Source organism: Ptychodera flava, unplaced genomic scaffold (assembly GCF_041260155.1).
Source record: "Ptychodera flava strain L36383 unplaced genomic scaffold, AS_Pfla_20210202 Scaffold_41__1_contigs__length_1339820_pilon, whole genome shotgun sequence".
Classification (NCBI taxonomy): Eukaryota; Metazoa; Hemichordata; class Enteropneusta; family Ptychoderidae; genus Ptychodera; species Ptychodera flava.
In genome coordinates, this window is record NW_027248363.1 from 37501 (window position 1) to 103840 (window position 66340).

The 66340-nt window shown below is 36.7% G+C and overlaps 2 protein-coding genes across 2 annotated transcripts; one reads left to right on the top strand and one right to left on the bottom strand.

Annotated features, from left to right (window-relative positions):
• The first annotated feature begins 18179 nt into the window (after positions 1-18179).
• Positions 18180-19256, top strand: LOC139127994 (carbohydrate sulfotransferase 1-like). Its single transcript, XM_070693854.1, has one exon. It carries the CDS (start codon positions 18180-18182, stop codon positions 19254-19256), a length of 1077 nt encoding a protein of 358 aa, XP_070549955.1.
• Positions 19257-29602: 10346 nt separating this feature from the next.
• Positions 29603-54487, bottom strand: LOC139127995 (uncharacterized). The gene is made up of 7 exons (XM_070693855.1): positions 54402-54487; positions 35070-35101; positions 34017-34161; positions 33641-33717; positions 30995-31120; positions 30635-30832; positions 29603-29628 (listed from the first exon to the last, which is right to left on the bottom strand). The coding sequence occupies exons 1-7, from the start codon at positions 54434-54436 to the stop codon at positions 29603-29605; spliced, it is 639 nt and encodes a 212-aa protein (XP_070549956.1). The 5' UTR covers positions 54437-54487.
• Positions 54488-66340: the final 11853 nt, after the last annotated feature.

Here is a 66340-nt window from a genome sequence, read left to right on the forward strand (position 1 = left end):
AATGACTGCAGTATTGGGATGGTACAAATACAGACTACCTGATTGCTTGACTGATTTCAGAACTATATATAGAGGAGCATAAATACAAGCTACCTAGATCGTTGAATGGTGATCATAGCAGCAAGGTAGGATGAATATAGGCTACCTAAAACTTTTACTGATAGTTGGGGCATTAGGGTATTACAAATACAGGCTACTTTCAGATGAAATGCAGTATTGGGGTAGTATCACTACAGTCTACAGCCAAAACAAAAGTGACACAATGACACTGGTACATTCAGCGTCACTTTTAAAATACAGTAGTGACAATCATCTTTGGTGATGCTGCCGTGTACTGGTTACCAGAATGACTTTTGGAGGCGCTGTCATATCATAGAAGGAATATTTTCATTTCATTTCCATTAATATGTTCCGTTCTGTTCAACACGCTTTAGTGAGAATGGCCCGGCATTCTAAACAAGTCAATGACAGAGACATCTTTCTGTGATAGAAAAAAAAAATCCCTAGCAAGGGCCCCTTAGGTGCCTAACGATATTTGTAATGCACACATCATCAACGGGAATGGGAACGCCGAAATGACCCTTTAATATCTGTAAAACTGACGTTGATTATTGCCAATGAAATGAGCGTTTCTGAAGAAGTGTTAAACTCATTCAAACGCGTTGAACGGACATGTTAGGAGGAAATATACTTTAAAATTTGTAACATAGTAGTGGTTAATACGAACATCATTTAAGAACGACATTTATGAGTGTTTATACTTTTTTCGGGATATTATTTTATATTCCCCTGACTGGCTCCAATCTTCAGCTGTGTCATTGTTGACATGTATAGCCATACCCGTCTTAGAGTTACTGTCCAAGAAAGATTTGACAAACTTATTCGGTATTTGAACTGCCAATTTAACAGTGATAATCAGCAAATAAAAACAACAATTATTGTATGATCGTCAATAGATACAGAATGCACATTCTATGACTTGTTAGCTTTGTGTTAGTTAACAGGATTGGCGTATTATCTCCAGATGTCAATGAACCTGGCCATGGAGGCAGTGCTCTTGGGAAAAGCCCAATATGTCAATTGTATATTTAAGGAAGATGCGCCTCGGGAATTAGATATTCAGAGTCTCAAACTTTTACAATTCTTTTCTGATATACAACTTGTTGGATTCATTTTAAAGCCCTTGGTTTAAAAAAATTCACCGGATTAGTTTTTCGAAATTCGAAAATTGTATTTTTCCAGACCGAGGTAACACAGGGATTACGGCCAATTTGAATTTTAAAAAATCGGTAAATATTTTGTTATTTGTTTTCGAGTACAAAATTTGCACCGTGACCCCCAGATTTGTATTCTTGATTTTTAAAGAGTATGATTGCCAGATTCTTTAAAGAAATTTTGAGCAAGCGTTTCAGTCTTTCGCTTTTGAGGCGCATACTACTTTAGTTTACCGTACATTTGCATATTAAATGAACTTTGTAATTAGGTATATAACTCTGAAATTACGGCACTCAAGTCAGTGAAATCTGGTACAGATATTGATCTGAAAAATATATCTAATGTACTGAGAAGCATCTGGCAGTGTCAAGTTAATAAATAGCTCATTTGCATATTTTATGAAGTTTTGTAATTATTCATATAACTCCGAAATAACTGCACCAAATGTGATGGAATCTGCTGCAGATACTGATCCGACAGATATCTGATTGTGGTGTAAAGCATTTAGTTGTGTGGAATAATTAAGGGTTCAATTGCATATTTAATGAACTTTGGAATTAGTGATATTACTAAAAATTACAGCATTAAATTTGATGAAACTTGCTAGAGACATTGATCTGAATAATATTTAATTGTGCTATGAAACATTGAATAGTGTCAAGTTAATTAAGGGCTCGTTTGCATAGTCAATGAACTTTGTAATTAGTTATATTACTCTAAAATTACAGCATTAAAAAAAACGAAACGTGCTACAAATGTTGATCTGATGGATATCTAGTTTTCCCATGAAGCATTGAGCAGTATCAAGCTAACAACAGCTAATTTGCATATTAAATAAAGTTTTGTAATTAGTGATTAAATTCTGAGAGTACTATGCGAAATTGATAAGACATACATATAGTGATGTAACAGATATCTGATTGTTCTGTGAAGAGTACTGTTGTAAAACACGTAAGCACAGTTAGTTCACATCTGGTATATAATTTCTAAGCATTCCCACTGATATGCTTATCATAAATGAAGTATTAATACAACAGTTTGGATACCATTTTATTAAAATTTTGTGCAGCCATGGTAGCCATCGTTTAACTCTTGATATAATAATCTGATGTACTCCCCACACAAGGGATGGATGTACCACTACATCATTTTTTATTCAATCGGTATCGCCATGGTTACATTTATTGCTGTATATTTAATACTAGAATAAAACTAAGCACCACGTCGTCGCTATGTTAATATATGTTTCTACGATAACATTTGTGGAAAGGGACATTCACTATAGCCTTTTAAATATGTTCACTTGTTGTTCTGGAAACCATGCGTTCAGCTTAGTGAAGATCTAAAAATATATTATTATTCTTATTCGGCAATTTGGCGAGCTGTATATGTAAAATTAAATCGTTGACGAGTTTAAGATAGATTTAGAGTTAAGTTTTTGACAAAAAATTGAAGAAAGGTATAGCGACGCGCTGACCATCAACGTTCATTGATGGGCACGTGTTTATTCGAACAAAGGAATTCCATGAAGTTCAATCATAAAATAATGTAATACGCCTTGTTTAAGTATATAAGACAAAACGAGTGAATTTCCTCTGTATCTGTATGCTAACGTATACTTCCATGTATTGTGAACAATACAGGATATTTAAATTAACAGGAAAAACAGATGAAAATAAGAAATCTTGCTCGTTGTACGTTCCAATGTATTCATCGATACCAATGTACATTCAATGACTTCATTATGGTAACATTCATCCGACAAAAAAATTTGGAAATAAATTTCGAATCAAGTACATGAGGAATTAGATATACCAAACAGCAATGTGGTACAGATAATTTAGCGAATTTGCTCAACATCGTGTAAGTCACCCTTGTGATTTAGACGGGTCACAGTTCGCCGGGCTGCACTAACTTGACCCATTCGAGGTGATGTACTCAACTTTGTTCTTTTGCGGCCGACTGAAGTGTTTCTTGTGGCGCGTTTGAGCCGCGCCAAAAGGTTAAACAGTTTCCTATGTAGGTGAATTTTTGGAAGACTGTTAATTGGTCACCGACTTTGTGACCCAATTCATTTATTTCACAGATATGAATATGTTAACCATTTTAAGTAAACATATTTTATGCGAAAGTTTATTGGTCACCAATTTTGTAACCCAATCTATGTATCTCACCTTTACAGCTTTATCGCAGGTACGAGCAGGTTAGTTACTAACACGATTGGAACTAATTCAGGATAACTGGATAGTAAGATGTCGGGTTAATCTTCAAATGTAAGCTCGTCTGCTTCTCTTTTTAAGTCACACATCTGTTTTTATGAGTAATTTGTAATATTGCAACATTCAGCTATAAGTCACCTAACACTTTTGAGAAATTTAAAAAATATGAAGATCCAATTATCCCAAATCGTTCCAATCGTGTTTACTGTAAAGGTAAACAGTTTGTGTCTTAGTATATTTACCATCAGTTTGTGGCTTACATGATGTATTCCACAGTCGCAGCTTTTCATGAAACAGTCACCAATTTCCTGGCCAATTTTAATCCCAAAATACACCAGTTCGGTATTATTTTCATCAATGGTTGCAGCTATCCAGAGCATTGCATCACCACCGGTGTTGTGGGGCCTTGGCCAGAGGTTACGGCGTTTGCTAAAGATAAGTTTCAATAACGGGTTTATTAGACATATGTAATAAACGTTTTCATTTAAACTGAAGCTATCATCACTAAGACAATTGCTGTGCTGTTGCATGTTTTGGTTTTATGATATTAATTGATTACATTATGCTTGTAAAAGGTTGAATCTTTCTTCATCGGCAGTGGAATTCATAATGTCGTAGAGTCATCAGGGAAAAGTCGCTATATGCCAAAGTTCTAAAGATTTAAATTATTTAACAGGCTGTAGGTTCGAGGCCCAAGGTCCGTGAAATACGCAATGACGTGCTTTATTTTTATTGGAAGGAGAATAAAATAATTTCTGCTGTGTTCAAGCTTAGTTTGCTGAGCTACTACCCGGTTAAACATAACCCTTTTTTGTTTCAAAATGCGTGCTGATAGCCTTAGTCATGGATGGAGAGCCTCATGATCTTGGTTTTACAACGACGGTCTACAGATTTATAATCTTCAATTAAGTCATGATACTACACGTATCATTAACAAAGAAGACCTACCGCCGACGTAAGAAATTTAAAATATTCCTGATCATAGTACAACCGGTGAAATATGGTAAAATTGTTTTGCCTGTCTATATTCCTTTAAGTCTGGATAAACACGAATTGTACGGCATACACGCAAAGACAATATAAACAGCAACTTGTCCATCTCATAATAGCAACAAACCATAACGTATCCAGAACATAATTTCTTACCCTCTATTGAGGAAACCAAGTGTTAATCTTAACAAAGGACGTTAAATCATAGATACTCGAATTGAGAGCTTATATGGTAGACTAACGCCTACGGCATTTAAGTTGTAGGAATACAAAGGCGACCTCAACGGTTAAAGTAATCAGTCAAAAAGGTACATGCAGCTACAAGTTGACCACCAATCACAATTACCGTCGATTTCGCTGGAATAGCAGTAGTCTTCAGAATTACCATTTATTAAAACATTATTAGATGGATATCATAATAGGAACACGTTCAATCGGAATCGCGTTTTTGCTCAACATAGCAGTTCAATGAAAACAACTACAGCAACCTTGGTTAAGAAAAAAAAGCAGAGCAAGGGGGCCCTTTCTTATTCAAGGTGTTTTTGTACAGTATAAATTGCAAATAAAAACCGAGAGATGGCGTTTTAATAACGGAAACATCCCTCTAACCACAGAATTCATAAGGCACATTGAATGCATTCAAAATATTTGATCAGAAATAAGTGAAAAACTAGTACAAAAATTTTAAATCATATTACAGTAAGGATGAACATTGCTGTAAGGCAAAGTGTCTGCGCCTTCATACAATATCCACTTATATCCATCAATTTTTAAGTTCACTCTCAGTTGCTACAACGTTTAGTAAACGTGTATCCTATACAGCTATGTCACCATTGATATGTCCTAGAATTTTCATGTACATTCGCGAGAAATTGCTAGGCAAACTGTAGCTTAAAAAGCCTCCCATCTGACGTCTTTGTTTTAATTCAAAGAAGACGCTTAAAACAACGGAGTTTATTGTATTGAGTTATTGAACTTAGCAGTGTTGTTTTTTCCGCATTGTTTCTATTCATTTCACGGGATAGGCATGTAATATCTGCACTGATTAATTTACCACTTCATGATTTCTTATGTTGTCATGCCAAGCACACAACAACATCCACCTTTACAAGTGTAAAAAAGATGTAACATTAGTAATGACAGAAATTATGACATAACTGTGAAAGTCTCGCATATTTGGTCTTCAATATAAAAAGCAACTATCGACTTAAGGGGGCGCTGCATCTTACAAAGCGTATTTTGCTCTAAAATTACTCTTTTGCAAATATTCGTTCAATTTTAATTAATATGTTAACCAAATATCAAAATATTGTTTGGGTTAACCTTTTAGCTGGTCAATCAGTCGTAAGTTGTGTGATAAAGAAGTATTAATATATGCAAATGTATGCAAATCACCCAATTTCTTGGCTTCTTTTTCCTCCCAATTTCAAATGTCCCAAAAATTTAACTCCACTCTGGCAGGGTTAAATTTTCTGAAATTTCACATTGTGTTCCTACAAACAGTATATTACAAAAATAGTTTTGGCGATAAAGTTCTTACATTTTGAAGAAGAGGCATTTTAGTTTTGCTAATCATGATTTTAATCTCTTTTTGAGTGTCGGTCTTTTCAACCTTTGTCATTTTAGAATGAGGATAGATAATGCAAAATAAAATAGCCATTTTTCCTGATATACTCTTCTTTCAAGTGCGATATTATATTTCAGAAAATAGCGTAAAGTTTTTGACTTAAATTAATTTGTATCATTTATACCAAAATTAAGGTTTTTTACCCTAAATATACACCCACTTCATCCTTCGAGTGAACTACTGCCACCACACTAAACTTTAGAGTCTCTCCTTTTTGAAAATATATAGTATGAGGGGAATTTATTGTCAGCTTTGAAAAAGACTGTGTTCGCAACATGCAGTTCAACCTTAAAAGTAGAATGTTTGCAATATTCATGCCATAAGCCAAGTAAATACATTTCATGGAAAACATTACGGATCTCCTAATGAAGGTATGATCACTGTATCAATTATAATGATAGTCATTTATTCATAAGCAAATACATATTCGTCAAACTATAAAAAATATACTATTTTTATAAAATCTCAATGTTGGCACAGTGAGAAGATACTTATCAAATTTTAGAGCCAACACCGAAAAAGAACTTTCAATGACAAAATGTGAGACTGGGAGGACTCTAGAAATGTCAATGTTAAAAAAAAACACTACATTCAAACTACAGTGAAAAAGTTCTCCCCCAAAATCTGAAAATGAACATCACTCCTCTCATTGCGACCAGAGGTAGTTACGCAGAGCCTTTCGATGATAACGTAAGGCAACAGAGCAAACACAAACTAATAACTGTCCCAAAACGTCGAGTTATAGTCATTATTCTGCGGTCTACATTCAGGTTTGAGCCACTCCATTAAATGCAACCACAACTATGCCACACACGATAAAGACATTGAAATCTGTATGCTTTACTTTAAAAGACGTTGGCGTTTTAGGTAGAAAAACTGTAAATCTATTGAACAGTACGGTCGAAAATTAAATCGTGGTAGAACATCTGTACGTTGATCTGATGATGAGTGTAACCAAAATAGTAAAATGACATTCTGTATTACAATACATTGGCTATAAATTCGAAAAACACCAACTAAAATATACCACAGAGAAGATGCATATATTTATCGAATTAAAGATAATCCCGAGGAAGTCAGAGTTCAATGTACGTTGTTACGACAGGTTTATCGTCATTAAGACAAGAAAGTAACGACAATCAAAACTCGACAGTGTTAATAACTTTGAAGGAATGTTTAATCGCAAAAACACAAAAAGTAACATCATTATATATCATTCATTTCAAGTTGTTCACTTTTCCCAAATCTCACAAAGCTCCTTTCTATATAAAGGTGATAAATTGGACACAAGATAAATCTAAAAATATGACACTTCACTATAAACACCCACTAAAATATGAAAACTGCAATTTCACCCCGAAGCCCTCAAACGTGGTGTTATGATTTAACTGTGGAGTAACGTTATTAAGTTACAGAGTTGCCATCATGGCACCAACAGTATATCAATGCATAGTGAAGTAAGCAAAAGTCGATGTCACGATGAATTTTATTTGATTTTGCATCGCTTTTGGGTAACTAAAACACGATTTGGAACTAATTTGGGATGATTGGATGGTGAAATACTATCGAATTAATCAGAAAATGTAAGCTCATCGCTTTTCTTTTTAAGTTATACTCTTTTGTGTCAAGCGTGGAATTATATTTACACTGCTAGCCCCGTTTATGATACATTTTGATACCTTTCGGTTAAATATGCCTGGCTGAAATTATATTGAAATATTCCAAATGTTGTGAAATATGCCCTTTGCTTAAATGTTTTCTTTGCATCTGTTCTACCTGTAGAGGGAATCATTCAAACTCACTATCTACATAAAATCAGGCACGCTGGACATTTTACAGATGTATTTCAACAAGTCAACTTTCGTTTTTCTGTAAGCTCTCGATGCAATGAATCAACAGATTGATAACATTGTGTTTCCTCCTTTCTCTACATTCAGACTGTTTTATTTTTGGCCCTTGACATAAAAATAATTAGTTGTGAAATAGGCCATTTCCTAAGTTGCTGTAAAATTTGTACCGATTTGGAAACGTTATTTTCACTCATGTATTCATACGACTGATCGACCTGTCTCAACTTCCACGTATTTGGTTGAAATTTGAATGAAAATGCAAATAGGTGTAATTTTAGAGATTCTGAAACACCATCGACCACCAATATTTCAAGCTAGTGGAAGGTATTTAATTATGTGATACATGGTTGGTCCAGATGTGGGGTCGAAGAACATTGGATTTATAGGGACCTATCAACTGAACGGTGACGAAAGTTGACACATGCAGAAGTGATAGGCGGCTGTGAAGATGGGAGGTGTGTATGCATTCCTTTTATTATAATTCTCCTTGCAGAGTAAAGTTGGTATGGCTTACATCCCATGATGAAAGGAAGTTGTATTTATGCGGTGTGGTTGGTAAAATCGTTACTATAATCAAATTCATCAGAATGTCTACTGCTGGTAATTCATTACCTTTTAGAATTCCTGGGTTCAAGAGACACCATTTTCTCTTTGGAAACTTTTGAATATTGGAGATGTACACTCTAAGGCAGAATGCATCGAGGCCCTAGCGTTCGGGCACTCAATATCAGACCACGCATCACTGGCCTACTGCTTCTTTAAATTGTATTGAAATCTATAAAAAATGTAATTCTATCGTCGTTTTTTAGGTATTGTATGAGTTCGACTACACGTGTCGACTGCATACGGATTTTTTTCGTTCTTTCATTTTCTCATTGAGAAACTAGCGTACAGTTTTAACGAGCAATTTATAAAAAACTTTTTTTATCTCGGATTATGTATTCCCTAATATTCTGAACATACTTTAGAAACACAAAAAACTGGTAATTGTGAAGCAAAAGGACAGAATGTATTTCTCGTGACTTAAAAATGTCTTGAAAGTGTAATAATTTAATGTTTTGCCAATTTCTTTCGCTTTTCTATGTAAAATACAGTTCGACAATTTATCGGCGTCTGTTTACTGGCAACGATTGTGATGATTATTTCGCAATACTACATATCAATTTGGAACAAGCTCGGAGAAAAGGAAAAGATTCATGGTGCGCCACAAACCTGTCAACTATCGCCATTTCCATCTCCAAGTCCATTCCAAAAACAAACCGGAGCGACTTTTGATGGCAAAGGGTTATCTATGGCAGCCTCTGGCACTTCAAAGAGCTTAAAAAATGGTGCATCGTCTAAAACAACTGGCGTGACTCCCAGTGACGTCAAGACACGTTTGCTGATAATGGGGCGCATGTCTTCAGCTTCTTCCGCGACTGCAAGGCTCTTTTCTCTACGAGAAGATGTTTTCTATCTCGGAGAACCGGGACATATGATGTTCAAAATGATCTTTCGTAAAAACGTCCATATTGATAGCGCAGATTACGTTGACGAAATGCAGCAACAACTGTGTCAATTTCTAGGAGATATGTTTAACTGTAATTTTTCTTCTCATGGGTACTTTGTGGATATTCTGAATCGAGTGAAACTTTACAGAGGAAAGGGTAGCTTACAAAAATTAATTATCCAATGACTGAGTCTGTGCTTACAAAGTTCTGTCGATCAAAATCTCACATCATATCTAAAGTACTTCGCTTCAGTGATATCACACAATGCTTGCACACTTTTCAGCAGAGCAATGTAAAATTTATCTTTTTGGTTCGAGACCCGCGGGGATTGGTCACGTCACGACTGCGCCGATGGGGACCTATTTTGGCACAATTTAATGATGCAGCAAGTGTTACATACTATCCCGTTGCAAAAAATAGCACAAGAACACTGTGCCTGGCTTGACAAGGTGTTTAATTTATTGACGAATGGTCCTAGATGGTTTAGGGAGAACTCCATGTGGTTCGTTTTGATGATAAGTGTATGTACCCAGCTGTCATCAATCAAGCCATTTATGATTTCGTTGGAATTGCAGCACCATCACCAGGCTCACCGAGTTCTCAAAACCACAACGAATCAGCAATAAACTGGCTGATTGCTCACAGCTATGACAAAATGAAAGAATTACAGGATTATTGCCCAGAACGTACATTACAATGACTTTGGATGGTTGGTGGTCAACAACAAGAAGGAGTTTGAGCAGGCAAAAACGTCATGGTACAAACCAATGCCAAACAATAAAGTCACATTAAACTATAATCTGCCTTAATTTTGAAATTCACTATAATGTATTTTAAAGATGCAAGAAGGTTACTCTCACGCTAGCTCATATATTTACTTATGGTGACGACGAGATTTGAAAGCTGTCTGTTCCAAGCATTAAAATGCAAAGTTGCCCATATATGTATACATTTTTCATGCATATATGGTATCAAATTCATAGATACATGTCATGCACTCATACACACTCATACATTCATATATGCATGCATGCACACGTACATACGTAGGTACGTACATACATACATACATACATACATACATACATACATACATACATACATACATACATACATACATACATACATACATACATACACACATACACACTACATACATACACACATACATACATACATACATACATACATACATACATACATACATACATACATACATACATACATACATACATGTTAGAAGTTAACATGATGGTATGACATACTTCTATTTCATATATTGCTGCACAGCAATTTTTGCATTGAAAAAACTTTGTCGAAAAATGGGTAACAGATAACAAATACTGCATGTAATTTTAAATTTCAAAAATGTATAATTACCTACCTTGAGTGTGCGATTGTACGATTGTTGTTAGATCAAAGGTAAATGTGGTTTCAATCCGTTATCAAAATACATTTTCCGAGGTCGCAAATTTATCTTTAATGATATTGAAGTGGTACAATTTTCGACCAAAAAAATGCAATGAATCTCGCTATACTTTGTGAAAATGATTTTTTTAAATGTATCTCAGTCAGCAGCTACAATTTGACAAATAAAAGTAAGGAAGGTATTATAGTTCCTCGGTCTAGTTTTTATTATACGGTAATATACTATATACTATAATATTTCGATATTGGGCAGAGCATGAAATTAATTAAGGTTCCAAGAAAAGAAATTGACCTTTTTAAGCCAACTATTTCCTAGTAATGTATGTCACCATTGTTTACATAACTATCACATCACAGGTAATTTGCAAAACTTTCAAAAACGGTTTCCCGATGTTTTGTTACAATGCTTTGAGATATGTTGCTGAAATTGTGTGAGTGAAAGCTCTCCTAAGGATCTTCCAAAGTGTGTCTCAGAATTTTTTTAAACCTTCTTAAACAATTTTATGCCAGAAAAACTTCCAGAGCGGTGAATTTAACCCTAGTTGATTTCTTTAAAATTGTGCTCAAATAAAAACTAAGCAAGATATAAAAAATCTGAGACACGCTTTTGAAGAGCGTTGTGACAGCTTGCATTCCAGCAAGTTTGAGTCACATATTTTAAGGTATTGAAACAAAACACAGGGAAACAGATTTTTGAAAGGTTATGCAAATTACTTGTCACGTGATAGTTATGCAAACAATGGTGACACTGTGGTTACCAAAATGTTCCCCTATATCTAGGCTTTCAGAAAATGTATAATATATGGGGGTTCTGAGCTTATTAAGCACCAGAAAATTGTTCGATTAAAGAGGTCAATTTCTTGTCATGGAACCTTCATTTGATTTTCATGCTTATAATATACAGACTGATAATCCAGATGATGAAGTTTTCGTCCAAAGCTGACGGATGCCCTGTGGTAGCATGTCTTGAAAGGCTCAGTACTGTGGCATTAAACAAGGATGAAGGTATTTGATTATTATCCCTGAAAGCCATGGATAATTATTTTACGAGCAAAAGTGAGTCATACTTGAAAAATCGCGTTGATGATCAAATAATGGTTGCAGCGGAGACGTAGTACATATTCAGGATACCTTTAACATAGCCTGATGGTTATAACATCGGGGTACAGTATTTATGCAGGCTACCTCCATGGTAGACTATATGGTTGCAGTATTGAGATAGTACAAATACAGACTACCTCCATGGTCAACTGACAGCTGAAGTGGTGTAGTACTATAAATACAGACTACCTCCGAGTCAATCGTAGATTGATGGTTTCAGCATTAGGGTATTTTAAATTCAAGCTACAGTCACAGGGATTGCAGTATTTGGGTTAGTATCAATACAGTCTACAGCCATGATTGAAACGACACGATCATATAGGTACACAAAGTAGTCATCTTCGAATGTGTCACACTGTTCTACAGGTTACCAGAATTACGTATGAGATACTGTCATATGAGATACTGTGAGATATCATACCAGGAAGGTGTTCATGGGAAATCACTATTTAGTAGTATACTCCTTGCTGTTCAACTCGGTTTTAGTGCGAATGGCTCGGCATTCGAAACAATTCTATGAAGAAATATCTTTATTTGAGATAAAATACACCTAAGCAAGGAACCTTCCGTGCCTGAAATCATTTCGAATGCGGCAAAGGTAAATGAAAGTGGTGATATGATGCTTGAATATTTGTAATCAGATATAAACTGAAAATGCTCACGTGTTTCAATATATTACAGTTGTCTGTAAAATGAAACTTTTACCAAAAGTTTTCAATTTCATGGAATATGTTATGATCAAAATCATGAATAATATTAAAAAAAAGATAATACCATGGGTCATTAATTTACAAAGAAGTAATTAGCTGAAATAAATTCTAAATGTCTCAGACTGCTTGTCATTGTATCACCACTTTATTTAGCTAGTGTAATTGCCTTTGGTCAAGTCCTGTAAGCCTTATATACAAACTCTAAAAGCTCATTTGATATCGAAATTATAAAATAACTTGACATGAAAATGCGAAATATCTTTTACTAACACAATATAATTGTTTCACAAATCTACATAGTATTTTTCATAAACTTTTGTAGTAGTCTTCTAGGCTTTTGTTCCTAATTTGGAAAGGTAGTTCAATATGCAATTTAGTAACTAGCTAATGTAAAAATACTAAGCTACTTTCAGTAATATTTCATCAAGGTATCTTCAATGAACAGCGTGTTTTGTCAACTTTGATCAAGTCTTTTCAGATATTTATCCCTACTTATGTGAGTTCACCAGATATGCAACTGAGTTATTACTTTATCTGAACATGCTGACACAACGTTCATGGATTTTGTATCATAGTATCTCAAATGAACACAGCAAGTTCATCAACTTTGTCAAGTCAATTCAGATATGTATTAGGAATGTTCATTAAATACCCAAATTAGTAATTAGCCGATCTCAAAATGCAGAACAACTTTTGTAAGATTCATCAACTTTTATAAAGTCAATCCAGATATATATCCCTTATTAGGAAGTTCATGCAATATGGAAATTAATAATTAGCTGTAGTAAAAATTCTAAATGACTTTCATTGTACACAGCAAGTTTGTCAACTTTGATCTAGTAAATAATAATATATATGTCCCTAATTCAGAAATTTATTTAATATGCAAATAAGCAAATAACTAACATGTCATCCTCTAAATATAATTCAACGCTGATATATCCTTATGTGGTCAACATTTGTTGCAATGCTCATCATATTGAATGCATCTGTTATCAATGTGTATATTTTTTTACAATCAGTAATTATGCAAATGAACCTAAAATATGCAAACCCGCCCCACCAAAACACTAATCAGTTCTAGCAATTTGCAAACCAAATCTATGTACAGATTTGATTTTGATCCAACAAGCTGTTCTTGAGATACCACGCAAACAGACAGGCAGACAGAAAGACATCGCTGCGATATTAGCGTGAGCTAAAATAGCACTGTCCATTGCCAGTCCATTAAGTGATTCTGAGGGATATTCCAGTTAACCACAAAAATATTACAAATTTCAAATTATTTCTCCTCCTAAGATTTCATATTAATGTGAATGAGTTCAACATTTCTTCAGAATCACTTAATGGACTGTGCTATTTTAGCTCACGCTAATGTCGCTGCGATGTCTTTCTGTCTGCCTGTCTGTATAAGGACGACATTCATGCGTAATTATAGAATTTTTCCCGAGGTATAATTTAATATTGCCCTCACGCATTCAGCATGCACTGCCATTGGTTAAACATGACTCATGTGACATGTAAAAGAACGTGATGATGCCCTCTGCAAACGTGATAATGCCCTCTGCGAACTTGATGATGACCTCTGCATTTGATATTACATAGATGACGTCATTTTACTTACTGCGCGTCCTTTCTGCGCATAACAAATTGTCGTTTGCTTGTAAGCAGTCAGCAACTATGGCTGCGAAACGTCATGCACAGCTGTCACCGGCACAGTTAGACGATTATTTTGATGCAAGTAAACAGCAAACGAACGAAAATGGCAACAAGGAATGCAATTTCTGTGTTCAGCGACTATGCAAGCAACAAATGTGGATACGCCACCGAGGAGATCGGCAAACTTTCAGCGGCAACCCTAGACTCGGCACTGACAACATTTTACGCTGAGGTCCGGACTCAGAAAGGCGAACTGTACTCGAAGAAGTCTTTGTGTTTTTCTGTCTTTGCATGTTTGCTTGTTCGGTGTAATAAAATTAATAACACACGCCAGCACGGGCAAGATCACGATTTGTTGCCTGCCCTTGGGCTAGTGCTCATGACGGTAATATTGATGATACCCTCGCCTTCGGCTCGGGCATCATCAATATTATCGTCATGAGCACCATCCCTTGGGCGGGCAACAAATCGTGATCTTGCCCTTGCTGGCGTGTGTTATAATTTAATATTGCCCTCACTGGCTTCAACTTTCAGCGTTTGACATGTCCACCCATGCTCACCTAGGAGTTATTTTCAACTTCAAACGTTATTGTAGCATGGTCAGCTAATAAAGAAAAGGATAATTTCTGAGTTGGCATTTTATCCTCACATGTCAATGAGCCTGTCTGTTTTAGTCTATGGTCTTTGGTGTAGCCTAAAATAATATATTTTACATTGATTTTTTTTAAAAGTGCAATTCCAGCCACATCAAAAATCTGAATAATTCAACACAATACAATGACATAATTATGTCATTTTATGGAAGTGAAATCATGATAATATCTTTACTGTCGCATATAGTTAGCCTTGATGCAAGGGTAAATTGGAATAAAAATTGTGGTTAACCTTTTATGTAATGCAAACATCCTTTCTGACCATACATAATTAGAGTGTTGGCTATTGATAGCAATTGATAGATCAACATCTGTGCATGTCAATTGTCTGGTCTTTGAAAACATCTTATTAGATTTCTAAGCTTGCACACTATATGCTTATCAAATATGAAGTATTATTGGCAACAGCTTGAATAACCATTTTATTAAAATTCTGTGCAGCGATGGTAGCAAATGTTTAACTCTTGATGTAACATTTTGATGTGCTCTAAACACAAGGGATAAATGTACCACTACATTAATCGGTGTTTCCATGGTTACAAATATTGCAGTATATTCAATATTATGCTAAACCGTGTAACACGATGCTCTCTTAATAAGTGTTGCTACGAATAATTTGCGGAAAGTAAAATCACAATAAATTTTGAAGTATGTTCAAGTATTGTTCAGGAAACCATGTATTTTCTAATTCTTCAGCCTAGCAAACATTGAAAAAACTAACGATTTTCATTCCAGTCACTTAGCACAGTATACAAAGCCAAATTTAATCGTCGACAAGTTCAAGTCCGCATTAAAGTTCATTTTTCAACAGTAACGTTGAAGGAAAAGATGGCGACACTCTGCCATTATTGTCTGAGTATGTAATACATTTAAAGAAGACTGGATTTCTTCTGTATGTAAACGTATACTTTATTTCATGATTGAAACGTACATTCGCCGAATATTTGTAGGGACAGTCATCTGTCAAAAATAGAGCATTAATAATTGTAGTTTGAAATACTACAGTGTAGAAGAACGAATCAAACACCTAATTGTATCACTGACTATGAGGGAGCACAACATTTTCGATTCGAATGGAAAAAGTGCTATTACAGTAAAGCAATGCGGCCTGTCATTGTCAGGGGATCATGTCAAATACAACCAATGGGACTTTATATTTCCATATTATTTATGTCAGTCTGTATCAATTAAAAATAGTTTGTTTTCAAGTTATTTTCGCAATGTAAAATAGTTTTGAAGACAGATATATGTCGATTTTGTTTTGTTACAAACAAAAGCTGGCAACAGACTGACGGGGCGGTTTATATAAACAATCATCTAATTTACAATTTTCCGAGCATGCAAAATACGGTCTGAAACCATCAGAGTATGGCCGACACCGAGCCAGTCACACGACGAAAAACAAAAAAAAAAGGACAAATGAAGAAAGCATACAAATATGATACCATTTAATTACATCAACACACGAACGCAATCCAGTTATATCAGCATTTTAATTATATTTTTGCTTCTTGGTCACACAGGATGTTGGATATCACCATAGCAACAGTTTTCATAATATCTTGTTGACTGACCCTATTGTGAACAATGCTCTAAGCTTGAAACAAATTGGAAAATAAAAACCTGTAAGTCAACATGTATCAACTTTTCGCCATCTCTTTAGAACACTAACAAGGTGGATTAACGTGGTGTCAGACAAATCCATGATAGTTGATTTGTCTCAAAAGAAATCCAGTCTTTGGTCATTACACTTCACAATTTCCTTCACAGCAGGTAACCACTTACAGTACACTTGTAACCACTTACAATCTTCTCTTACAATGGACCCCGATGGACATTCAAACATTCAAAATGTATAAAACTTGGAGTTTGGTTGCCGGATCTGTGGTAAAATGTATACATGCACCTTATATAATCGAAAATTTGTCGAAATAATGATATTCTTTGTACACTTTTACAACTGTTTTTCAACATATTCATGCAGTGATCGAAATTATTCAAATCGGGTTATGCGGATCATAATGCCAGCCACTCAATGCTGTAGCGACGCCACATTCGCATATTTTTAAATTACCGTTTTATCGAACGTTTGCTTTAATGTGAAAACTACCAGTTTACTTAGTGAATTCAATGTAACATCTGACCCAACATTATAATATGGGTGAGCATATTTTTTCTCTCAAAGTCAGTCACTATTAATAAATTACATATGCCTCCAAAAACTGCCGCATGGTGTCGCACGTATATACCACACTCTTTTGATGGGACCATATAAGAAGCAGTTGGTTTGAGAGATATCAACGGGTCTTGATTGAAGATGGCAGGTTTGTACACTATCATGTTTTAACTTATGTTCGTCACACTCGATTTCATAAGGAAACGAGAGCAGGACAGCTGTATGTGCATGACTGCTGTTTCTAATATAATCAAATGAATTACCGAGAAAAAAGAAAATGCGATGCGTTCCTATGCATAGCTAGGCTGAACGGATATATATATATATATATATATATATATATATATATATATATATATATATATATATATATATATATATATACAAATATATATATATATGAACATTTCAATGGTACATACGCTTCTGTAATGACAAAAACATGTTTTAAGATATTCTAACGGCTGACAAAACGTTTTAAAGTGCCTAGTCAGCGAAATGACAGTGCAATGATATTCGTAATTTCATGTCTGCCCTCAATGGCATTTATAGACACAATTATTATATACAGAGTGGCTTCAAGCTCGCACTTAACGGGTCTGATAGTCTAACGCATCGTTACCGTGTTCGTCTGTCAGTGATCCCAAAATGAGTTTTGTCAAAGACTTGCAGAATGCAATACAACTGCAATGTATTGAAGTCGATATCTATACCCATAAACATTGTCAGTCAAAATTCTCACTGTCTACATTTTAAAAAGTAGTCACCTTTCCAAAAATCCAGAAAGACCCGTCTTGAGCGATAACATGATTTTTTCTTGTAGCTTGTTTGTTCATCCGTACAGTCGAATGAATACCTACGTAGTGCATTCTCGCGAGTCGTCGATTGCGGTATTATATCCTGACACACGTTAATAATGCAGGTTGCACAGCATGTCCGTTACAAATGATTATTTAACACTTTTCCTCGTCCGTTTACTTGCAGGACATAAGTATATTGGAATCTTCTTTTTGGTCACCCAGATCATTATTATATTATCTTATTATTACTATTCGAATTGGATGAAACAGTCGAGAGAACACTTGTTCCAAGACGGAATTGAAAAGGAATTTGACAGGGCGACGGAATCAATGGACACCATTGGAAGACAACAGACGTTGACTCAAAGATCAACATCCGGGATATCTGACTCCGGACTCAAAGCCGACCAGACGCACGTGTTGATCCTGGGGCGAATGTCCACCGGTTCCACGGCAATTTCCAATCTCTTTTCTCTACGAGATGAAGTCTTCTATGTCGGCGAACCTGGCCACCTGTTGTTTAAGAATGTGTACCATAAGCATGTCCACATCGACAGTGCAGATTATCTGCAGGAAATGCAAGTAGAGCTCTGTGACTTCTTAGGAGAGCTGTATAACTGTGAATTCAAATCTCGCGATTATTTTCTAGAGGCTCTAAACAGTAGACCCCTATACAGATCAAGAGGAAGCTTGCGAAATCTTAATTATCCAATCACACAAGCTGACTTAGGATCGTTCTGTCAATCAAAGCCCTATGTCGTATCCAAAGTGCTCCGTTTAAGTGACCTGAACATATGTCTTCCCATGCTGAAGGACAACAAGGTGAAGGTCATTTTTTTGGCTCGAGACCCACGAGGAACGATCACATCTCGATTACACCGTTGGGGAGACATTTTAGCAAGATTAGATGACCCTGCTAATGCCATTTATTATCCGACTGAAGACGTAGTGAAAGAGCATTGCAATTGGTTAGACATGGTTTTCAACTCCTTGAAGAAAAGTTCCGATTGGCTAATTGATAATTCAATGCTGATCCGCTTTGAAGATAAATGTATTAATCCAGATGTCGTAAATCAGGCACTTTATAAATTTGTGGGAATGTCAGCGCCACCTAGCAGGCCAGCAAGTTCCAAAGCCAACAACGAATCAGCTACAAAATGGCTGAATACCTACACTTACGATAAAATGAAAACAATACAGGATTACTGCTCAGACCACATATACAAAAATTATGGATGGCTGTTCATCAATGACAAGAAAGAATTTGAACAAGCTAAAACGTCTTGGTACAGGCCAATGCCGCAGGATGGAATTACGCTCAAATACAAAATACCGTAATTTGATAATATTTGGGCAGGTTTTTTGAATGGCACTTCTTATTGTAAGAAGTTTGATATTTATTTTGATGGAAATTTGAACGACACTCTAATGCAAATGATTTTGTACAAACCATTAATACCATTCTGTCCATGATATTTCAATGAAAGAAACGGTGTGGATGGTTAGGTATGTTAGTTACATCACGCACCCATTCGATAAACACTGACAGATAAAAACATCAACGCAAAGAAATGTATTAGTGATTTTGTGTAATTCTTCTAGCAAATGAGCTCGTATCAAAATGGTTCACTCAACCTGCCAGCGTTCAATACTAGGGACTAGAAACGGTCGTTTCTGATCTGTCCTTAAGTTTCCTGCTAAATTTCTCGAATTTCATTTGTCAATTTCTCTTCTTCTACGCATTATTCAATGCAATTTTTTTGTCACTATACTTACTGGTGCATTAAGTCTTGGTCTGATCCGCTTTCATCTTGTGGTTTCTTACTTCATGGACATTCTTTAAATGTGTGGAAATATTTTGTGGAATCAATAAAATACGTAAAGCACAGGATCTAAGATTCGCCCTCTTGCGATATTAATTATTTATGTTATTAGGTTGCCCCCTCTGAGACTAGTGGATTAAAATTGTTGGTTTACTGTCGCCAGAAAAACAGACATATCTCGGATATTTTAATACAAATTTTGTGTAACAAATTTCAAAACGTTGTCAACATTTCAGTAAGAGAGTAGAAAATACCACTCATTTATCCTTTTTATCGAGAACGAGGGCCATACCAACACGTTATGAAATACAGAATTAGCTTACAAGCGCATTTATACCACGCATTTATGCCATACCACCATGTTATGAAGGATAGGATTATCTTATACCCGTATTTATATCTTTTGGCTTTACTGACAGTGAACAATGCAGTGTTCGCAAATAATGGTGATGAGCTAAGCCTCAATTCAAAAATGCGGAATTTCAGATGTGCGATTTTAGGTTCTTACTACCTTTATTGTGTACTGTTTTGTTGGCACGCACACATTTTACAATCAGAATCAACAACATCGCTTCCCTTTACTGTTTTGTGGGCGCCAATAAGTTTTAAAGCTAGAATCAACAACGCCTACTTTTTAAAACATGATTATGGAATTTTCCTGGTAACAGGCCGTCTATATATTTAATATACTGTTAGATGGATATATTGAAAGTTATTACGTTAATACTCTTTGTCTTCCTATTTAGTCGGGTGAGGCAGGGGTCACATTTAACATTTCAAAATGCTGCATATAGAATTACATTGAAAACTGTCAGTAGTCGGAAAATAGCCGATGGCAATGACGGCTTAAGGTATAATCACTCAAACTTGATATTGAATTTAATTCCTGCAGTCCTTTGTGTACAGCTTTTGAATTTCCTCCAAGTGATTTAGAACATAGAAATTTGAACTGGTATTATCGTTATCATTATAATTATTGATTACAACCGTTGCTTCTATCACAATAACTAATATACTAGACTTTAATTTCGATAGAATGTTTAGCGGACAAGTCTGCTTACATACAGTTTTGAAGACAGACGTAGTGAAATACAGACAGACAAACTGTTCAAATAGCGGTCTATTATAATCTGGTCCAACCTACTCAATCTAGCTACACGGTATTTTAGTAAACAGAAAATGTCTTTTTTGCGGATACATACTAAACTTTCTACCTCAGAGACAGAAGTGCAAAATTTACTTTCATGCATTATTGCTATCACTGTTAGCATGATATAACCAGTCCCATATTAAGCACTGGAGAACACAAGGCGCCCGCATGCGATGGAATTCGCAGTGTGACGAGAAAGTCTGTCTGTAAATAGCTCTGTCTAGGAATATGAAGAATCCGTCTTCCGGTCACTTAGGATAGCATTTGTTCAGTGTACCATTCGGTTGGTTCACACACGATGATGATCTCAATTTTTGGAAGGATTCGGGCACCATACCCTAGAAGAGCAGATAAACTAGTCTCTAAATACCAAAGGTAGGTTGAACCACAGGTGCTCGGTGTTTCAAAGTATGTTGAGAAGTTCCTTCTTCATACGTTACTATACACAGGATACTACGAGCACTTGTGGGTTGAACACTGACATGCTGCTTCAATGCTTAACCTTTTGCCAAATCGCAAAGTCTCAATTTACACGAGTTACGGCTGGCATTTGTTTATTTCTGGGACAGAAACTATTTATCGTATTTTTCTTAGTTTTGCTTTTACTAATACTGTAGCGAAAACAGCGCTATCTTCAAAATATGATTGGTGCTAACCTTTCCGTAAATACAAGCACATCGTTCCATATTATAGGGACGAGGCAAGCCAGCGGTTTCTGTTACACAAAACAGCGGTTCCTTAGCGACCTTTATATGACCTCAGAGCCTTCTATAATTGAAAGAACACAATGCAACATGCCCGTGTCGTACGAATCAAGTCCCGTTTCGTAACGATAATATGGATTTCACCGGAGCTACTATATGTTTTACTTGATTAACTATTACACAAGTCATCGTGCAGTCAATTTTCAACAGCTTCTCATGTCTAATCATCATAAGCTCTTTTTTCATTTTTTTGTTTTGTTTTGCGTCTTGTGCAAATGGATCACGGACTGAGGCACGTGTACGTGTAGAATGGTCAGGCAAGCCTTACACTCTACTTACATACCATTCTGTACAGAACACATTATTTATAACTAGTACAGCACTACTGAAATTCATAAAAATGCAAATTATTTTAGTGAGTCGGTAATTAGATTGAAAATGTCAGGCTCATTTACACTGTCCTATAATAAAAACAGCAAAAAGATATTCTGAAATCCCTCACTACGCTGTACATCTATCTCTACATTCAAATATGAAAGTCAGCAGGAGAGAGATTCATATTCGTCCAGCCTTCAGGTATACACTTAGCAGATTTAATAGCTTACAAACAAATCATTCATAACGTTATTATGCCTGTAATTTCACTTTCTGATCCCGATTTCAGGTGAATTACGATGGCTAGCAACCTTGGATCTGATGACGTTATATCACTTGGGAGTCGTTTAAATGAATTCAGAAAATCACAAAAGTATATTGATGTTACGTTGCAATGTAAGAATGTAAACTTTCCGTGCCATCGCGCGGTGCTCGCCGCCAGCAGTGCTTACTTCGACGCGATTTTTAGCGACAATTTTAAAGAAAATGGTGAAAATATGATATTTATTGAGGGCATTTCAGTAGAATCATTGAATCTTCTCGTTGAATTCTCGTACACTGCGAGACTTGACGTCATTGACGAAAACGTACAAGAGCTTCTGGAAACAGCTGACCGATTCCAGTTTATGGAGGTATGAAACTGTAGCGAGCAAACAAATTCCTTAAGACTCAAAATTATTTGTCTGCAACTACTTTGCAATAGTCGTCTACAGCTGATATTCCGTAATGCGTTCCCTCTTAAATAAGACGAAGCAAATATCCGATCTAAGTTTCACGTGGTTTATTCGAATATAAGCATGTCTTCCAGACTGAGAACAAACACATTTTCTGAGTAGAATGTTGTACTACAAACGTTGAGAACGTTTGGGAATGATTACTTGAAAACAAATCAAACAAAAGGATACAGGAAGTGAGAACTAAGGTACTCTCACACTATGACACGGGAAGTAAATACTCTCTCTGACCAGGAAGTAAACACACTCTATGACACAGGGAATTGGAAACAGGAAATAACTAAAAGGAAATAATACTCCATCTAAGATGACTCAGGAGTCAAAGGTCATAATAGGTGGGGTGGTCACGTGACCCACCTCACTAAACGCCCTCTAACGGTGACTGAACGTTTACTTTCGTTGACAAAATCTCATTTGCATAAAAGCAGCCTTGACTCAACGAGTGAAAAATTAGCTGCTTTGAAACATTCACTTACTCAAAGTTGCATAAGAATACAATCACTAAAATCTACTTTAACTAAAAGGTCTCAGAGGAAGATACTATAAAACGTAATCAGAGTCCGTTGAATGTGTCCATTATAATGTTCATTGTTCACATACTTCAATGAGTCCTTGGCCTTTTGTTAGGCGCACGTGCTCTTAGAGTCTCAGAAATGGTATAAGGCTATTCAATGTTCCTTCAAGAATGTCTGCTTCAAAGTCACAAAAGAATCAACTGAATGGCTTACGATTTTAAATGGAGGTTTGTATAAGACTATCGCATCAACAGGCTCAAAGCTGTTCCATCAAAATGGTCTTTACAAGTAATCTTGGCGAGAACTATAGCCGGTCGCCTTAAGAGACATGTCCACTCTCCAAAGGTTTAACTCAAAAGTGCGTAAAAGCACGCTTGGAATGGGTACATGTGCACAGTGCGTAATACAAAAGGTAAACATTGAAGGACGGAAGTTGATGGTGACTCATGACTTTGAAAATGAACTATGGCCAAATAAGGGGATGTTGATTTTGACCGTAACAAAAACAATGTGAATGTTTTCTCGTTGATAAAATAACGTTCTCAAATTGTCTTAGCATGGAAAGTATCGGGGTGATGTATTCTTGTCAAACTTTAACAGAAACGTCGATAATTTATACGACGAGACACTTCAAAGAAGTTTATAGAACTGATGAATTCTTACAGGTAGAAGAAAAGAGGTTGCTTGGTTACCTGAAAGACGAGGAATTATTCCTAAAACGTGACCGATGCCTGGTAGATGCGCTTTGCAAAGGGTTGAACTTGATGCAAAATGTCGTTCACAACATCTGCATAAAATATGTGAAGAGCTGTTTGAAGATTCCTCCTTACCAGAATTAACCGAAACTTACCGAAATTTACCGATGATTCAAACTGCGAAACCGCGTCTCCCGACACTCTGTTGAAATTTCTGAACGGATCCGATAACTTCCAGTTGAAAATCAAACGGGGATATACCTATCAGGAGGTTTGTTGCGGCCAAAATGATGTGACAAGCTTTCAACGTGATGTAATGTATCATACACTCGAGGGTGGGGGATGGACATCGCTACATGCATTCCCGAAATCGAGGACATCTGTCAAGTTAGCGCCGTACACGATACCATTGTTGTTTCCGACAAAAGGGGAACATTATTTTTGTACGATTTAGTTGACGATCAGTGGTTCGAAGTCGCAAATCCGAGCGATTGTGTCAAAGATGGCCACTCATTGGTTGGTTGTGATGGAAAGGTGTTCCTGATAGGAGGACATCGAAACAGAATCGACCTAACAGATGTCGAGTATTTTGATATTTCAACCCATGCTGGTTTAAAGTTGCACCGTTACAAACCCTGTCAGTTGCGCAGCCGCAGCGACTTTCAAAGAGAAAATTTTTGTTCTCGGATCATCTTGCCAACTTCAAATGTACCAAAGTCAAACTGACACATGGAGTATCACTTCTGTTTCACCAATCACGGTCGACCTTGGGGTCATAGGCGTAACGTTGAATGACAATATATATTTCATAGACTCCAAACCTTTTGTGACCTTCGATCCTGAACGACAAAGTTGGCGCCTATTAGAGAATACATACACAAGGCGGGACAATTTCGGCGCAACAGTTTGCAGAAACACGATATTAGTTGCTGGAGGTCACAGAGACACTACAGGCTACTATTCCGAAGAAAAACTTGATAGCATTGAATATTATAGTGGCAAACAAGAACAATGGCAGACAATGTTTCCCCTTCCATGTGCGATGGCTTATCCTGGATTTGTTATGATAAAAAAAATTGTTGAAGATCTGACGATTGAAAGACAGTAATTAAACAAATCTGCATTATCGCACTTATCGCACTACTGGGAGCCCGATGATTGGAGACGGGGTAGACGAAATGATCAAATATAAATATTACTTACCAAACACCTGATAGATCGCACAAAAGATATGTACACTTGTCAGGTCAAACAATAGACTCCGAGCGAAGTGGTTATGGGCGCAGCTATTCAATCTAGTAGTGCCATAGCCAAGAATTACAAGTTACACCACATTGCTAAGACTTTCAGGTTCTTCTTCTCGACTGTAACGTATCTCAAACACAAGGTTCTTTCGACAGCATCTTAAAAGGGCATAAAAGTTAAATATAGATTTACATTCCCTTTCAACTCACAATGGACCTCCTTAACTTACCCTGTTTTACGTCCATGGAGTTCGAGTGTACTTGAAAGAGCATTATATGTATTGCTGGATGTATGGATCGATGGATGCATGCATGCAAGCATGCATAAGTCACCCTGCATAAAATGGGAGTCATGCGCTTGGAAAGATATTGAGTTCATATTCCCTTTTGGAGAAATCAATGACACACGTAAAATCGCATTTCATCGTTCCACGCTTTATTCATCGAGTCATGTAAAACTGAATGCTTTACAAAAATATCGTTAAAAACGGAACCACAATTAATGCATGCTTTAAAACAATTGCGGTTTAAGTCTAGGAATGCTCTAGCGTACTTACGTTTACAATACATAGCTAGTAAACGTCTGAAAAATAAAATATTCATTCCGACTAAATACAGAAAATTAAATAATGCCGATTAATACTTTTATATCTCCAAAGCAGACATTACGAATATAAATTGATTATTTAGTTTGTGTCCTAAGTAACATATTATCAATATCAAAAGTCAAACTGTTTGAAATAGGTAAACGAATGGTATTAAGTTGTTATGGTTGTTAAAATATGTAACTGTGCCTGCCAGGCGGCAGGCGACAATGATATTCTTGTGAAAGTAAACTGAGAAGATTGTCACTATAATTAACGTTTATAAAATTCAACGGTGAATTATTTCACCGACTCTTATAATAGCTTGACTTCTTTCGGTGCATATTTTCTCAAATTTTCACCGAAAAAATGTATGAGAGAAGTTCAAGTTGCTTAATGTATGTGGAAACAGGAAAAATCCGAGAAACAAGAACGTACAAGTTTTCGCAGTTGGCGGTCGTATTGTAAATATTTAGGGTCTGTGAAAGGTTTCAGATGTGTTTCTATTTTTGCCTATGCTACCGAAAAAAACCTACCCCAAATATGTGGACACCTAACTTCATTCCTTTTCTGCACTTTACCTCACAAATAGTCACATCTGTAGCTGCATGCATACTTTAAAAAATTATTGAGAGTTTAAATGGAAATTCAATCGTTCAAAAAGAATGGTAGTATCACTCCTCCACATTTAAACATTTCATTGGTTGAACAATGTATAATTTTTGATGTGATACTAGTATTATCTGTATAAGATTCGAAAATAATCATGCAACATTTATAGGAATGTTTATATTGGACACGTCATTAAATCAGCACTAAAATCGTATTTACTAAACCCTTATCAAACAGCGTCATCGACTTAAGATAGTCATTGGTTTATAACTATGTAGTGAGTACGTACTGTCCTGACAAATGTTCAATGTTAAATAACGTTTCTTGTACTTGGCCTCAGCCCAAGTACATTTGTTTTCATTCCGTGGGAAAAAACTCTGTAAGGTATAACCATTTCTGGCTGAGACCAGGGAGGGCAAATGTCTTGGCTTCATCTTTCTTGGCATAATAAATGGCGTATGATGTTAACTGAATGGAAGTGCTGCTCTCAGCCCGTCTTTAATAAGTGAGATGTGAATATTAATGCTTCTCTATCTGAGTTTTTGCCACAAAATCTTCTGAATATAATCAAAATGTGCATCGAAATGCAACAATTAATGCACCCTCCGTTTCATAGGCGATGGCACGACCCTTACTACACCCACTGGACGAGCCAAAGTGGGAGGGGTAATTTCAGTTTGGTCGAACAAGAGGGCTCGAGACCAGAATTTAACATTTAAACTTGAAACATGTTTAATCGCTGACAAGATGTGGACTAGTGTTAATCAAAGTAAAAGTGTAAAAAGGAAAGGTTTTATATCCCGGACACAATGAAAAACATTACGACTGGAAACTGTACCCCCAGTTGAGAATAGTAATGCCCACAGCGATGGAGAACACTTATCCTTGAGCTAAGAAAACCAGACCATCATTTCGAAATAGAGCTGCAGATTCGAGAAGCTCGTTCAAAATAGCTAGGTACACCCCATAAAGGGGTGGTTTCGAGTTTTGAGGGCAAATTTCGCCTCCTTCATTTAGAAATCGTACGTTTGTTTTTCCAGGAGAACACACCATTTGACACAAAATTTGCATGTAAAGGGGTCGCCAGTAAGCACGTGGTCAAATCTGGCATAAGAGACAATATGAAATGTTGGGTAAAGCCAGTCCAAAATAATAAACTGATCTGAACTTTGTGTTTTGTAATTTATACCACTGCAGTAACATTACCTTTTTTTGACAACATCACACAATGTAATACGTTTTGAAACTGAATACCCCGACGTATTCTGTGTCTCCTTTGCTAAAAAATACGGTATGCTGATTACCATGTAAGGAGATGATGACGTCAAGACAGATTTGTAGTGCGTTTGGTCCTGGATACGGTGCACGAAGTTTTGTCAAAGTAGCTCGTGTATTTATTTCCTAAATGGGAGAGATTAGGGTCGATCTAAAAGAAGGCCGAAGAATGTTATGATACTCTAAGCGAGCTGAACTCTAACGCGAATGGTTGGATAATTTGGAGGATGTCTAGAATGATCTCGGTCGTCTCATTAAGATTATTTGGCGGTCAGTATTGAATTTCAACTGCGTCACAAGTTTGCGAAATGAGTATTCCGTCGAACGGTCAACGAACGATATTTTAGAAATCTGGAGACATGGCACATCGCATTTTTATTTTAGTATTTTATATTTTACAAAAGATGTAAGAAGCAATGATTTTGTCGAAAAATCTGAAAAAAAATATAGGAAGATTTGATCGCGAACACATTTTCACTTGGGGTCAACTAGCCCTGCGTACGATGCTGTGTGTTCCGCTACAGCTAATCGCCCGCTCACCACAGCCCTGCAAAGACCCATACGTAGGGTCGGTGACTTCAAATCCATTTTGGGACTTGACGTAAAAAGCCAAATTACTGCAGAAATTCAGAGTTCTTGGGCCCAAGTCGTATCCTAGCCTACCTCAGCTACTCGATCGCTTCCAAAAATGACAGTCTTTTATTCACTTCTCGTAAGTAACCGTCGATGTCGGCAACTCTCTCGCTAGCCCTGCGTACGATGTTGTGTGTTAGCTGTAGCACATAGCATCGTACGCAGGGCTAGGGCACAGGGTGTTGTCTAAATGTCCGTCCCCAGGGGTGGGTAGGTGTTTCGTTGTATTGCTAATAAAGATATATTCTACCAACCTTTGGTGTTTTAGTCTTAAACTTAGCACTGCCCTTGACAATCTTGCATTAACGTTTTATCAACATGCTGTATCTATTATCTGATGAGTTTGAGTGCCTAATTGGCCAAAGTAAGCAAGGGTAAATTACTAAGCTGTGGACGCTGTCACCAGATTATCACCGGCTTAAATTTCACAAAGTCAACAACGAACGTGCCAGTAAGGTATTATACCTCAAATATACATTATTGTCCATAACTCAGTAACTACAAGTGCTAAACCTTTCATATTTGGTATGATGGGACACCTTATGACGCCACATATTGTACCCCATTAATTATGCGCATATCTAATTTTGAGCGAGCCAATGGAGCTAGAGGTCTGATTTTTTGGTATATAGGGATAAGTTAACAATATAATTTGTTTGACAAAATGTCACGTGACCTCAATGACCTTTGACCTCAAATATATATTTGTCCACAACTCAGTAACTACAAGTGCTACACCCTTCATATTTGGTATGATGGGACACCTTATGACACCACATATTGTACCTCATTAATTATGCGCATATCTTATTCTGAGCAAGCCAATAGAGCTGGATGTCCGATTTTTGGTATATAGGGATAACTATAGGGTAGAAATCTAAATATGCCCATCTAAATATTATACAACTACCATCGAGAACAAAAGAAATTTGCTGTAATTTGAATATTTAAGGAGTTTAAGCAATTTCCACGATAAATAAAGAACCCCTGCCTCAAACTCCACAATTAATCAAATGCCTAATTGACAGGAGGAAATTCAAGACCATATTTGAATAGTAGTATATATTGTCCCCAAATTACTCTATCACGGCCCAAGTACTCATTGCCTTCAGCAATACTGCCTTGTTTTAAATGAAAGTAAAGGTGAATAGTGTCATGATTTTCGACCGTACGCGTGCAGACACTTCACTCAAAGTCGGCAAGATATAGTGTAGAAGTTCTAGCTTTCTCCGTAGCCCATCCCTCTTCAGTCTTGCTAAGGTATGGATGTTTCAAATTGCCGGATGGTGAAAAGTGGGTCCCCGTTACCGATGTGAACATTTTGATTACAACCCCGAGCCTCATAGTTTGCTGTTTCTAAATATACCTGTAAATGAAACATAGAAATACAGTGTTGTTAACATTATACAAATTGGTTGTTACGCGATAATTTGGTCAATATTATATAAAACGTGATGTTATACGTATTGTGTTATATAAAATATTTAGATTCTTGCGATTTTCTGCTCCTGTGTCTCCTCAATAAATCGATTAAAAATTACATTTGGCCGATGACATAATCTTTCACACAGTAACTGTGTTATATTGGTCTCGCCCATTCAGTGTCCTAAGTGAATCGAAATAATTATATTATTTAAGCAATAAAGCACACTCAGGGACGGTATACCACGAAATTTTGACCAGTTCACGACATATATGCACGAGCGATAGAGAATGCATATATAAAGTGAACTGGTCAAAATTGAGTGGTATACCGTCGCTGGATGTGATTTATTGCTATTATATCATAACAGTATATATATTGAAATTCTGGTATGGAATGTCACAAACGAGTTTTGCTCAAGCTGAGAGCTCGCGCGTATGCAAGCCGTGGTATATCGCCGATATATCACGGTTCTTTTCGGGTCTCGACCAATTCTATCGCTGTATTTGCACCATCAATATACTGGTATGATATAATACCCAATATTGTCTGTTGCGGTGTTGTATCAGCATGATTGTCATTTGTTCTGCATCAAACACGAGATGAAGCATAAAGTACAAGAATGCTGCTATGATAAATTGATTCATAACCGATTTGTTATTTACCTATGCCCAGAGCATTACAACAGATAGGAAAAGTCTGAAATTTTGATAACTTACGGTAAACATGGGTAAATGACATATTTAATATAGTTATAATCGACAGGATCGTTGATAATACAATTAATCACAGTGAGCGTATTACCTGATGATCTAGTTCCTTAATCATTTCGAAATCAACTTAATTTGAAAATGTGACTGCAAAAAAGTATTTTCCGTGAAGAGAATTTTAAAAACTCCGACGAATCTTGTGGTAAGACGAAGGGCTTTCCAAAACATAGAACTCTTACCATTTGATCGTTGCGATTCACGTCCTAGAAAGAGAACTCCGGCGTGTTTGCTCGTCCTAAGGTCTTGTACATTAAGGAGACCCTGGTATTCGTTACTACACAAGTCCTGAAGAGATTGGTATGGACGTGCGATTTTAATGTTGCTGACTTCATATCCGGTTGAACTAAAACTGTCGTCACTGCTTGGTCTATTTGCTTCTACAACATAGAGGGCGTGAAATACATACTTTGTCAAGAGGAAGGAAATGATGTCATATTACATTTACTGTTAGCTTGTACCAAGATGGCTTCTGATGTCTGTTCGTGTTTTTTCCTGATCTAAGTTCAAATTATCATCATGATTATTCTCATTGGACTCACCTTTCATGTTGGCTAAGCCATGACCTCGGTCATTAATTCTAAATTGAAACTCGGACATCACATATCTCCTATAGGTGTCATTGTCATCAATTATAACATCCTCCGTATCCTCGTCTGGTCTTGCTACTGTAATATTACAACAGAAGCGAAGACAAAAACATTATGAACAAGTTATAAAAACACAAATGTATTATGGATAAGAACACAAAGGTATTATGGGTAAAATATTTATTGTGGGTAAAAAAACAGTGTATTGTGGGTAGAAACGCAAATGTATTGGGGTTTTATGTGTGTTTTAGAAATATGATAATACACCGTTATCAAGAGGAATGAATGCCATATTGCTTAATTATGCCATAATCCACGTTGACTCGTTCATGAATATCTGTAATGAATTGTTTGGCAATATTGTGCAAGTACATCAAAAAGTGATGACGTCAGAGTTGTATGTAAGAACGGAAATTCGCCAGTCAAAGGGCACGTTCTAAAAGGGGCGATAAGTTTGTGTTTTTTTTTTTTTTGGGGGGGGGGGGTTAAGAGTTAGGAATTTGGGCTTGAAAACTTAGGGGAATTGATTGAAAAGAAGTGTTCCAATTTCCGTTTAATTCCCTCTAATTGTGTCATTAATATTCTTCAGTCATCCTCATAACCTATGTCAAAGGAACACTTCACTAAGCAAACAGGGAGAGAAAGTGTTTTTATTTAGTTGTATTATGTTTTATATAATAACCAATATACCGGCTATGGCTCGAACCCAGCATCTTTAGCACGTAACCTGTACTCGACGAGAGCAAGTTGCAAGAGGCGTATGCAATGTTCCAATGTTGGTCTGTATAAAGGTTACAATGTTAATGCTATGCAGGTACTTGCTGTTTTATACTACTTATTTGTATTGACTATAAATTGATTTAGACATTTTGGATTTCTTTTTGTTCAATTTTTGGCCTTTAATTTATTTCTTTACTTAATTTTTGCCCTTTTCTCATGGCCTAGTTTTATAGTGCAGATCTATTATTTGTTTAATACACTATCACATAATATTGCGTTCTTATATATAGCGCACATATCCACAAGTACATGTGCTCAAGGCGCTTTACAATTATTATTACCCCTGGTCACTGGACCTAATATGATACCACTCAACTCCCTGGGGAGCAAACTACAGCTCACATGTGCAGCCAATAAGCGCAGCAGAGCTAAACATACACATTACAACCACTGTCCTACCAGGTACCCATCACTCCTGGGTGGGGAGAAGCAATGAGGAATAAAGTGCCTTGCTCAAGGACACAACACCATGGCCATGCCGGGGCTCGAACTCACCATCCTGTGATCGTGAGTCCACTGCTCTAGCCACTGGCCCATGATGCCTCCTCCTCCTCACATCATTTGTCGCATTGTACCGATACTCAAAAGTGTGGTTGTTGAGGCTGTTATGTATGTTGAATACTTTATTTTTGATACTCACTGTTGAATTTTGTCGTTTGCTGTTTTTTCACATACCGAAGTTATGTGTTCACTTTTTATCATAGTAAGGCTTATTCAATAAACCATTGTTTCACTAACACATATCACTTGTCTCCTTATTTTCAATGAATTGTTCCTTCCATATAGGTATCATGATGGCTGAAGTAGACATGGATAGAGTAAGGATGCACAATAAGAAGGAATGAAGCGCAAAAAGGTACTTTTCTTTCCAATCATTTCCCTGTTAATTTCAAAGCCCCTTCCTTACTCTTTCCCATAGAATAAATAATCACCATTTTTTGAACGTAACCTTTGACCTTATTCCATAGGTATAGACATCTTTGACGTCATCACTTTGTGGCATGCCACCATTGCAATGATGCCCTTATTTTTTAACGTTATTAAATGTCAGTGCCGCAATTATAAGGCATCTGTGGTTTGTGTAAGTTATTTTGTTGTATTGATAATGTAGAATGAGCTATTTTCTAAACGTGACCGTTGCACAGTAAACATACAGGTTCGTTAAAGCGAAATGGCCGCTTTGTGTGATTATTGCTGCACCCTATGTCTTCATATAGAGATGCCAGAGTTCTGAAGTTTGTTGCTGATGTTGTGCGCGTGGAGCTGAACAGCGGTGTATGTATACAGTACACACAGTATACCACTCTGCGTATAGAAACCGTCGCATGACCTGCACATATATTATATCCCTTATATTTTATAAAATAATTGTCAAAGACCAAACAATATTTTGAATTAGTGGCGAGGTAACAGTGTCTAAGATGTACAATCAGTGTGTGTCAAGTACACTTATGTTTCAAAACTGTTGTTTGAGTCATAGCTTTAGTAAGACAGTTCATTACGTCAAGGGAATATTATCGCGCACAGGACCGTGAATATACATGATTTAGCAGCTTTGTCACGCAGACTATCAAATACACCTTGTAACTGAGTAAGGACTGTTGCTGAAGTCTTTGTCGGGATTTTGGAAGCAACGATTTGGAAGCTGTCATCCGATTGGTTGGCAGAAGCTCACGGTTATAAGTGAATAATACAAATAAACTCCCTAAGTTGCTGTGAAAAATGACAATCGACCAATCAGATATACCCTTGCAAACATGCTGCAAGACAGCCGCAGTTTCTTGGTGAATCTCAGAAAACATAGGGTAAAAAACTTACCATTTTTTGTTTGTCTCATTCGAGAGAGGTCAAAGGTTGCATAAGCCAAGTCATGTGGCTGGTTTCTGTTTGTGTGTCTGGGGAGGAGAGAGAGAGATAGAAAGAGAGAGAGGGGGAGGGAGAGAGAGAGAGAGAGATTGAATTTCTAAAATGCATACGTTAAATTTATAGCAGTCAATATTAGATCAAAATTCCATGACCACGACACAATAATGCAATTCAGTAATAATACCATAAAGTACATTCATTGCAAACCCTGTTGAAAATACGATAGGCGTCAGGTTACCTACTCAAAACATAAAACTATCGGCAGTCTGAAGGAGCAGACACTAATCTTTGAGGATATTTATAGGAAAATGAACTTATTTTCTCCTACCTTTGAATATTCCTCTTTCTCTTCACAACGCGAATAATCAACACAATTAGTAAAATTATATTGCCAGGTGCCAAAACCAGAATAATGATAACGACTGTGTACAACTCAAATGTTGTGGTGCCTTCAGTGCATGAGTTGTCCATAACTGTTGACATAAAATCATATCTTTAGGTAAATTGCGACGAATTCGAACGCGCACGCGTTTTAGAACGTTTCTGCGCAGATTAACTCCAGCCTGCCACAAATGGGTTATTTTGTAGCGCATGTATTTAACATCACCTGCCATTGTTGAAATCGGACTTTTACCTAATATATTTGACCCAGTCTCTTAGAAATACATGTGACCTATAACCTTGTCATATTTTGACCCCCTAGGAAGTTGGTTTTTATTCAATATGAGCGAAAAATTAACATTTCTCTCCCATTTACATGGCGCATATTACCATTCACCTGGAGATATTGTAAAACGTAGCGTGGTGACACCTTTTTATTAACTGTAAACTAAATGGTATTATGTCAGGATTTTATTCGCAAAGTTTGGTCAAAATGACACCATTCAAAGCGACAGGAAGAAAGATCGAAAATTATGTAGTGATGTAATTTCGATATCGTCATTTTGTAATCGATACTGATGTTAAAATTTCTTCACAAACATCATGAAAACTATACATTCAATAAATATGGATCTTAAGTCTTGGCATTTATTAATTTAACTCATTTGCTAAAGCGTTTTATAATTGATTTCTTTAGTTTAAGTGAATTATATCATTTTTACTTATTTATTACGACGCAATTTTAACGTCCTTTTCCATAGAACCGAGGGTGGTGACACCCATTTTTTATTTCATTATTGCACTTTCACAACTTCCAGGAATATATGTGCAAAGTTTCAAGAAAATGACACCACAACCTAATTTTGACGTAATCCGTAGTACTTCAACTTAATTAGAGTATAATTCAATAGTTGGCTAATGTCGTGACGTAATGAAAACAATATATTCATTCATCTACAAAGACAAGTTGATGGGATGTGCAATATAGCCCGGCCATTACCTTTTCTAGTCACGTTGCCGATGTCTTCACATCTGCAGGAGAACATAAATAAACTCTAACACAGATTAATTAAAGAGACACATATGAGTGCATTTGTGTCCCGGCATGAAATGCAACAAAATATAAACATGATGGGAACTAATTTGGGAAACTGGATGGTAAAGTAATGTCTTTAAAATCTGCAAATGTAAGCTAATCTGCTCTTCTTTTTAAGTTGTACAATTTTTTAATGAGGACTTTATAATTTTGCAACATTCAGCTGTAAAGCACCTATCATTTTTGATAAATTTGAAAAATATGAAGATCCGATTATCCCAATTAGTTACAATCGTATTTATAACGATTCGTCTCGAGTCATTAATCGATCAGAGGGGTCGCAGTCAGATTAATTGTAACAAGTTTGGTCGGTTATTGAACCATTTTTAAGGACGGGGATTAGGCCGAGTGTGTTTTACCATGGTATCTTCGAAAGGTAACAGTATTCAGTACGTTCTGGGATCGAATCCCATCGAAAATCACTGGATTCATTACATTTGGAGCAATAATATCAATAATATTGCAATCAGCATTAATACATATGCAAATGACCAGATATGTGGTAGTCTAACTAGTAAAATTGTTGGGTATTCTAATTGTAAATCAATAACATCAAACGCTACAGAGATAGGTGCCGTCCCTATGAAACAATCATTTAGTGACTAAATCGTCGTTTGACTCAAAGAGGGGAGGTGAGCACGCAATATTCAAGGTTCCAGAAGATTATCGTAAACGACATGTAAACATCGTTTTGAGATTATCATAGAAATCGTTTATAAAATCACATTTTGGCAAAATCAGATATGAAGTAAAAACCTTCAAACAAATATTTTAAAAGTTTGATCCAATTTGAGAGATTTCACATTGAAGAACGAGACAAGAAAGCGACACAATAGTATCAAGAGCACACAGTACTAGATGCTAAATGTAATGAAAACAGCAAAACACAGTGCGGATAGTAATTCAAGAAAGAAACCTGGAAAAAAATAGACAACCGAATGTTACCAGTGTTTTATAAACTATTATCCTTAGAGCTTTAGTCTATGTACAAGAAATCATAACTTCGAAGATAAATGAGTAGTTAAAGTAATGTACGTGTACTAGCAAAGAATGATTTGGAATCAATATATAAGAAGCCAAGTACTAGTTTCGTCATTTTTGAAGCGGTGGTTGCATTCCGCCACGGATTTATATTGACATTATTTGTTTACATGTAGATTCGCAAAGCGACGTGTATATGTCAACAAAAATGAGGTGAAGTCGAGAATGAAAGAACAGCTTGGTGTAAATAATCATTCATTTAATCGAACAGGCAGCGAGATGCAATCATTAGGAGACAGTTCTATTGAGAAAAAAACACTTTCTTAAAGTTTATCTGACGTTTTATAACAATTTCGCTATGAAATAATATTATACTTGAAACTGAGCACGGGCGACACTGACAGGAGAGGTTTGGGTTCACATCGCAGTGCATGATCATACTCGATCATATTATACTGTTACAGTAGGCTGTTTCTTTTTTCAACAAAAGCAGGGATCATCAGTAACGCGCTTAACTTATTCTGGATAAAAAAATATCATTTGATGTCGCCAGCTCCTCTGTTGCCGCCCCTATGATCAGGACAAAGCGGCGTTTTGAAATATTGCGCTCGTTTGTCTACATATGGAATGTGTGCAGTTAAAACGCGCGTTGTAACAAGACCGGAAGTAGTCCAAAAAGTGCACGCTTACCCGTATTGTGATAAAATGTGGTAATGGTGTGTATATTACGATGGCCGAGAGAGTTCTTCCAAATTTAAAATACAAAATTCAAATACAATATTTAAAACGAGGCTTGACAGGCGCCATCCTGGTCGGATATTAATTATTCCTAGTTTTTCATAAGTGTTTTAAGTTCTTCATCAAAGATTGCTTTCTCGTTTCATAGTTTCGATCTTAAGCATGTGTTTGTGATCTTGGCGGTGAAAGGTATTAATCTGGGAACCACATAATTACAGCAACGTGGTTTATTTTGTGATGATATGATAACAAACTAAAAGGGTGTTTTTGGTTGCCTATATTTGGTAAAATACTTCTTTTAGTTATTTGCGATATTATTGAAATGCAACTGCTAAGGATATGAAAAGCCATCGTAACCCTACAGAACAGTAGTGGTAGTTTTCCACTTGCCCGTCTTGACAGAATATTGTATGTGTAAACCTAATATTCAGGGAACAAAGGCTTCATCGAGCTTGTTATTAAAAAAGTAATTCATATAACAAGTAGTTTATACTTCCTACATTCTTCTTACCTCTGCTAAATGGTGAGTGGTCGACAATTGAACGTCAACTCTAATGATGAATGCAGCAAAATTCATGAAAAATAATAATGCCTAGAGTTCGAAATAAATTTAACAGCACATTCAATGTCCCTCTCTTTTCCAAAAACCAATGGATCTTAAATTTATAGGCATGAAACAAAGAGGATGTTTACACGCTAAGCCTATTTTTATTCTTATATCTTGTGTTTTGTGGTCATAGTATGGACCAACAAAGTTAAATAGACTATGCTGATACCATAGGTTAGCACAAAATAAATAAACGCCTTAATGCAAGACAGTTACTTAAATGTATGTCCCGCATAAATTCAAAGTTAATTTTGCTGAAAATGAGCCATGCTATGTGATTTTGCCACCCCTACTTTATCAAATAAATGCATCATCCCAATGAAACGACGCGGTTAAATATTATAAAAATGCAATATGTTGTGTGACTTTGAAGTTAGCTGCCATTCGGGTAGTTTCGGAATTCGCGGGCATTACAACCGGAAATGACGTAACTAGTAGAACGTACGAGTGAGTGTGTTCACCTCGGCCATAGCGAATGCTTACGGCTGTGGCTTCAACATGGTGAGAAGTTACGCCCTTGGTGGCTGAAGTAACCGCAGTCACTGTCAGTTTATTGCATTGTAGGATGTCGTATTAGCCGCATTTGCCAAAATTACAAGAAAGGGTCGGAAAAGAGGCATTTAGACAAGCGTTTTCTGCGGTGCACATTTTCGAATGCGTGACTTCGCGTCGAATAAACACGGTTTGGAAGCCAGATGTACGGTAAGATAGACTTTAATCCTGGAGTTACTACATCGATTATATAATCGCAATGCCGTACCAGTACGACCATTGTCACCAGAAAGCGTTGGCGTGTATCATCATCAACTGTGGACAAGAGCGAGAACAGCAGCAAGACTGCGACAGGTTGCCCAAAACATGTCAAGGGATGCGGGGGCCCGCGGAGAAGTATGGCCGTGTTTACATCCACCAAGACTGAACGCCGATTCAGCTGCTTTACGAAAGTGATTGTAAATAAAAAAAATACAAGTACTACATCTCATGTATGTATGACTCTATAATTAGTAACGTTAGGAGATATCTAACTTATTCCTAAAAAGTTTACGTATGATTGACTGACTCTTTGCGAGACTGAACGATAGGTTGTGTATAATACAGCACGGTGCTGCCAGTAACAGCCGTGTAGCAAAGAAGTTTCATACTGTTGACGAAGCAGTCGCGTTGTCGTCATCTGTTCCCTTCTGCTCGACTAAGTCTCCCCTAAAATATTTTAGCTTCTTTGAGAATTTCGCAGTCATGAAACAATGAACACTGTGCTTTATATCGCTGACACTTAATCAAGAAAAAAACCTGCGGAAGCGTAGCTGATCACTCCGTCACAGAAATGGCCAGCTGAGCCGCCCGGCCTCGGGTGCCAGTGTGCCCGATATTTACATCATGTCAATTTAATTTATCTCTTCCCGAGAATTTGGCTAGACATGTCTTTACGGTCACATATTTTTAAAAGTGTCAATGTTCATGTGAGGTTTTATAACGCCAAACTGAAGATTTTGCGGCGAGAATACTACCTTTGGTGTTTATGCTAACATGACCCTCAGCCTGTTCCACTTCCAGCTGTTGATAGGAAAGATGTGTGTTATAATGAACGGTGGACAATTTTCAACTTGATCTCTACTACATTTATCTACAAGCGTCATGGCGTAATTCAAATTTTTATATACAGATTTTGAGCGAGGCAATTTGTGTTGAGAAGTAATAATAAGGTGGGATGGCAACTCTAGACTTATATTTATATTTTGGTAGCTGGCGGTTGTGTGTACGGTAGTGCACTGGTGTGTTTGACTGTGGTCACGGTGGGCTTGTCACTGACGCGACGGTCAACAAGAGTTCCGCTCTTGTTCTCGTTTAGGTTAAGGTTCCGACTGTTAAAATTTGCAGGCCTGTAAATTCTGAACAGCTTTGTCATATCTTCTGTGACGATGACATTCTCAGTTGCACTGCTTTCACTCATGAAATTATCACTATCTCCATAGTCAATGCACGAAGTCACCATCACCCATTCTATTAGTGACGTCACAGCTACTTACGCCAAAACGGGGCGAGCTCGACAATTTCCGGAAAATGTCGCCGTGATCAAAATCGAAAAGTGCAACTTTTCCCGTGTTTTCGTCGAAATAACATAATACAACCATCTAAAAACCGCTCTAATAAGCTTCAGTTTGTGTGTAAATGTTTATTTTATTAATACCAATTTCATTGACAACCACAACTAGAGTATACGCCCCAAGTCAAACGAAAAAGTCTCAAAATGTGGCAGGACTCACACTTTAAACCTCAAGTGTGTCTAACTTTTGACTATCTTTTTCAGCAGTTCATTCCTTGCTTCAAGGAATGAATTTTGCTAAAAAATATAGCCAAAAGAGATCAAATTGAATGTGCTGTTAAAGTAGCTTTCGAACTCTAGACATTGTTATTGTACATGAATTGTGCTGCATTCATCATTAGAATTGACATTCAATTGTCGACCATTCACCATTTAGCAGAGATTAGAAGAATGCAGGCAGTGTAAATTACTTTTTATAATATCACTTGCTTGGGTAAAATACTTCCTTGTAGTCAGTATTTCGATCTTCTCGGAATACAAGTGATAGTAATATGACAAGAAATTGTAACCCAACAGAAAAAGGGAGGTATTTTTCGAATTGACCATTTTGACTAATATTGAAAGTGTGAACCTGATATTCAGGGAACTAAGCATTAATAGAGCTTGTTATTAAGCAAGTAATATAGGCAACAAAAAAACCTGTGCTTTTGTTATCATGTAATCACAAAATAAACCACGTTGCTGTAATTATGCGGTCGCCAGATTGATACCTTTCACGGCCAAAATCACAAATAAATGCTTAAGATCGTAACTATGAAATGAGAAAGCAATCTCTGATGAAGAAGTCAAAACAGTCATGAAAAACTAGCCACCATAAATATCCGACCATGATGGCGCCTGTCGGGTCTCGTTTTTTGAGTTGTGAATTTTGAATTTTGCATTTTGCATTTGGAAGAACTCGTTCGGCCATCTTAGTAAATGCTTACGTGATTGGTATGATTATTTCTTGGGAGGCACACGCACACATTTTTTACGTGAACTTGAGACCATTACGTAAAGTGTGCATAAATATGCGGGCGTTTCTCCCATAGCGTTACAAAGAAAACCCGATTCGGGGCATGTGTTAATTATTTTAATACCCCAAACTTGTACCTTTTGGTTATTTTTTCAGAACTGTTGTTTTGTGTATTCCCTACATTTTCTGATTTGAATCCCTAAACTGTAATTTAATGCCAAGTATTTAGCATATCAACACAACTTATATGAGTATGATCTCAATCGTCGTTGTTGAAAATTGTATTCAAGTCCGGACTAAAATTCATTTTTAAACAATAAACAATGATCGCTACACACATACAAGCTCTGTTGACAAAAAGAATTTGAGCATGACAGCTTATGTCCCTTTAAGTCCCTTGTTTTGAGTCAACTTTATATTGTTGGAAATTTTGAAATTATCACACCTTACATTCTCTTGCTTGCAAATCAGGGTAATATCAAGGCTCTATCTATTGATCAATTAATTTTCATCTTACATATTTGTACAGATGCACGATCCATTAGTATCGATACAATTAACGCCGTTGCCACATATAGGACATAACAGCTCACAGTTAGGCCCTATCCAACCTTCAACACACAATATACAGTCACCAGTGTCCTTTTTGCATTCTAAACAATTCTCAGGACATGTTTGGTCACATGATGGCCCAAAGTAACCCGGATGACATGAACACCCTCCTGTCACATGATTACAACGTTCAAAACTTTCGCAAGGACATTTCTCAGAACAGTTGTGTCCATAGTAACCAGTCTCACATGGCTGATCACATCGGTCACCATGCCAACCAGATGTACAGTTGCATGTTTTGTCCTGAGGCCTACAGTCATTTCCGTTGTAACAATGCAGGCATTTATCTCCACAAAATTCATGTTTGCTGCCGTCAGATTCATAACTGTTACAATCTGTACAGTCTCGTCCTCGCCAGATAGACAGACATTCACATACATTCTGATCTGCACTTCCACACTCTCCTCCATTGAAGCAATTACATTGATGTTGACATTTATCCCCATAGAAACCAGGATGACATTTACAAGAACCGTTAGCAATGTTACAGACCCTATTACTTGGGCAATTACAAACTTTACCGCAGTTCACACCCCAAAGTCCATGTTCGCATAGACATCCAGAGACGGGATCACAAACAGTTCCATTGGGGCACGAACATTTGTTTTCACATATGTTGCCGTAGTAACCCTCTTTGCACGTACAAGACTTGAACACTCCTTCGTCGTCGTTACATGTACCGCCATTTTTACATAAACAGGAAAATGCACAAATTGCACCATAATATGATTGAGGGCATACACATGACCCATCTGTTTTGTTACAAATTCCACCATTTTGACAAGTACAGTCATACATACAGTCTCTACCATAATGACCATCCTGGCATCCTGAAAAATAGCAACATATATTATGCTAAAAAGACCTCAAGTAAGTTAATGCATGGGTGTTTGTACCCATCAAGCCCAAAAGTAAGAAAATGATCAGTTATCTTTCAAACCACGCGATTTGATTGATATTTGGCCTAATTATTGGAATTATTAAATTCATTAAAATTAATGTCTGCATAAATCTTGACAAGTTGAGTCACGTGACCAAATCTGATATTTTCCCGCCTAAATTTATGACTTTATTAATTTTAATATTCCAACCGTAACCCGTTAAAGTTTCTTGATTTTCTCTGCACTTTTGAAACAACATCTATCATATTCTTCCAAAAATACATGGCACTCATGAAACTCTATCTATACTTCTTTCTGTTATTCAAAATAGTCATGTAAAACGTCAAAAATATTGTATTTGTTGATTTTTGTGAAGAAATGTTATTCAAAATTCAATAATTTTGCATCTGCCACTAGTTCTAACACAAGTTCCTATCCCATTTTACATTAATTGGTCATAATATTTTAAATATTTTGATGTTAACGGTTGGAATATTCAGTTATTTGCAATATACAATTTAGGCGGGAAAATAATAGATTATGGTCACGTGATCTGACGTAGGTAATATATTATGATAAATTGCGACTTAATCAAAAGCAAAACCTATTAGTCTGGTGCCGAACCCTGATTTTTGGTCGAACCCAAAAATTTCGGCCCCACAATGGTTCTCGGTGGTTCTGTATCTTCAAAGCCTACTGAATCAGGATCTGCATAATGCCACCCTGGCATCCTTGGCATTTTAATATATTCAAGATGGCCGCCAAGATGGCCGCAAAAAAATTAAATGGTAATATTTCAGCTCTATGAAATGCTATCAAAGTGATTTGGTGTCATTTGCCTAGTAAACAGGGCCAAGGAATTCATTTCTTTCATAGCCCAACATGTGCAGCTCTTAATTTGCATAAAATCCAAGATGGCTGCCAAAATCACCTCCAAAACAGGTAAAATGCAATATCTCAGCTCCATAAGAAGCTGTTTGAGTCATTGTGGTCTCCTTTGCCAGGTAAATGGGGTTAAGGAACTCATATCTTTCATTGCCTTATATGTACAACCCTTAATTTGCATAAAAAGCCAAGATGGCTGCCAAAATGACATCCCAAACCAGGTTAAAATATCATATCTCAGCTCAATGAGAAGCTGTTGGAGTCATTTTGGTCTCCTTTGCCAGGTATATTGGGTCAAGCAATTCATATCTTTCATTGGCTGACATGTACAACCCTTAATTTGCATAAAAAGTAGTTTCTGCAATACGGTTATCCATAGGGGCATCAAGAATACCAATGTTTGTGCTTGACACCCATCCAAGGCACTTGAACAGTTTAATTGCAGTACAATTACGTAAACCCAATATTTAGTTGAATTGTTGTTGTTTTTATAATTAAACATATATACACCTTGCTCCTCCAAAAGCAATCTTTTTCACTAGTTCTAATCCACTACCTGACATAAAATTCTATACTGATGAGCATGAGCATATTTCTTGTGTCTCGGAATGAAACCAAAAGTACATTGCAGACTAACCTGTGCATGTTTTGATGACTTCATAAGGTTTTATTGGACTATGAAAAGAAACATACCAACAACCAAAAATGTATGCAGACAAAGAGCTACAACTGCTAGGTGCCCATGTTTTGTCTTGTTATGGTGCAGTGGGCTACATGCTAGCCATTTGAGCCGCAACACACTAAAACAGCTTCTAAAACTAACGAGCGTTACAACTGCAACACACATATATATAACTCAGACAAAGAAAAATGAAAAAAGTAAAATATTGATGAACATGTAATATACGCATATAGATATCAGATTTATACATATATATCTCTTTTTTAATACTCGTTTGTTGTTGATTTTGCAAAGTCTTCATTTTACGTTATGATCTAGATCCAAAGTGGCATACGATTTCAGTAAAGGCTTACTTACTTCACTCAACTTTATATATATAATAAAGAACGGTATAGTGAACAAAGATCCAAGGTGTCAAACGGATTTCGCGACTTTGGTTGACTGAAAAATGAATCAGTCAAATAGTTTTCCACTTTAACGTTTAGTCAGCGCTAACCAGCTCCTTCAGAAGTGCATAAATTCATTCGTTATGGATGTATAGGTGACCTCCATATTCCACAGGAAGTTACAGGCGCTCTTTAACTCAACTGGCTGTGACATTTGTATTTTCTGGCAGTATAGTATAGCAAGCAACTGCCAATATAAATGGCCCTGCTAATAACAAAAGCGATGAAGATGATGTTGTGCCAGAATCTTACCGAATCTTACAGTTCTGGTCGAAAACTTGTAAATGAGTATTTTGGTACATTGTTACAGATAAGTATTATAAAACGTGCCACCAAATGATAAATGGTACGTAAACAGTTCATGTAATGGGAAAAGTGTGTTCCTCGATACCTAAAATGCGGCTAAAGATTAAGAATCACTCTCAAAGATGATCAATGATAATATAAGTTAAGGCTACATGCCTGTTTTGCAACTCTTTTTAGGGCATCGATGATGCTTTGACTTCACTTTTGATATATGTTTGATTGTACAGTTTATATGCAATTGACCCTTCAAATGTATCAAAAGACACAAAAGTTGGTCTTGTGAGCTACTCAGTAAATAGAGACATGATGTAATATTTTGACACCATTATTAGCATTATCGATATCGATAAACTCCCTCTTTTTGTAATGTTCTTGGAAGTGTTTTCAGGTCAGATAACTGGAGATTCAAATTCTGCAACTGGATATTACATGACCATACTCATCAAAATAGGTCTTAAGAATGCTTGATTGGTAAAGATGCAACTCACACCTTACTAATATTGGTGTTTGTAATGCAATTAAACTGCTCAAAGTGCTCTGAATTGTGTCAAATGCAAGAAGTTGGTATTTCTGCTGCCAATGAATGACACTATAGCAGAAACTAGAGACTTGCAGCATGACGGTTGTAAAGCTTTTGGTACAACGTCTGACGGATGACATAAAAACTGGTTGTCAAACGTGGCAAAAGACTCGTATGTTCATTGTCAAATCAGAAAACCATGCGTGCAATGATAAGGTATTCATGGAAGGCCTCTGCTACACCCACTTGTGGTCATCTGAGCGACTAAGTTGGTGCAAAGATAAACATGACAGATGACTCAGGTTGGCTCAAAGATGACCAAACAAGTCACTTTTATGCAAGTGCGAATGCATTCTCAGCAAATTCGCCTCGAATAATTGAAGCTCATTTATTGTGGTTGATTGGCAAATGATAAAATGACCATTGATGTTGTATGGAAAGATACAGTTCATTATCATTTAATTAAAATGGATGGTTTGACAATTTATGTGGATGGAAATGTGAATTCCATGACCTCTGGAACAGACCAAAACACACACAATGTTGTGTCAAAGATGCTGGATAAATTAAGATACGGTGTAATGTTTTACGAAACCATTATAGCGGCAATGTGGGATAAAATCCTTCCATTATAAGTAAGATTTTTTCCAGTTCAGAAAACAAGCAATGAAAACCCTGCGGCCAATAAAACCTGACCAAACACAACAAAATAGATCTCAAGAATGCTTGGTGGATTAAGATACGACTCAATGTTTTGTGGCATCCATTTGTGTGGTCATAGTTGATATTGGGTGGTCATTTTGGCTTTCAATGAAATATTTCACATTTACTATAACGAAAGAAACTTATCCTTCAGCCTTGAACCCTTACTGTATTAGTCTCTAGTATGCAATCTCAGCTAAGATATACCTTGATATATGTTGTGGAAACAAGCTTAGCAACTATCTTGGGTTGTAAGCATCAATTTCAGATTTTCATGGTTGATTTTATAGCAAATATAACAAAAGACCCGTAAAACATACCGAAAGACACCAAAATCAGTGGCATAGTGTATTGAGATATGACTCCTTACACACTGAAACAGGTATTTGGATTTTTATGCAATTTTTTATGCAAATTAAGGGTTGTACATGTCAGCCAATGAAAGATATGAATTGCTTGACCCAATATACCTGGCAAAGGAGACCAAAATGACTCCAACAGCTTCTCATTGAGCTGAGATATGATATTTTACCTGTTTTTGGATGTCGTTTTGGCAGCCATCTTGGCTTTTTATGCAAATTAAGGGTTGAACATATAAGGCAATGAAAGATATGAGTTCCTTAACACCATTTACCTGGCAAAGGAGACCACAATGACTCCAATAACTTCTCATGGAGCTGAGATATGGCATTTTACCTCGTTTGGAGGTGGTTTTGGCAGCAATCTCGGATTTTATGCAAATTAAGAGTTGCACATGTTGGGCAATGAAAGAAATGAATTCCTTTGCCCTGTTTACCAGGCAAATGACACCAAAATCACTTTGATAGCATTTCATAGAGCTGAGATCTTACCATTTACATGTTTTGGCGGCCATCTTGGCGGCCATCTTGAATATATTAAAATGCCCAAGGATGCCAGGGTGGCATCATGCAGATCTTGATTCAGTAGGCTTTGAAGATACAGAAACCACCGAGAACCATTGTGGGCCGAAATTTTTGGGTTTTGTGTTTCGGCACCAGACTATATTTTTGGCAATTTTCACAATTTTCTGACCACGTTGATTAAAAAGTATGTTCAAACTGGTTTTACATGTATGTAAGCCTATGCCCATGCATTAACATACCTGAGACTGTAATGCCTCTCAATGCTATGACATGCGTAGCCTTCCGGGAGTATGTAAATTGTGTTCAATAAATGAAACCACATCCTTGTACAATTTTAGACATTGTATGACTTGGAATGTTAGGTATGACGATATGATGACAAGCACGCGATATTCTCAACGCTTTGAATACATTTGTGCAAGTCTTTTTTTCGCTGTAACACAATCAGTAACTTACTTTGGTGACTGTGCCCATAATGGTAACATTGACAATATTTTAGCCAATGACCAACACAAAATGTTATCCTTAAGAGCATCACTACATCGGCAGGCAACAGATATTGATTTTGCCCTCGGTTATAACATGTTATAATTTAATCTGGTTCACAATAATATCAGGGTTTGGTACATACCTACACAAGTTGTGTTTTCGAAATGGTAACCGTCACAGCATCTGTACACCCTATGAAAAGAAACAAAATAATAAAGCACTATTTACAGGATGCAGATTGTCATAATGACAATCGCATAATATAGGATTTTTCACAAATGAGGGTCGTTTTTGTCTGATTATCTGTACAGTGGAGACGGAATAGCGATCTTTCACTAAAGGAACGTGAAAAACGAACGGGCTCGTCGTGTTTCTAGCATACTATTGGTCAGCTTTCATCACATTTGCATATCTCGTCGCAAATTCTGCTACTCGGTTGGACAGTAGCCTAATTAATTAGTAACCGTCAGTTCTTTCCGTCATCTTTTCGTCGCATTATATATTCGGGTACTGCTTTGCGTCACGTACAAGACATTGGACAGAAATAGTTGCTAAAAGGAACCATTCATTGGTGCGGTTGAGGGGGGCTGAAATTATCATGAAGTGTAATATGTCTGGAACCCTGGATTATCGATGAGATTTCCAGATGATAGGGTTCACATCCTGAGTAGCACGACTTCTTTAGGTCAGGAGGTAAACCACTCGTTTTGACTGAGATAAAATACTTAGTACACGCACAATATATGATAATAGTAACGATAGTTTTAAATTCACTTATATTAAGTAACGAGTCAAACGAAACTGGTTGATTGAACAAAATATTGCGGGATTTTCCCAAGCGTAGTCTTCGTACTAAGTTGATGTGGCGTTGAGCGAGAAAGGCACACGTATCGGCAAGTACGCCAACGAACTAACGGGGTTGGTGCCCACAGTTCTTTTGTGGCTTCAGAGGTCTTGAAATATGATATTACCTTCTCGACATCGATTAAATTGACTATTGAATATTATGTGATACGCCCAATTCACGGCAACAAGGCTACTCACTTGAAACTTTGTCGTAAGCGGATACTTGTTAATGTATCCATCATTAGCAAATAAAATGTGTATCATCCGAAATATCCAATGCCATTCCAGAGCCGATGCCCAACAGCAACTGAAATTGTCCCGTGTTATAAATAAGACAAAAATCCAGACCGTAGTTATATTATATTATCCCCTGGTGTCACAGATTAGTTTGGTCCTCACCGCATGATATCGAGAATGTGATATGTAGTTTATTTTCCTTTAAATGACACCAATAAACTAGTTAGAGAACAGTGTAAGTTGACTTAGGCCACACAACAGACAAAGAAGAAGTACTTCTTGTGATAGTTCGAGACACAATCGCCGAAACCAGTTACAGAGAATATTTATAACGTCATACGATTCTGAACGGCCAAACAACGCGACTGCAACGGTTCTACAAGGTACTTCATTTGATCACAAAATTTGGCTATTCAATGGATTTTTTTTTTTATCTTCCGAACGACTGACAATCGATCCCAAAAATAAATTTTAAAAATTCTCCCTTATTGCATTGAAGAAATACATCTTAATTTTCTTAATTTGATTAAAAACGATTGATAGATATTCAACGTAATTTTCCGAGACATTATGGCTCACCACCAGGGCGACGTGAATGTATCAAGGGCGATTCGAGTCAAACAGGTTGCGTAGCCTATAATACTTGAATGACAAATCCCTAGAATGGCAGGAAAACAATGACAGTTGTGCATTTATATCGACTCTCACTCACAGTCCTGCCATCCTTCTGTCATACGCGAAGCTATTCTCTGATTGCAAGGCATGAATCAAGCGCTACCGTGGCGGCAATACAAAGCAGTATCTGAAAATTATAATGTGACGAAAGACGACGACAGGAAATAACGAGTCCTCGTCGCTACTAATTAATTTGTCTTCAGTTCAATCACGATGTAGATCTGGCGACGACACATGCAAATTCGACGAAAGCTAACCAATCGCATGCTTGGAAACACGACGTTCTTGTTAGTTTTTCACGTTCGTTCAGTGAAAGATCGCTATTAGGACGCCTTATTCTGTGTGGCAGTGAAAGTGAATTTATTTGATTATTAGGATACATACTACTTGACTGATCTTAATACACTGTCTGAGTAAGTGACCGTGATATATACATCTGTCAGAGAAAAAAGCACCGAGATAACAAAAGATTTTAAGGCGTTTGCATGAAAAAGCTGTAAGCTCAAGTTTGAAAGAGAGTTTAACGATACACAAAGTTATTGGACTACACCAAATTTACTGCATAGCAAAATTCGTCAAGTTCAATGGACAGAAGCTTCGTAATGTTACTTATTATAAAAGGGATGGGGTGTTTGCCCGCTGATTGTCAAAATAGACATTGTTACGGTAACACTTGAAATACTTACCGCCTATCTTGGTCATCATAGGCGTTGCAAGCATGAGGATCACTAGGGTCCACATCGACACTTCAGTAACAGAATATCCACAGTACAGGACAAAGACAAGTATATTTGCAAAAGGCACTCGAAAGGCACGTCTTCTTTCCATTGCATCTGTTCAGAACTCTTCAGTAAAACCGACAATGATGTTACGCCACGTGTTACATCGATCAAGAACTGTAAAGTTCAAAATCTGAAAATGCCTAAATATAAAAGCTACTCTAACCGTGCATCTACCAAAGTGTATACAACCGGACCTTGGTAAAGTATAAGTGGCCCAGTATTCTTTGTTCCTTTATCAGTAAGTCCAAACCGAAACAGTTGTTGTCAGGTTTAACTACTTTTGGTTTCAAGTAGTAAATGTTAAACGAGAAAGTAAAGAATGTTGTCGGGAAACAATCCTGCCCACTTACGTAGAGGTCTTCCTAGTGTTCCACTGCAATGAAAGTCAAGGTAACAACGCGTTGTGTCCTATACTATACATACTCAACTAAGAGCCGACCACGATTGGAACATGCGTTTTGTCAAGATTGACTCGTTCTAGTTCTACAAAGCTTCTGTAACTGAACATTGAAGAGAGCCAATGCAATGCGTGACTCGTCTGACCGGTTGTACAAGGTTGTAGCGTTTTCGACGAAACTCTTTCACACAAGCGCATTAAATTGCAGGCGGAGCGTTTTCGATCGTGAAATGGCAGTAAATCAAAGTTGAAAATGACATCGAAATGAAATGAGTTGAAGAGGATAATTTTTAGCAATGGTAAGTTTTGTTTCGATTAATATTTCAATATGCCCTGATCTAAGTTCTGGCTAAATTTAGTGAAGAATGCGACTGATTCGATTTCAACAAAGTATGTCAAGACAAACTGTAAGTTAACAATAACATTGAATTCTTAAATATTTTTCAAGTAAAATACACCAACAATCATTACCTATATATAGCACTTCGTTCAGCGAAAAGAAACGGGTCGAAGACAAATCTTTTACGATCATTCTTGTAGCTTAATAGCTTAACGAAGGGAAACCTTATGAGATATTACTTTGTTTTCAATATCAACACTGAACTCAGTTTGATAGTGTGGTGCAGCGTCATGTTGTTCCATCCTGCCTTGGCCGACGCTCGATGTTCAAAGGCATGATTCAATGCTTCACGAACGTTCGGGCAAATGTACACGTACCTAGTGACACAACAGACAACTAAAGTGTTAGTTTTTTTTCAAAAATAAATCGTACGTTCCTTACAGAGTACACTGACATCATTCTCTTCGTTTTCACTGTTCTATTATTTAGTCGAAAATCTTGAAGTCACGAGTTTGGACACGCGCAGCCAGCACGCAATATAGCTAAGTCTTTTACAAGAGTTGCAACAGTTCCTACTTGTATGGATAACTTGCTACATGCGGGTGTTCGATGTGATACTTACAAAATATTTAAGCTGACAGTACACTCCTCATAATTCAAGCTCTTAGAGCAGCTTAAGGCGATACCGAGGGATTCAAATTGCTAAGCAGCGGTTGCTAAGTGTAATTTCCAAAATCAATCAAAATACAAAGTACTCAAGGTTTTCTTTGCATAATAAAGAATTACAGAACCATACGAATCCTAAAGACGCAGGTTTGTCGCGCAATTGGTCAGTGACGTCACACATATACAATTTCCAAAGCTCTACTTTAAAACATTTAAGCTCCTACAAATTTGTACCAAATTTTCCAAAAAATTCAGAATTTAACATGTGAGATATCTGTTTAGAGCCGCTAGCATGGATTAGCTTATCTGTTCAAGTACAAATGATTTTTGAACAGGAAAATATCTTCTGTGTCATTTTTTGAAATTTTGAAGGGTTTTACGTCGATATCTCATTAACGGTCCGGAGATTTTAGAAATGCATACTTATCCATATTCTCATGTATGACTTCAACATCCTACCAAAGTCAGCTAAATTGATTTACAATTGAGAGATTTGAAAGATTTTGAGCATTTTCAAAATACCAGGAGTCGAAAATTCATAGAAAACAACGAAACGGTAAGATTTTGCACTTACAAAAGTGCGAGTTTGAACGTTGTCAGCGATAGCAACCAACGCGTGCTTCGAATCCTTCCGTATAATATTTGGTTCTTATCTTTCCCGTATCGCCTTAAGTGAAACGTACATTTATGTTTAGAAAATTCCTTAAGAATTACAAAGTTGTTTACATCACAATTTCAATGAAGGATATATTAGGAATCTGAGCCACATATTTATAATGTACGTAAAGTTATATAGCCGAGAAAATATCCACTGTTAACATTTTTAGTATTACGTTGCATATATAATTTATGTACAATACTGAAAACAAAACAGTTTGGACGAGTGGGATACATGTTACACGTTCGACGATATGAAAGGGGAAGAGACACAGAGGACAAAAAGTGACAACGCTCATATGGCGGAGCGCAAGCAAAATGATCTAATGTCTGCAGTGCTTTAGGTATAAAACCATTTAATAAATTAATTAAAACAACGATTTTTGCTGCTTTGTAAACATGCCCCGTGTTAACGTTTACCTTAAGCTAGCCAAAGGGCCTGTTTTAGCACGTGTAAATCAGTGTTTGTAATACGACCGGTATAAACTTTCGTAAGATGACTGAACTACACTTTCGCGTGATTGACATGTTAATAAAATGTAATATGTCGTCTTGTGTAGTGCCCACTTTACGATGCCTTCAAAAGAGACTAGGGAGCATAATAGGAGCAATATCACTGCCAGTCTCATTCTTATATCCGTTGAGTGCATATTTGTTCTTCCCCTTCCGGCATGATATATCAACCATATCGTGCGAGTCCACACACATGATGGTTTCATAAGTACGTAAAATAGGAACACGCATAACATTCTCGCTAACCTTTTGACTGTCTCAAAGGTTATTGTGTTTCAATTGATGCTTCCAAAGGGCATGTACTGTTGTTAGAGTGGTAGGATCTGGTGTTTGATGCCCTTCGCCAAAGGGCATGATTTTTAAAACCTTATTCAAAGCTGTTTATAATCACACGGAAAGAAATAATTGTATTCCAACATCAATATGCAGGAATGAGAGCGTTACGGTATCAGGTTGTGATAAAAGTATTGAATTCGTTATCCGAAACCGATGAATCTTTAATTTTTATATGTGGTTTGGGATAATTTCAGCATGCTGTTTGTTTTTCACTCAAATAAATAGCAATACGTTGAGGTTTAAAATCAGCATCTACCTATTCGCGGGTAAGGTTTGTTCATTATATCAACCCAAACATAGCCGTCTTACTAGGAACTGGCCTGTCTCTCTTTAGGAAGCCCTCAGTAATTACAGGGGATGGGTCGGGGGAATTCAGTGCACACTGGTACTGCAAAATGTGACACTCCCAGTTTCCTCGTGTCTAAAATGTGACTCTTCCCCTGTCCAACATTCTAAACCTTGAACCTCCCTCCAACCACTGTAGTATTCTCCCCGGGAATATCCGAAACAGTATCAGCTAATTAACATAACAAAAGGTTTATTTCTTATGTAAGTTGTGCACAGAAATTACAGGGAATGCTAGCGTTTTGGGAGGGAGGGTGGCAATTTTGAAGGGACGTGATATTTCACGCATTTGCGGGAGGATCACCATATTTTTCTCAACTATAGGAAGGCAAGATTTGGCTGATATTGTGCTTCACCCAAAAATATCAAATCACAATACATGGGAGTCTATTAGGTAAAATATCGACTACTCCCCCAAGTATATCGAACATTTACATATGCCATATAATATCATTTACTTTGATTAAAATGGAAAGTAATACGTGCATGGGTGTACAATAAATATTGAAATTTCACCAAAAATGTCGGTCTACTGTACATGGTAGTCTATGAGAAAACTATAAATAATATTTCCCAATACAAAACTAGCTAAACCTGTGCAAGTTGTTTAATGTAGGATGCGACGCATCTTTTTGCTTGTGAAGCTTTTGGATAGTGTATATATATTAAAATGACCGGTGTATTTCGTCAGTAACCCTCCCCATTCCCCCGATCTACCCCTTGTAATTACTAAAGCTCCCTTAGTTTTAGTGGTGAAAATCCCATAATAAATGTTCATACGTTTTGCTAATCACAACCGTGACCTTGAGAGTTGTGTCAGTTACATTAGATTTGACCTCAACGAGACTTCAGGGGGTATCAAATGGTCCTAGTGTGGTCTTTAAAGATGTAAATTTGTAATAAGGCTTGGGTTTTTTATCAGGCATAAAGAGCATTGTTCTTCATAAGAGAATGTCACAGCAATACCGTGTTTGTCCCCATAGCACATGTGCGATAAAATCAGGGTCTGTGCAACGCAAATAAATGTTGCCTCAGAGCTTTGCATCACCGATTGATCGTTTTTAATGTCTGGTTTCAACCCTCCCAAGATTAAGTAAAATTTGTTACCTCCGGCAACAACTTGCAAAATAATGAAACAATACGTCAACACCACTAAGTCACACTAAATCCCTTGACAAGTAGATATTTCGTTATGTCATAACAATCTCATACATGCAATGCTTCACAAGAGTATTGTTTTCGTCGGAGTGCATCGTCCGTACTGGAGACATGTTTAGACAGGATATTCCTGAGCGAGAGTGAAACAGCCGTAGTTCCGCCGTTTGATACAATATTATTAATAGACTTTGTATGTTCTTTGTACTTTGTCTAAATAAGCGATCTTTTAATATACATTTGTGGCAGCAAAGCACTCAGATTGTGTTGTGTCGAATTTTCTGATATACGCATACAGTAGCTATGGGGTCAAAATTGAAAAGAGCGCCCGACAACACCCTAAGTTAGTTGACTCCACGTCCACTGAAACCAAAGATAAAATTCTATTATTCAAGGCGAATGCGAGTTATAGTGTTCATGCAGCTCGTTAAAATAGTGCTGTAGTATATGCTCGTTGTTTGTCCAATTTTGACAAAAGGTTGAGGAAATACTTACGGCCAATCTTTGTCTTCATAGAAGAGAACAAGCATGGGGATAATCAGGATTCAAACTGGCAGGTTGGGTATTAGAATATCCACAGCACAGGATGAAAACAAGTATATTTTTAATGACGTATTGATGATGTTTCGTGTTTCCATTGTTAGAGTTCAAACTATTCAGTGACCTGAGCGATGATTTAACGGTACATGTCACATGTGCCACGAGGAGTACAGTACACTAAAACAATCCTGAATATGAAAGAGGATCTGTAACTGTACATCTAATAAAATCAATGACATACACACACGCTGCAATGTACAATGAAGCGTCTTGGATTCATTCTTCCTCTGACTGTACATCTAAACTGAAATAATCTGCGTTCAGTTTTTTCTAACTACACTTGGTTCCAAATCGTCAAAGTTCAAAGCGGAAGTATAGACGGAACGGTAGAACTGTCTGTCCACACACGTAGGGGTCTTCCTAGTGTTCAACTGTAATGGAGGCCAATTTAGAGGAATCGTATCCTATAGTATACACACTCATGAATAACAGGTTAAAATGCTTGGAACAAATCCGTACGTTTGATCAAGATTATTACTTTTTGCCTAACTTGTACGACTCAAACATGACGAGGGAAGGACACTTTGACTCGTTTTTATGGTTTTCACAATTAATCTCAGCTTTATCAACGAAACCATTGCATAATATTGCATTAATTTATTGCTGAGGCGTTTGCAATCGTGGAGTTTCACACCAAATCAAAGTTTCGCCTATTGTAGAGACGCAAATGATTAGTTGAAAGCATTTTTGACGAGAATAATTCTGGTTGCCATACAAAAATGAATTCTTTCAAAATAATTAAAATTTATTTGTTTAACTGTAATGAGCAACAGAAACGTGTGAAGACAAGCTGTAGGCGAGCAAATGATTTGCCGCTAACAATAACTTCTTGATATTGTCTCTTCTTTCAGAGTCGGACAATAATAACTCAACAGTCACCACGACTAGAGGACGAATTATAACGACTACTTTCCGAGCTTCACGAAGAAAAACAATACAGAACAAGATACACTATTAATGAGCACAAAAAATGGTTATTTTTTCAAATGGAAGGTTCTTCTCCGCAAGAATGCACGTTTATTATTTTGAACTACTATTTGTAACAATACAAAACACACCATGCGCAAGTTGTCAGTCACTTCCAGATGTCGGTCAATCGCGATGGCCCTCTTCCGCGGCACAAATGGCAGGCAATCACGTGGTCTACACGTACCCCAACCCAAGCGCGAAGTTATAAATTATGTGATACAGCCCTACGATTGCTTAGAATTTTACCCTTGGATTTAATTGTAACAACCGACAATGAACTGCCAGTCAGTAACCCCCTGCACATGGTGCCTCTCGGGTAGCTGTAGGTTAACTTTGATACGTACACTCTGGGGTAGAAAGTTGGGGTAGAAAAGACGACAACAGGTACACACAAATACTCTTAGTTGTCGTATTTTACTAGCTGAGTAACACACAAATTACACGTAAAACTTCCATGGCTAAGCTAGTCTAACAATAGTCGCCAGGTCACGGTCGTCTGTTGTCTTTGGGCATCTCCGCAGGTTCTCCCTAAACGAAGCGATCTCCGGTGTTCTCCGTCCAACATATTTAAATGCACAGTTTATATCAAGTGAGAATCTGCTTATTGTCATGACCTTGGTATGCGTCTATAGTTAACTATAGACAGTCGGCAAAGTGAAAGGCAGAAAGGTCGCTCCCTTCAGAGTACATCTGTCAACATAGCGTCCGGTCAATGCTAATGAGTTAAACAGTTGAAACAATAATACGGCTACTTCAAAGGTCATGAAAATAAACAAGCGGGATCATTCTCAAGCTGCACCACGTGCAGGGGGTTATTGTCGGTCATTTCATTGTCAGTTGTTACAAACAGAATTCAAGGGTAAAAGCCTAAGCAATCGTCGGGCTCTATCACAATTCGTCCACAAGTTAGTTGTTTCCAAAATAATCCGTGTATATCTTTCACGATACACCGACATTTTACTCCTGTGGCCATGTTTTTTATTGTTCCATTATTGAGTTCATCGTATTACTGTTGCGAAGAGCAGGCAGTCCGGACGCAGTAGCCCAAACCTATTACTGTGCTGAGTTGCAACTGTACGGTATTTACTTGCATTGATGGCGTACTGAGCAAAGGTTTCCATTATAAAATGCCTATGATAAATGTTTTTGGTAAAGTGTTTACCTCAATTCTAAATGAGCGTTTGACATCATGGGGCGGAACTCAATCAATTAAGATTGATTGTCAAGCGGGTTTTCGAAGAGATCACAGCACAGATGATAATATCTTTGTTTTGCACGCAATGATACAAAAATATTTGAGTGTAAGGGGTGGGAAATTTTATTGCCTTTTCGTTGATTTTGCAAAGGCATTTGACAGTGTGAATCATTCTTTACTTCTTTATAAACTTTCTCTTCTCGGTGTCTCAGGTAAAATGTTTTCCATTCTTCGCTCCATGTACTCTAATGTGAAATCATGTGTAAAGTCTGGGTCTAAGCTTTCAAATTATTTTGATTGTCCATCTGGTGTTAGGCAGGGATGTATGCTTAGCCCTGTACTATTTACTTTCTTTATTGAAGAATTGAACGACATGTTAAAAACTCTGGTAGCATTGGAATTCAATTAACACAAGATATGTACAACTTATTTTCACTGCTGTCGCTGATGATGTTGGAATATGCTCTGACTCTGTTGTAAACTTACAGAAGTTGATTAATATTTTGGGGTGAATTTTGCAGTAAATGGTCAATGGCTGTAAATATTAATAAGACAAAAATAATTGTTTTTCGTAATGGAGGTCATAGAGCTCGCACAGAAAAGTGGGTTTTGAATGGTCAAAATATTGAAGTTCTTTCTTATTATAAATACCTAGGTATTATTTTATCTTCTAGAAATAGATGGGGCAAAGCGGTTTCTACATTAGCGGAGCAAGCTAATAAAACTCTAGCCATGCTATCTGTTGCGACAAAAAAAATTGGAGGATTGCCATGTAACACACATTTTATGCTTTTTGACACAACTATCTACCAATTATGATTTACGCTTCTGAAATATGGGGCTTCCAACGTTATGAAAAACTTGAACAAATACAAAGAAAGTGGTGTAGGGCCTTCTTAGGTTTGCCACCAAGTGCAACAAATGAAGCTGTTGTAGGAGAATGTGGCAGATTTCCTATTTTTGTGTACTCTCTGAAACGCTGTATTAAGTTTTGGTTAAGGTTGTTAGAACTACCCTCCTCAAGATTGCCACGCCAAGCATATGTCATGCTTTTCCAACTTGATGAATTAGGGAGGCATAACTGGGTTACATCAATTAAGAATATTTTATATTCTTATGGTTTTGGCTTTGTATGGCTGGCACAGGAGGTTGGTAACAAAGAAATGTTTTTAAGTGATTTTGAGAAAAGGGTAAAAGATATTTGCAAGCAACAGTGGCGGGGGAAAAATTATGAAAAAAAAAAAAAAGCGTACATATATTGAGTTTAAGAGCGCCTTGAACCAGAGAAATACATTTCTTTAAATATTAATTTTAAAATCCGCCAAACAATAGCATGCTTCCGTTGTTCATGCCTTCCTTTAAATATAGAAAAAGGTAGACATGTGGGTTTAGTTTCAACTGAAAGATTTTGTGAAATGTGTACTTCTAACAAAGTCGAAGATGAGTTTCATTTTTGTCGGAATGTCCCACTTATCTAATATCAGATCATTGTACTTACCTGAAGATATCTGTATTCATCCAAATATATGTAAGTTTCAGCGTTTATTACGTTCTACCGATGAACGTGTATTGCGTAAGCTTGGTATTTTTCTGTTTAAAGCTTGTCAGTTGCGAAAAGAATTACTTTCTAAGTTAAATGTAGACAATCCTTGATATAGAAATTGTTAATTACGGATTGGTTTATTTTTGTATTGTAAATTTGAAAGTTTTAATTTATTTGCATTTTTTGTCGTGTAACTCCTCTGCAGAGGGCCGGAGGCCTTGAAATGCAATAAACAAACCTTGAAGCCTATGATAGCATATACATATTACTCATTACTGAAGTTGTAAGAGAACTGAAACAAAACACGTACATTTTCTACTTAAACAAATTTAATAGCTCAAAACAAGCTCTTTATGACTGCCGCTCATGATAAAAATAGTTTATCAAATCGGGAAGTGTACTAGAGATCAGAGCTAGATATTCATAGCCAAGTATGTCGATGTCACGCGTTGAGAAAAGTTAACTCCTAACATAACGACTGTATGAAGGTGGCAAATAAGCTTACTCCATGGTCTGAAAGAGCATTTTACGGCTGTTTGGAAGACAGGGTGTGATGTTTGAGGCTAATTCTTTAGTGGGAAGGGTTTAGTTTAATACCTTGTACAAAATTGATTTATGATTACTGGGAAATAATTAGTAATGTAAATCCGAATCAATGCACAGCAGTGTGAACTTCACGGCGTCAGGTTGTGGACAAGTTATAGTCACCAAAACCGATGTTAGGATTATGTAAACGAGCTAGATAGTTTTAACTCTAATAAAAAGCAGTATAATTTTGTTTGAAATTAGTTTGTACCTTCACACAGTATTTTTTGCAAATACTAGTATCGAAACATAACCCTAGCAACTGAACAATGACTTCTTTCAGGCATGCGTAATAATTCGATCCAAAACTCATTGTTTCAGTAAATCATAATCATGGCTCGATAGTTTTAACAGACAGCTGCCAGGGGATAACCTCATTACATTTGCGTACAATGAGACTTCCAGTGGGGTATAAAATAAACAAATCTTTAAAGATAAATGTATATGTATAATAAAACCATGTATTCGTAAGCGTAATGATAAAAACACTGTTCTCTACAGATATTATGTCACCCGCTATAACAGAAGTGTGTTCAGGGATATTGCAGAGATGGGATAAAACCAGGGCTTTTGCAACAAAATATACGCTGACTCGGAGTTTAAGATCACCTAATTCACCTCAACTGCAACAATATAATCTGTATACTACGTGAACTATCGGCAATATATCTAGTTTCAACTTTCCACATTTTTCATAATTTTTCCATCGGATTGGACCCGGCAATATACAGTATCTCCTCGCCAAGTATAGCCGCCAGCAATGAAAACTACTTTGCCATCTCAAATCTATTGAAAGGTGATTCAGAAACCGAAACAAATAGTTCACACTCACTCATGTATTTTAGATTTCGCTAATTTAGTTTTTTCTTAGTCATTTAAGCTTACAGTTTGATTACAAAAAGAAAAACAATTAATGTACAATGACGTTGAAAGGTATATTTGCAAGATTTACTGGTAGGAGGACCCGTGCAACACTGTATATTTTACATTTCATTCTTTCCTCTGATAATAGAATTTTGAATGTGATGACTCAGCATAAAACTAAATGTGCGAAACCCAAAATATATGAGCTGGTGTTAAATGCAATTTTGACCGAGACTACTTCCGACGGGAGTACACTTGACGAAAGTACACTATGTACGACAGATTAAGTGATTAATGGAGTTCTGTGTTGGCTATTTCTCTGGCGCGTTTAGACAATGGTCAATGGTTGATATAAAATAAGTCAAAAGATAGAATGCGTAATATTTCAAACTTGTAAAAAGACCCTATCGAGATTTATTTTTTTTACTTGGTTTAATAACTTGTCAACACATGTGACTGCCTTTAAAATATATTAGTCTGATTATATAATGTTATAATTGCCACGGGGAAATAGGTCGTGATAAACGTTTTAAAAACGTAAATTGCCAGGCAAAGTAATAAACACAGGACATATACATTTAACTACAGACATATAGGCACTGGCTCCGTCAGATAAGAACAGAAACATAAATTATATATCATAGCAATGTCACTGATTCGTTTGAACAAAGTTTGTACTTTATATTATGATGAACATACATTCTCTCACACCTTCCGTTTCGCTAGCAATTTCTACCCCCTCGTTTCCTGTGTTTCTGTGTGTTTTTATCAATGCAAACATTATAAATCATCCTCCGTTCTTATTTGCCCATGCCTCTCAGTTGGTTGTGCTTAGTAAACAATAAATGTTTCAGACACAACCTATATCAAAACTGAAACAAAAATTTTATAAACAACCTTAAAAGCAAGAATCAACTTTGACCTTATATACTGCCAATGGCATAAAATAATTAAATTTGTAGTGCTAAATTGAAATAAATTGTAGAGTATGAATTAACGATAATTGGCAAAATAAGACAACAAGAGTGAAAATCAATGTTTAAAATATCTGGTGGAGTACACGGTTGACACCGTTATTGACTGACAGGCAGACTCTCCGTGATTGAGAGAATTTTAACAATTGACGTGTATTTCCGACAGATTTATTTGGCAAGGTAACTCACAATGGAGTAGTATACTCCACTACCAACAGCAGTCATTACTTATGAGCTCTAACGTATCGATAACAGCTATCTGATACAGGGTTACAAATAATCAAAGGGAAAGGAAACAGTCATGACTGATTGCATCATTGGCAAAAGCTTCTTGCATTATATTGTTCAGCACATTCGAACCATACCATGCAGAAACAACGACAAAATTATTTATGAGAAAATGTTCCCGGTCAAAGTATTCATTGAAAAGATTTTTGGTTCTATTTACCAGCACAAGCCATGTATCAACTCATTAGTGAAGTTAATTTGAACCTAATTATTGAAAAATGTTACCATGACTGGGAACATGGGAAGAAAAACAGAATGTCCAGTTGGAGTTGTGCTACCTTTGTTAAGATGTAGGCTGGTAATATACTACAGTGGCGTGGCACTTGTGAAAATGACCCGGATTAGTCTGAAACTGGGAAGGAAATTTTGTTTGTTCGTTGACTTACTTAATTCATAGACAGTGACTCCCTTAGCAATGGTCTTCGTGGCTCGGTGATGATTGACACGGGGTTCAAGTGGAATTACGAAAAGACACACATCAAACTGAGGTCCATTATTACCTTATGTATGTGCATGTATATTTCCTACCAAACGCACTAGTCACTAGCAACATTTTTTTCTGAGATACGGAAGCATGACGATGCTAGATAAGCAATGATTTCTGATGGGTGGATCAACCATTTAATATGATAGTAACTGGCCAAACTAATCGTGAATAGACAGAGTATCTGTGCTGTCTGTTGACAAGGTAGTAGTTTCAGAAGTTTGAATAAGTCATTTTCATCTGTCAGACCTTTCGGAACCATGGGGCATACGATAAGGGGTTATATACAGAGACCCTGACGTCATACTATATAATGATGACGCTGTTGAAACAATCAACTTTCGAAACTTGTACAGAAACTCACCAAAGGCACAATGACACATATTGTATCAAGTTGATTTAGTTACATGTATATCGAAAGACCTGTAGTGAGCTGGTCACCAGCTTGTTAAACAAGGTTATGGTGCCTTACATAATAGACTGTGTATTGCGGTACTGTCACAGCAATGTAGACATGTGAGCGAACGATTCAGATTGAAAATAACAATGTTGATACTGTTTATAAGTAAAGGACTGAACTCATACACTTGTATTTGGGAACGAAGTACACGAGTATTACACAATTGTTATCAGTTTAACCGTGAAAAATTGATTACAAATGTTTAATTGTGTACCTCTGCCTTTCAACGCGTTCATATCCAAATGTGACAGATTGCGTGATAGGATCAGGCCGATAAGTTTGCCGGTGTGCGTAGATAAGTCTCCTTTTACATCGATATAATATCACAGAAGGTTGCAAATAAAGGGTAATGTAAGCTTTGGCGTTTAAAGCACTGGATTTGTCTGGCCTACGAGTGTATTTCACGATTTGACTGTCTGGCTTCTCTGGTTAAGCCACTCACTTACACGTAATGCGGTATTAGATTGTTTGAAAACGTGACGTTGTCAGACAATTGCTTTTTAAAATTTCTCCATAGAATGGGATATTTGGAAGACTAAACCACAGAATGAAAAGTTTTTTTATTGTACCTTGAGTTTTAATACTATATACATCTTCAATACAATGGTAAGATAATTTGACAACGCAGTCGTCGTTCTCACACCACTTTTTCCATCTTATTCTCTGCTGACACACATATGTTGCTTCGTGAGCTCTTCAGGTAAACATATGACGTCATGATAAATATCAATATGAGATGGGATGCAGCCTTCACATTTTTGCAAAAAAAGACACAAATGGGGATACATTTTGGGAAAATGCAACATATTTTTTATCTTCAAGGTTGTTGCAGAATATTGTATTTAGTACGTAGTTGGTCCTTAGTTGTTTCCGTCTGTGTTTCAATTTTTAGCTACTATAGACTATAGTCTATAGAAGCTATTGGGATGGGTATCCGTCCGGCGTCCGTCGTCAGTCTGTATGTATGTATGTATGTATGTATGTATGTATGTATGTATGTATGTATGTATGTATGTATGTATGTCCGTTTGTGAGGCGTCCGTCCACTCAAATATCTTGAGAACCGCAGTACTTACTGATTTGATATTTGTTGTGTAGATGAACAGTATGATTTCGAGAAACTATTTTTTTTTAATTTTTTGATATTGTTTAAAATAGGCAAATTAATGCCAAAAAAGGTGTTTTTGGTAAAATATCTTCTTCTTCGTAACCGCTGGTGAGACAGCTTTGTTATTTGGTATAGGCCCTACAGGTCCCTAGGGATAATCCAACTTAGATTTGTTCAAATTGTGATGAAATATGCAAATGTGTATTTTTAAGGAATTTTTTTGTCATTTTCGCTCAAAATTTGACTTACATTGTATGTAATTCTTGTACTGTATAAACCCTATCAATTCATCCAGAAAAAAATAATTAATATGATTTTAAATAATCGAATTAGAAAATCATCAAAGCCAAAATAATTTTAGTGTAGAATTATCAGAAAGTTCAACTTTTTTTGACAGTTCATAGTGAAATGCTTACCATCTTGGAGGATTAAAACATGTAAAGGCAACTTTCCTGAATCCCAACTTTGACATATTCTGAACCGTCATTTATTGTGCCCTGTATGTTATCTAAAAGAAATTGCTCAAAATAGTCAATAGAGATAGAGATAGAGATAGAGAAAGTTCTCATTTCCATCAATGGTTGACTTGGTAAGGATAAAATAAAATTACTTTTTGAGGAATAGAGTGGTCAATTAAAAGAGTGGTCAAAGTGATAGGGTTTTTATGGTAAAGCTAGGCTTTAAGATTCCTCATGTGCTATTTATAGCAATTATGCAATCTGTGTAAACAGTGCAATGAAAGTTACATAATTCCTTATAATGCTTTTGATGACCTTGAACTTCCTTAGTTTCAAACATTTGTCTCTTCAGTGTGCTTTCTCTGAGCACGTACAGTCTCAACTTATTCAACAGAACTCACTTACAATGTTGATCACAGATATCCACCTTCTTCATCAATACATGTGTCACAAAAGGTTATTCTCTACAAAACACAGCATAGCTCTGTCAACTGTTGAGTTGCTTGTTCTTTCAACACCGCTAGTCAGACAGCTTTAATATTTGGTTTACAAGTCCCTAGGATGACCTAAGTGAGATAATTTCATACAGTCAGGAAATACTTAATTTTGTATCCATGTCTATAGTAGCTTCAGGGACTTTGGCCCTATGTTTGTATCTTGTCGCTACTTTGTGTGTGTTTTAAGCATTTGAATGTGTAATAGCGTCCTTTTTTTTTAGAATGTTCTTGCTAGTTGTACTATTTAATCTGTATATGATGAGCCTGAAGGCAAATTTCTACATGTATTTGTGGACAATAAAGTGATTGAATTGAATTGAATTGAATTTATCATTCGATAAGTATATGATAAAACATTAACCGCAAACCTCGGCCGTATGGCTTACAGGCCCTGGCACGCTCCTGCTGCATAACCTTGGTCAACAAAACCTGTATTAGGGCTGTAAGAATAACTACTAGTTGACGTTGAGTCTTAAGAGAGTGACACGCGGTACAGTAGCTTACAGTGTAACTTGAAGCTATTTGATCTTTGACCTCCGAGCCATTTTGTGCCAACGCCGACTCCGACCGAAAAAATATCTGGCATGATATATTTATTTTACAAAAGAAGATGCATAACGCAGTCATAAAAGTATACAATGTACAAAGACCAGACAAAAATTATGAATAAATGGGAAACATTTTTGCTGAAATACAGTTACTTTACCACATAGCTTTTTGACCTCGTTCCCAACACATACTTCAGAAAGTAACTTATGAGATCGCAGCTTAACAAATTTCAGAGGAACGGCACGTTTTTTAAAGGAAATAGAATTTAAGCCGGTATATTAGCTCAAGAAAGCGTACTCAAACTGAGAGAAGTGCCAATAAGAATAACTAAAATAATGAAAAATAGAAACCCGCTGAACGAGTTCATGGTAAAATGTGAAAGGGCAATAGGGTCTTTTTTATCTCATGGTGTTTTTCAGGCTAGTGTGGGTCGTGTACGTACGGCGAAAAAAAACATGTCACCTAATCAATCTTTGTCTTGGTGTCATGGTAAAGTCATCCTAGAAGTCGCCGCTCCTCTTGTACACAACTTACAACACGTTTGGTTGTTCTCAAAAATACAGGGTGTTTATAGGAGAGCAAATACCAGATACCCTTGCCTATTGTCATGTTAAACACCGTCTTCCAACAGAGTTTATGCCAAGGTTTTTTCTCATTGTATAATTACGAGGCGGTGCATATCTTCCGACAGACATTTTGAACGGCCTTGAACGGCCTTAGTAGTGTGTTTACTTCATGACTATTTTGGTCCTTAATACTCACGCTAGATATATTCTGTGTTATTTGCACGGACAAACCTCAAGCCTACAAGCTTAACTCATCAATGTTCCTGTCTACGCACAATTCTCTGGAGACGAGGAGTGTTTTGTGCCGTCCAAGCTGAGATAACTAGCTGTTATAGTTTGTACTTTATCACTGAATTTAATGATTAGTTTCGATTAAATTTATTGTAAAGAAAATCGCTGACTTCGACGTATTTTCTGACAAACGCACTATATATATATATATATATATATATATATATATATATATATATATATATATATATATACACACACGTTTGTGCTATCCACGTTCTGTATCCTGGCAGAGAACGATAACGATAGTCTTCAACAAAATTAATGCAAATTTCTTTCACAACAAGGACAATTAAAGGTGACAGAAATCAGTGGTGGATGAAATGATGGCACTTTGTTGTCGCCAGATTTGACAGTTTGACAGGTGTGTACGTCGTTATATCTCATTGACATATGTACCTAATGAACAACAACACTATCACTGCAATCAAGAAGTGCAATATTGATTTCGAAGCCCATTCGTACGTTTTAAGTGGATGTCTTACAACTATCAAAAATATATTGTTAACGTAAATGTCAAACGTAAATGTCAAACGTAAAACACAGTTTTTTATGAGGGAACCTTCAATTTAGTAGCAAATTTCACGTAGCAATCAGCATTCAGAAGAATGTAATCATGATAGTTTGGGTCTTCAAACTGCCAAACAATGTTTAGTAATTATGTTTTAAGCTTTTCGGTCGTTGGTTGGAAGTCTAAGACTTTCCTCGATTAAACACCTGGACAAGTGAAAATGCTAAGTTTATGAACATTGTGGGCTTTGATTAGCTAACGGTACTCTTACTCAGCAAAGGATATTCTGGAATATGTCAATGCACAGACAATTTTCGTATTTGTTTATGAACGAAAGGTATCTTGGGAGATTTGGGACACCGGGCATGTTGCTCACACAATTGTAAGATTTGTGCTCACTTTTGTCTGTTCGTCTTAACGTAATTTCAAGTTTTAATTTCAAAGTGAAGATTTTCTGCCTTTACATATCTCTAGATGTGCCTCTATGTGATA

What these genes read in the sequence shown, in the direction of transcription:
- LOC139127995 (XM_070693855.1), bottom strand. Translation starts at nt 54,436, where the DNA reads ATGCTTGTTCTCTTCTATGAAGACAAAGATTGGCC. An exon ending in TATGAAGACAAAGATTGGCC is followed by an intron (nt 35,102 to 54,401) that starts GTAAGTATTTCC and finishes GTTCTCCTGCAG; the next exon opens with ATGTGAAGACATCGGCAACG. An exon ending in TGGCTTAGCCAACATGAAAG is followed by an intron (nt 30,833 to 30,994) that starts GTGAGTCCAATG and finishes TCTATGTTGTAG; the next exon opens with AAGCAAATAGACCAAGCAGT.
- LOC139127994 (XM_070693854.1), top strand. Translation starts at nt 18,180, where the DNA reads ATGAAACAGTCGAGAGAACACTTGTTCCAAGACGGAATTGAAAAGGAA.